This window comes from Carcharhinus amblyrhynchos, chromosome 13 (assembly GCF_965287045.1).
Source record: "Carcharhinus amblyrhynchos chromosome 13, sCarAmb.v2.hapA, whole genome shotgun sequence".
NCBI lineage: Eukaryota > Metazoa > Chordata > Chondrichthyes > Carcharhiniformes > Carcharhinidae > Carcharhinus > Carcharhinus amblyrhynchos.
This window is the reverse complement of record NC_137336.1, coordinates 8767826-8839914: the sequence shown is the minus strand read 5'-3', so window position 1 is coordinate 8839914 and position 72089 is coordinate 8767826.

The following is a 72089-nucleotide window of genomic DNA, read 5'->3' as shown; positions in this document are numbered from 1 at the left end:
CAACCCCTCCTCCCCCCCACCCCTTCCCCACCCCCATAACTCTGTTCCTCTCTCTCCACAGATGCTGCTAAGTTCTGCTGGGCATTTCCAGCATTTTCCATTTTTATAACCTTTTTACAGTAACGAGGTGGGACGTGACAGAGGTTGTTGATTAGATGGCCTTGACCACGTGCCGCAGTGGTTAGCACTACTGCCTCACAGCGCCAGGGACCCGGGTGCGACTCCCAACTTGGGGTCACTGTCTGTGTGGAGTTTGCGCATTCCCCCCGTGTCTGCGCGGGTTTCCTCCAGGTGCTCTGGTTTCACCCCACAGTCCAAAGATGTACAACATCAAAGATTAGGTGGATTGGCCGTGTTAAATTGCCCATCAGTGTCAGGGGGAACGAGCTAGGGCAAATGCATGGGGTTACGGGGATAGGGCCTGGGTGGGATTGTGGTCGGTGCAGACTCGATGGGCCGAATGGCCTCATTCTGCACTGTAGGGATTCTGTAACTATCTGTTTGCTGAATCTTTGCAATGCAGTATTTCACCCTGGCATGTACAGGAGAGATTAAACCGAGGGGGAGGGGGATTCTGAGCTGAGTGACAAAATGTTTGGCCCAAACTCAAAAATTGGAGTGTATCACCACACTGACAGAATTTTCCATTGTCCAGATGATGACTTGGCAACTCTGATGTGTAAAAACACATGGCCAACTCACATTGAAACTTCAAGATGCAAGTGGTGAGGTTCCAGGTCATAGCAGTCTCACAGGGGGCTGGAAGATCTTTGTGTTAGGTGTTGGTGGAGATGTTCCTTGTGTATTTATTTGATGAATTCAGCATGCTAAAGCGCAGCTGCAGCCTCTGTAGTGTTCCTGGTATAAGCACAGATGTCTGGCTGAAGGATTGTACGTCTTCTACTTACGCGCCAGTCATAACTTTGAACTGGATTAAAAGCTTGGCTATATCACTTTGATGTTGCACGAGGTGGCTGGTTTTATAGATTTTACATTGCAAGAGATGGAATGCAAAGAGGGCTGGAACTTTACCCGCCCTCGCCCCGGGCTGGAAGTTTGTCTTCGGGCTTCCACACTTTCACCACTCTTCCGGAACATCCACACCGCTCAATGCATCAATTACAGATAAGGCGGCACAGCAGCACAGTGGTTAGCACTGCTGCCTCACAGTGCCAGGGACCCAGGTTCGAATCTGGCCTTGGGTCACTGTCTGTGTGAAGTTTGCATGTTCTCCCGGTGTCTGCGTGGGATTCCTCCGGGTGCTCCGGTTTCCTCCCACAGTCCAAAAGACGTGCTGGTTAGGTGGATTGGCCATGCTAAATTGGCCCTTAGTGTCCCAAGATGTGTCAGTTAGGTGAATTGGCCATGCTAAATTGACCCTTAATGTCCCAAGATGTGTAGGTTAGATGGATTGGCCATGCTAAATTGCCCATTAGTGTCCCAAAATGTGTAGATTCGGTGGATTGGTCATGCTAAATTGCCCATTAGTGTCCCAAGATGTGTAGATTAGGTGGATTGGTCATGCTAAATTGCCCCTTAATGTCCCAAGATGTGTAGGTTAGATGGATTGGCCATGCTAAATTGCCCTTAGTGTCCCAAGATGTGTAGATTAGGTGGATTGGCCACGCTAAATTGCCCCTTAATGTCCCTATGATCGTGTCCCTAATTTGCCCCTCAGAGGTGTGGATTAGGTGGATTAGCCGTGGTAGGTGTGCGGGGTTACGGAGAAAGGGTCGGCAGGGGCGGGCCTGGGTACAGAACTCTATCGGAGAGTTGGTGCAGACTCGATGGCCTCCTTCTGCAATGTGGGGATTCTATGAAATGCGATTAGAAAATAAACATTTACAGTGAAGAGAGATTGACACCAACACACTTGGCCAAGCCACACTCGATTGTTCTTGCCAGTCACTCATTCAGTCCCTGCAGAGCTGAAGGTAACATATCGTTCCTCTGTACACGGGCCTGTCTGAAATGACTGAGCGAGTGTTCGTTTTCCGGATGCTGAATTGGCAAAGAGTGTTCTGTCACCAACAGAGAAATTGCTCTCTGGGTTTACAGGCAAGGAGCAATGCAGCCCAGGAACAGGCCCTTCAGCCCAACAAGCCATGAGGACGTTGACAACAGAAATCAGAGACAGAATGATATCAAACTCAACTCATCAGCATAGACCAGTCTCATGGCTTTGAAATCAATTGCTCTCAAATCTGTTAAAACCATATGCTTTAAGCTTCAGCAACGATGATAATTTGATTTTTCAGTTCACAGATTCATAGAATTCATTGAATTATGGGTGGGAGGCTGGATTTGTGTGATGGATTGGGCTACATTCACGACCCTTTGTAGTTTCTTGTGATCTTGGGCAGAGCAGGAGCCGTACCAAGCTGTGACACGTCTGGAAAGAATGATTTCTATGGTGCATCTGTGAAAGTTGGTGAGAGTCGGGGCTGGCATGCCAAATTTTGAGAAAGTAGAGGCATTGGTGGGCTTTCTTAACTGTAGCATCGGCATGGACAGGCCTGGACAGGATGTTGGTGGTCTGGACACCTCCAAATTTGAAGCTCTATCCAGAATGGACACAATTCATTATGGCATTAACTGGCATCACACCCGTGCCATCTTAAACATGCACTCCCTCCACCACCAGCACAAGTGGCAGCAGCGTGTATCATCCAATATTTGCAAGGGGTGCAGATGCATGGGAGCACCAACACTTGCAAGCTCCCCTCCAAGCCCCAAACCATCCTGACTTGGAAGTATATCACCGTTCCTTCACCATCGCTGGATCAAAATCCTGGAACTCCCTCTCTAACAGCACTATGGATGACCAGAGAACTTTCTGAGTAACTTCATTGCAACGTTAATGTGAGCCTACTAATAAATAAACGTTAAATTTTAACACATGGACTGCAGTAGTTCAAGAAGGCAGCTCACCGCCACCTTCTCCAGGGGCAATTAGGGATGGGCAATGACCGCTGGTCTAACCAGTGAAGACGGCACCGTGTGCAGGAAGTTCTGGAAGGTGTGCTTGGCACAGTTTCACCGTGTGGTGTTCACACCAAATGTTCCATTGCACTGACAAAAGCCCAAAACCTGCCCAGCTTCCCATGATCACAATGAGCAGAAAAGTACACATTCATGTTATTAAAATGCGCCGCCCTAATCCTTCTGCCTTTGCACTTATTTGGTGGTGGCATGCAAGTCGACCTTGGGGGATCTTACCCAGACATGAGCTCACATGCCTGAAGATGTGTACCTGACGGCAAACAATAGTGTGAGAACCCAGCCAGAAAACACAGTTCAGATTAAAGAAACAGAAATGTCTCAAGCGTTCCAGACATCGGTGAACTTGGCAGAACAATCACGCACAGTTTCTTTCTTTAGCCCTTCCACATGATAGGCTGAAGCATTCAAAACCTTTTTAGGGAGTGTGCAGACTGATTGACTCATTCTGCTCTGAGAACAATTGACTCCTATCCCTGAACTTGGGATTTTTTTCCAATTCTCAGACAGATTCTCAGATTGATGTTCTCACAGTTGTTGTTGGACAATGCATTCCTCTGTGATATCGTTGCTGCTTCTGACGGGACAAGATGTTTCCCAGCGCTGTCACACCTGGATTGGGAAGGAAAACTTGTGGGCCTGGGATTGAGCTCGACGGGGGAGTAATCCGCAACCAATTTGTGGGAAATTCTCAGTGATGGTGATCAATGGAAGCTACCATCTGGTTCACTAATGTCCTTCAGGGAAGGAAATCTGCCGTCCTTACCTGGTCTGGCCCACCTCCCTCTCAAAGGTGGCTGCTGCTTCATGCCAGGTGCGGTTCCAGCATTGGCCGCTGTTCCTGGGGGCCTTTCTGTCCTCCAATTGAACAGTCCCTCTTAGGAGGGGGGACATCCCCACTTAAAGGGCTGAAATCTCTGAAGGCAGCTCATTGGCTTCCCGATTCACCAATTCCCACTTAGAATCACACATTCCTTACAGTGCAGAAGGAGGCCATTCAGGCCATCGAGTCTGCACCAACCACAATCCCACCCAGGCCCTATCCCTATAACCCCACACATTTATCCTGCTAATCCCCCTAACCTACGTATCCCAGAACACTAAGGGGCAAATGAGCATGGTCAATCAATCTAACCCGCACATCTTTGGACTGTGGGAGGGAACCGGAGCACCCAGAGGGAACCCACGCAGACATGGGGAGAACATACAGTCTCCACACAGACAGTGACCCAAGCTGGGAATCGAACCCAGGTCCCTGGCGCTGTGAGGCAGCAGTGCTAACCACTGTGCCACCGTGCCACTACAGAATTGTATTGTATTGGCCAAGGTGGGATAGGTCCAAGTTCCCAGGTCATCATCGGGGTCACCGCAACAGAATTCACTCCACTGAGAGAGAGAGAGAGAGAGGGAGAATGTGTGTGTGTGTGTGTGTGTCTGTGTGTGTGTGTGTGTGTGTGTGTGTGTGTGAGAGAGAGAGAATGTTAACTCTCCCTGGGCCCTGAGAGGGAGGTCAGGGCAAGTGGGAACACAGCAGGAGGCCCATTTGGGAAACTCCTCACTCACCTCCTCGCCTACAAACCTGCCAGTGGCGGAACATAACACTCAGAGCCCAGCTTTGAAGGAAGCAGCCCAGAGTGGGAGGCAGCTCGGGTGACCAGGCAACAAGTGGCACATTTTTATTCACCATTAGCCTCCGGTCAAACAGGCCTCCAAACTTTACCCCAATGTGGATTGGCTCACCTCTCTCACCCTGGGACTGTCCCTCCACCCCCGCCAAGTAATCGAGCTGGCCAACAAACCAGAGGCTGACATTTCAGGGCCATTGCACATGTCACTGGATTCAGCCTCCCCAGGTGGGAATGGGTCCCACCGCCCCGAAACCTAATGATATTCTCACTGGTGGCCTCTGCATTGCACAGAATGTGGCAGATTCTAGTCTGAACTCCCACTGAAAAAAAAAACAGCGTGAATTACTCCCGTTTTCCCTCAAATCTGAAACTTTGAATTTTTTTGGGGGAGAATCGCCCCCGTTGTACTTAAGTGGAAGAGATTGTGAGTGCGTGTCTGTGAGAGAGAGAGATCGCATGCTACTGGGAGAGTTTTGTGACTGTGTGTGTGTGAGAGACAGAGAGAGAGAAAGAGACAGGGAAGTTGCATGAAAGTGGGAGAGATTGAGTGTGTGCGAGTGTGTGAGAGAAAAATAGGAGAGATTTTGAGTGTGTGTGCGAGAGGAGAGATTACATGTAAATAGAGAGATTGTGAGTGTGTGTGCCAATGAGCTTAGAACTTCGAAAGCTTAGAAACCCTACAGTGTAGAATCGAGTGTACACCGACCACAACCCCACCCAGGCCCTACCCCCATATCCCTACGCATTTACCCGCTAATCCCTCGAACCTACACATCTCAGCACACTAAGGGACAATTTTAGCATGGCCAATCAACCTAACCTGCACATCTTTGAGGGAGAGAGATTGTTTGTAAGTGGAAGAGAGTGAGTGTGTGTGAGAGTTTATTTATTAGTGTCACAAGTAAGGCTTACATTAACACTGCAATGAAACTACTGTGAAATTCCCCTTGTCGCCTGTTCAGGTCAGTGCACCTAACCCGCAAATCTTTCAGAATGTGGAGGGAAATCCATGCGGACATGGGGAGAAAGTGCATCCTTCACACAGACAGTGACCCAAGTCAGGGATTGAACCTGGGTCCTTGGCGCTGTGAGGCAGCAGTGCTAACCACTGTGCCACCCAAAGAGAGATTACATGTAAATGGGAGAGATTGCGAGTGTGTGAGAGAGAGAGAGAGATTGTATGTAAGTGGGAGAGAAAGTGGGAGAGGTTGTGTGTGTGTGTGAGAGAGACAGAGATTGTATGTAAATGGGAGAGATAGTTTGTGTGTGAGAGAGAGATCATATGTGCTTGGGAGAGATTGAGTGTGTGTGTGAGAGAGAGAGTAGGAGAGATTGTGTGTATGTGAGAGAGTGGGAGAGATTGTGTGTGAGAGAGAGATTGTATGTGAGTGGGAGAGATTGTATGTGAGTGGGAGAGATTGAGTGTGTGTGTTCACGTACAAATTCATGGATTGAGTGTTGGAAAGGGAAAATTGGCCTGACATAAATCACGACATATCAGCCCAACTCTGTCGGACACACGGTTCATTAGGTCATTCCAAAAAATAATAGTTACGTGGAGAGTTGGCAGTTTGTGGAGAAGTTAAAACAATTGACACTTTATAGTTCATACTGCTACCTTGTCTTCCAGGGTGTTATTTATTTACAGTGCTACTGCCGAAATGAGAAAATAATTAATTCCATACGTTCGTTCTTTCAAAGCAACGATAGTGATTTTGGAAGCAATTGGCAGCGAAAGGTTAGTGGAGACCTGCACGCAGGCACTGGCTGTTTATTTTTGCTGTGGGCTGTAAGACTGCAGTCTGCAGCACATAATCACTTCCATTGAGAGTCCAAGCTACGCAAATGACCTTCCAGATTCCTTCACCCAACCAGCTATCAGTCCAGTTTCTTTTTTACGAGCTGTCCAGGGGTTTTAAACCTACTCTTCCCTTGCCAAGCGAGCTCCAGTGTCTAGTTGTTCATGGCTGTGGAAATGTTTTTATTTGAAGGAATGTGGTTTTGAGTGGACAGGAGTTTTTGCCTGCTCCTCATTATCGCCACCTCCAACACACAGACACAGAGAAACAGGCAATCTTGTGTAAACCTGGCCATGCTGAGTTAACCACTTACAGGAGCTGCCCCTCTCTCTTCCCTTTGCTTTTGTCTAACATACAATGTTTAGCTTTCTGAATGGCATGGTGGCACTGCAGGTAGCACTGCAGTCTCACAGCACCAAGGACCTCCGTTTGATTCCTGGCTCGGGTGACTGCATGTTCTCCTCGTGTCTGCATGGTTTTCCTCCCACAGTTCAAAAGATGTGCGTGTTAGTGTGCATTGGCAGTGCTGAATTCTCCCTCAGTGTACCCAAACAGGTACCGGAGTGTGGCGACTAGGGGATTTTCACAGTGACTTCATTGCAGTGTTAATGTAAACCTGCTTGTGACACTAATAGATAAAAACAAAACTTAATTGCCCTTGAGAAGGTGGGGGTGAGCTGACTCCTTGAATCGCTGCAGTCCATGTGTTGTCGGTACACCCATAGTGCTGTTAGGGAGGGACTTCCAGGATTTTGACCCAGCGACAGTGAAGGAGTGGCGATATATTTCCAAGTCAGGATGGTTTGGGCTGAGAGGGGAACTTGCAAGTTGTAGTGATCTCATGCGTCTGCATCCCTTGCAAGTTGTAGATGCTACACGCTGCTGCCACTGTGTGCTGGTGGTGGAGGGAGTGCATGTTCAAGATGGCGGATGGAGTACCAATTAATATCATGTTTGAATGGTGTCGAGTTTCTTGAGTGTCTTTGAAGGTGCACTCATCCAGACAAGTGGAGAGTATTCCATCACACTCCCGACTTGTGTCTTGTAAATGGTGGACATGCTTAGGGGAGTCAGTATGTCAGTTAATCACCACAGAATTCTCAACTTTTGATTTGCATTTGTAGCTGAATGACTGTTTCGGTTAAGTTTTAGGCTGTTGGTACAGGCTCGATGGGCTGAATGGCCTCCATCTGCACTATAGGGGTTTTTGATTCTATGATTTCTCCCCTCCCTATCGAGTCCCCTGCGTCTCGATGAGGGGAGTGCCTCAGCACCTTGCCTTCCTGTTCTTCTCAAGGTCAATTAGACAGTAAATGGTGGCCTAGCCAGTGGCTCCTTCATCCTGTTCGAGAATCAATTAAAAAAACTCAGTGGTCACTCTTTATGTGGGAGTCAGACAGTGAAGCAGAAGAATTGGCCTGTTCAAGGAAACTTTGCAGGGGCCACGCCGGCATAGTGGTTAAGCCACTGGGCTAGTAATCCAGGCTAACGCTTGTGGGACCTGGGTTCAAATCCCACCATGGCAGATGGCGAAATTTAAATTCAATTAGTAAAATCTGGAATTGAAAGTTGGTTTCAGTAATGGTGACCATGAAACTATCATCAAATGTTGTAAAAATCCGTCGGGTTCGCCTTAAGAACTAATAAAGAGAAACAAAGCCATAGAAGGAGCCAATGGCCTCACAATCCACTCAGTTGTACCAACCCATGGCAATGTTCTGGATGTATCTGCAGTCATCATCCTGACTTGGAAATATATTGACATTCCTTCACTGTTGCTGAGTCAAAATCCTAGAACTCCCTCCCTAACAGCGCAGTGGGTGTACCTACATCATATGGACTTGCAGCCATTCAAGATGGCAGCTCACCACCGCAGTCACAAGGGCAATGAAACATAGGCAGTAAATGCTGACCTAGCCAGCAATGCCCGCATTCCACCAAACAATTGAAAAAAAATTGCATCCCACTGACCCCAGTTGAATCTTAAAATGGAGCCTTTACTGGATATAAACATCACCTTCAGGGCAGAAGAAAAGAACGTTTACCTTCATTTGTCTCATCTGCTTGTATTTCAGCTTGGTATAACGCCTGCTCTGCCCAACACTGCTGGAAACTACAAAGGAGCATGCACGAAGCCCAGTCCATCATGCAAACCAGCCTCCCATCCATTGACTCTGTCTACACTTCCCACTGCCTCAGAAAAGCAACCAGCATAATTAAGGACCTCACGTATCCCGGACATTCTCTCTTCCACCTTCTTTCATCGGGAAAAAGATACAAAAGTCTGAGGTCACGTACCAACTAACTCAGGAACAGCTTCTCCCCTGCTGCCATCAGGCTTTTGAATGGACCTACCTCACGTAAAGTTGATCTTTCTCTACACCCTAGCTATGACGGTAACACTACATTCTGCGCTCACTCCTTTCCTTCTACATAAATTGTGTGCTTTGTCTGCGCAGCACACAAGAAACAATACTTTTCATTGTATACTAATACATGTGACAATAATAAATCAAATCGGATCAAATCAGAAATCTGTTTACAATTCCTTTTACAATTGGAATACACAAGAAGGCCGGTGAAGATATCTATAACTCTGTGTATAACTCTTGTTGCTGGACAGCAGAAAGAATATTATTCCACTATTTAACATTTGAACCTGAATAATATGTTTGCGATTGTCCCCAAATCCTCGGCTAAGTAATGTGGGCTCACGCTGCGTAGGCTGGATTCAGCCAGCTCAGATTAACGATGATCAACATGTGACGTGGATTCAGAAACAGAAAATGCTGGAAAATCTCAGCAGGTCTGACAACATCTGTGGAGAGAGAATCGAGTCAGGATGATGCTTTGTCAGAGCCCAGTGAAAACAGATTGACCAGGGAGACAGAGAGGGGCTAAACTCTACAGGAGATCTGAATATTTTGAGGGCCAGTCATTTTGGAGACAGGTGGTGCTTTCCATCCTGCACTTTGAGATGTTCCTCAGGGAACTCTTCCTTCAGAACTTCCAGATATACAGTCGAAAGACAACTTATTAACCCCCCTCCCCAAATGTGCTGCCCCCGCCACCCCCTTCCTAGCCCAGCTGCTGAGTGGAAGCAGCAGCAGTGACAAGGAGGCACCATCAACAACCCATCAACCTTCCCATCGAATTATCCATCGGGTGGCGAGTGGGGTGGGGTGGGAGTAAGGGAGGGCTGGAGAGGCATTAGTATCACAAGCTCTGACTGAATTTCCCCACTTTGACCCTGGACGCTGAGGACAATTGCAGCAAGCCAGGTATATGCACATTGGAGGAAAATCGACTAGTTAGTGACAGGCTCCATGGGTTTGTACCAACTTGATTGAGTTTTTCGAAGTAGTGACAAAGAAGCTTGATGAGAGAAAGGCTGTAGATGTGGTTTACATGGACTTTAGTAAGGTGTTTGACAAGGTTCTACATGGTAGACAGGTACAAAACTAAAATCAGGGGGTTCGGGGTGGGCTGGCTAGATGGAAAAAGAACTGGCTTGGTTATAGAAGACAGAAAGTAGCAGTGGGAGGGTGTTTTTCAGAATGGAGACCTGTAGCTAGTGGTGTTCCGCAGGGATCAGTGCTGGGGCCTCCGTTGTTTGTAGTATATTGTTATGGTTCAGGTTAGAAACTCTGTTTATGAACCCAGCCTGAATCATAGATTTTGCATTTTGAATTTGGCTAGGATAAGAATGATATTTTCCACTTCAGGTATGATTCAAAAGACCCACTAGGGAGCATTTCTCAAACAAAGTTTATTTAAGAGTATAGTTAACATGTATAGTAATAAAATTAGGAAGAATTTTTATCAATTACACACAAGAAGCAAAACAACCGCTGTAACATAGAACCATTAACAAAGATATCTAATGTGTTCTGATCAAACCAAAACTCTTACCATAGACAAAACCTTTTAAACAGTTTCAATACTGCAAAGTCTATTACTCACATGATACTGGAAATCAAGTCCTTTGGTTGAAGTCTTCAGTTCTTTGGGTTCATTCCCAACAGTTTGAAGAGAAAACAGCTTCCCAAAACACCAGAGAGACTCTGGTCCAGCCCCCAACAATAGCAGATTTTCACCCATCAGGAAAAACATCTTGTCCTCAGCTAACCAACAGAATTTTCAAAACAACAGGGGGAGAGGGAAACACTTCTTTTTAGCTTGCTGTCCCTTCTAAAACTGAAACTGAGAAACAAACATCTGTCCCCTGACCTGCCCCAGTTGTTTCCTCCTCCCAGCAATAACATCACCTATGGCTGTGAGTATGACTTTTGAAAAAAACTCTTACAGATGCACTAACATCACAATATATAAATGAGCTGGAGGAAAAAGTGGGTGGTCTCATCAGTAAATTTGCAGATGACATGAAGTTTGGAGGAGTTGCTGACAGTGCCGAGGATTGTCAAAGGATACAACAGGACATCGATAGATTGGACACATCATCGCAAAAAATGGAGATGGAGTTTAATCTGGACAAATGCAAAGTGATGCATTTTGGAGGATCAAATTTAGGTGTGAATTATACTGTAAATGGCAGAACCCTTAGAAACATTAACATATAGAGGGACCTGGGCACGTAGGTCCGCAGTTACTTAAAAGTGGCAACTCAGGTGGCTAAGGTGATTAAGAAGGCATATGACCTGTGTGTCTTCATCAGCAGGGGCACGGAGTACAAGAGTTGGGAAATCATGTTGCAGCGGTATGAAACCTTGGTTAGGCTGCATTTGGAGCATTGCGTGCAGTTCTGGTCACCACACTACCAGAAGGATGTGGAAGCTTTGGAGAGAGTGCAAAGAAGGTTCACCACGATGTTGGCTGCAAATTTACTGATGAGAAAGTCATACTCACAGCCTTAGGTGATGTTATTCTCGAGAGTGTTGGCTATGAGGAGAGATTGAATAAACTAGGATTGTTTTCACTGAAAAGATGGAGGCTGAGGGGAGACCTGATAGAGGTCTACAAAATGATGAGAGACGTAGACAGGGTGGATAGTCAAAGGCTTTTTCCCAGGTTGGAAGTGTCAATTACAAAGGGGGGCGCAGGTCCAAGGTGAGAGGGTGGAAGTTTAAGGGAGATGTGCTGGGGAAGTTTTTTGCACAGAGAGTGGTGTGCTGCCAGGGGAGGTGATGGAAGCGGGCACATTTGCAATGTTTAAGAGCCATCTGGTTGGGCACATGAATAGGGGGGGAAGTAGAGGGATACGGACTGAATAAGGGCAGGAAGTTCTTTTTAGTTATGCATCATGATCAGTACAGGCTTGGAGGGCCGAAGGGCCTGTCCCTGTGCTGTACTTCCCTTCGTTCTTTGTTTAGTCAAATGTAGGTCAGAGGCAACATTCTGGCTTTGGAAACTGTGGGTTCAAGAATGACAACATTGAGAATATCACTCTGGGATGGCAGTCCGGAGCGTTGTGAGGCGTCAAACTGTGGGGTCAGTTGGGTATAATGGATGGTCTGTAGTGGTTAGCAATGCGAACATTTCATTTGGATGCCTTAACTTGACTCAACATCGACTGGGTACAAAATCTGACCCAAAACCTGTCACTCTTCCAGTGCAAAGAGTTACCATGACCAAATGTTGCAAATTAGAATATTCTGGAGTCCAGGATTGCACACTAAGGCTTGAGGCGGTTGCTGCAAAGGCCCAACGACAAACGGCCACTGTCTATGGCCCTTTAGCCATTGTAGAGCAAGGGACTGGAGACAGTGGAAAAAAAACCTGTCGCAATCTGGTTAACATGTAACGATGATGTGGCGTTGGACTGGGGTAAGCACGGTTACTGTGCTAACATGTAATGAACATTCTGACTTGGAAGTCTTGTTGTGCAGTGGGTTAATGTCTTTGCATCTCAGCCAGAAGTGCCAGGTTCAAGTCTCACTCCAGGACCTGATGTTCAAGGAAGTTGCGGTGAAAAAGGTTGAGTGTCAACATGCAAATTCTTCCAAACACACCAGTGGCTGACTATAAGATCAGGAGAGACCCTGGGACAGCCCCACTGGATGTGTAACGGTGTCCCTCAAGCTATCCTTTTTTTTATTCATTCGTGGGACCGGGGCATCGCTGGCTGGTCAGCATTTATGGCCCATCCCTAGTTGCCTTTGGAGGGCAGTTGAGAGTCAACCACTTTGCTGTGGCTCTGGAGTCACATGTAGGCCAGACCAGGTAAGGATTTCCTTCCCTAATGGACATTAGTGAACCTGATGGGTTTTTCCGACAAGCGACAATGGTCATCATTAGACTTTTAAATTCCAGATATTTTTTATTGAATTCAAATTCCATCACGGGATTCGAACCCGGGTCCCCAGAACATTAGCCGAGTCTCTGGATTAATAATCTAGCGATAATATCACCAGGCCATCACCTCCCCAGGTTAGTGAACTGTTCTGGGAATTACTAGCTATGGAAAACAGGCAAAAGTCTATTTTCCATAGCTGGTAGGAACAGGAAGAGAGTTGGAACATTGCAAATATTGTAAATGTTATAAATGACATGCGGTGTTAAAAAAACCTGAGTTGTTTTGCATTTTAAGTCATGTCAATGCTGAACGGTCACTCAATGTTTTTATAAATTTTATGAATGAAGTATATTTCTGGGAAAAGGTACTTTGTTTATCAGGCAGACAGCGCAGCACACTGATTCCACCAGCCTAGTTCCCAGTGAAACACAGCTCACCAGAGCGTCACAGTGGCTTTCCGATAACACTGTGCCTTTGTTAACCTCAGCTCTAATCTACTGGGAACCAACACCTCGTGACACATGGCAAAACAGATGTTCACTTCTCCGCGTGTTAACCTCCCAGCCTCTAATCTGCGACGCATCATGAAACACGACAACGAAACAATCAGTGGGAGAATGGAGAGAGGTATTACAAACTGTAAAGGCTGTGCCGCATTCTCAAAGCAAGACGGCTCCCGTTCGGTATGTTTGATCAGATCTCCAGCCGCATTCCTGGGAGCTGTTATCTGGAAAAAGATGGCTTATCAGGGTCAGCGCTTTCAGCGTTGCTGGACATTTAAAAAAAAACAAATAAACCGCAGCGTTTAGACACAACATTATGATTGTTCTGAATTAGACCGCAAATATGCCATTAGGAGCGACCGAAAGAGCTGTGATGTTGCCTTTGTTCAGAGATAACACCTTGGCCTCTGAGGTGCGAGGTTTTGGGTCCAAGAACAACAATGCAACAGTAAGCACGCAATTCAGGGCCGTTAGCACCGTGTTGAGTGAGTGCTAAAAGCGGCCTCTGAAAGTGGATACAAAGCTGAGGTGCAAATTCAAAAAATGTTTGCCAAAAAAAACAGAGAACACCGGAAAAACTCAGCAGGTCTGGCAGCATCAAAATTTATTTATTATTGTCACAAGTAGGCTTACATTAACACTGCAATGAAGTTACTGTGAAATTCTCCAAGCCGCCACACTCTGATGCCTGTTCTGGTATAGCCTCCTACCCATTGACTCTGTCTACAGAAAAGCAGCCAGCATAATTAAGGACCCCCACCCACCGCACCCTGGACATTTTCTCTTCCACCCTCTTCCATCGGAAAAAAGATACAAAGGTCTGAGGTCACGTACCAACCGACTCAAGAACAGCTTCTTCCTTGCTGCCATCAGACTTTTGAATGGACCTACCTCACATTAAGTTGATCTTTCTCTATAACCTAGCTATGACTGTAACACTGCATTCTGCACTCTTTTGTTTCTTTCTCCATGAACAGTATGCCTTGTCTGTATAGCACACGAGAAACAATACTTTTCACTGTATACCAATACATGTAACAATAATAAATCAAACCAAATTAAATCAAATTGAGGGCAGCACGGTGGCACAGTGTTTAACACTGCTTCCTCACAACGCCAGGGGCCTGGGTTCGATTCCCGACTTGGGTCACTGTCTGTATGGAGTTTGCACATTCTCCCTGTGTCTGCGTGGGTTTCCTCCGGTGCTCCGGTTTCCTCTGCGCTGGTTAGATGCATTGACCCGAACAGTCGCCAGAGTGTGGTGACCGGAGGAATTTCACAGTAACTTTATTGCAGTGTTAATGTAAGCCTATTTGTGACGAATAAATAAACTCTACTGTCTAAGTCTATTTGAGAATTTAGCATGACCAATGCAAGGCTGAGCTATACCACCTGTTCGCACCGTGCCAGATCCAGCTTTATGCGTGCAAACCTAAGAGTGTTTGCAGTCAGGTAAAAAATATTTAGAACATAAATAAAAGGAGAAAGGTCACAATGTAAAGTTCTTCCTTGTTTCTGACCTACTGAGCTTTTCCGGAATTTTCCCGTTCGGATTTCAGATCTCCAGAGCCTGCAGTATTTCACTTTTCTTGTAATAATTTGACCATTTCACCTCCAGCAAGCTCGGACTCAAAACAACCCCAGAAACTGCAAAGGGGTGAGATTGGTCAGTCATGAGGGTGTGATATAAAATGCTCCACTGATCTGCAATCAGAACATTAAAAAGCTTCCACATCCTTCTGTCGCCAAGCTACCAGAAGGATGTGGAGCCTTTGGAGAGGATACAGGAAAGATTTACCAGGGTGTTGCCTGGTATGGAGGGCATTAGCTATGAGGAGAGGTTGGAGAAACTTGGTTTGTTCTCACTGGAACAACAGAGGTTGCAGGGCCACCTGATAGAAGTCTATAAGATTATGAGGGACATGGGCAGAGTGGATAGTCAGAAGCTTGTTCCCAGGGTAGAAGAGTCAATTACTCAGGGGAATAGGTTCAAGGTGCGAGGGGTAAGGTTTAAAGGAGATACACGAGGCAAGTTTTTTGCTCAATAGAGTGGTGGGTGCCTGGACCTTGCTGCCGGGGAGGTAATGGAAGCTGATATGACAGTGAGTTTTAAGGGGTGTCTGGACAAATACATGAATAGGATGGGAATAGACGGATATCGTCCCTGGAAGAGAAGGGAGCTTTAGTTTGGATGGGCAACATGTTTGGCGAAGGCTTGGAGGGCAGAAGGGCCTGTTCCTGTGCTGTAATTCTCTTTGTTCTTTGTAAATAGGAGCAGGAGTAGGCTATTTAGCACCTTGAGATTACCCCACCCGGACAATGTTTGGATTGATGTGATCTTAGCTCCACTTACCTGTCTGCCGCTCCCCATTGCCCTTAACTCACTTGTCAATCAGAATTCTGTCCAACTCACCCTTGAATATATTCAATGACCCAGCCTCCATTTCTCCTTGGAGGAGAGAATTCCACTGACTAACCACCTTCTGAGAGAAGAAATTCCTCCTCATGTGCATCCTAAATGCCTCCAGGTTCTAGATTCTCCCGCAAGGGAAATCTAGGGCCCCTTGAGATGCTGCATTCATTCAAATGCTGCCTTTCTCCTTTTTTTTAATATCCTAAATATTTTTTATCTGAATGCAAACACTCTTAGGTTTGCACGCATAAAGCTGGATCTGGCACGGTGTGAACAGGTGGTATAGCTCAGCTTTGCATTGGTCGTGCTAAATTCTCAAGTAGAGTTAGACAGTAGAGTTTATTTATTAGTCACAAGTAGGCTTACATTAACATTGAAATCAAGGGCAGTCACTCTCGAATGGCCTCTTGAGTTCTGCGCTTTTGTCCATGTTTGTAATACAGCTACAATGGGGTCTGGAGCTGAGTGACCCTGGTGGAACCCAAACTGAGCAGCAATGAGCTGGGAGTTGCTGTGTGAATGCCGTTTGATAGCCCAGTTGGTGACATTCTCCCTCACTGTGCTGACAGTCAGGAGTAGACTGATGGGGCGGTAATTGACCAGGTCGAATTTGTCCTGCAATTTCTCCACAGGACATTCCTGGGCAATTTTCCTTATTTTGCCGGGTAGATGCCAGTGTTGTAACTGTACAGGAACAGCTTGGCTAGGGTCCAAATTCTGGAGCACAAGTCTTCAGTATAGATTACAGAATGTGTTTGAGTACAATTCAGCTGCTGTTCTCTTTAACTCTGACTCGAGATGTTAACTCTGTTTCTCACTCCACAGGTGTTACCAGGCTGGCTGAGTATCTCCAGCACTTCCAGTTTTATTTCAGGCTTCCAGTGTCCGTGGTGTTTTGCTTGTATTTGTGTGATGGACGGAATGTGGACGCCTCTACTACCTCTTTCATAGCTGGAGACTAAAGATGAGAGAACTTTATTCCCGTTTCAATAGTTCAGATCTATCAAATATAGGATTTCAGTTATACCTTTATTTATCACAAATAGGCTTACATTAACATTGCAATGAAGTTACTGTGAAATCTCCTAGTCGCCACACTCTGGTGCCTGTTTGGGTACACTGAGGGAGAATTTAGCATGGCCAATCAACCTAACCAGCACGTCCTTCAGACTGTGGGAGGAAACCAGAGCACCCAGAGGAAACCCACGCAGACACGAGGAGAACGTGCAAATGCCACACTGACAGTGACCCAAGCTGGGAATCGAACCTGAGCCCCTGGCGCTGAGAGGCAGCAGTGCTAACCACTGTGCCACCATCAGAGCGAGGAATGCCCGATCATCAGGAGCAACGTGCGGAAGGGTTGGGAGAGACACAGGCAATTCCTCCCTCATCCAATATCAGTAAGCGTCACGGGAGAGTGATCAGGAGTGAGGGCAGATGCAAGCCTGCCAAATAGCTGGCCTCAGATAACTAAGAACCCAGCTGCCTTACCCCTATATACTACAGCAGATGGTAATGCTGTACTGAAGCTAAAATGTAAATGGGCACGGCAGAAGTTGGAGGAAAATTTGGAAGCTTTGCCAGGTCCTCTGTGTTCCAGTTACTCTTCAGAAAGTAACAGAGACGTGAGTGTGCGGGTCCGACCTCTCCTACCTGTTCACACCGTGCCAGATCAAGCTTTATGCGTGCAGACCCGAGAGTATTTGCAATGCATTCCTGCTAAAGTTAGAAAAGAACTGGCAGGAGCGAGTTGTTTATCGTTTTCATGCTCGCGTGGTGGATCACTGAAGTCCTTTTAAACTCAAGTTGGTTTTGGCACTGACTTCTGTAAGGTGGCCAGTGAAGCATAATGCCAGTTTGCGTTGGTAGCAACCTTCGTAAGACCCAGCAGATGTTAAACTCTCTGATCTGGAACTACGTGAGCTGCAGTTACAGCTTAACCACAGCCAGGGTGCAGTCTTGATATGACATGGTAAAGGCAAAGCTTAACCTATTACCTGCCTCACAGGAATCTCCGAATACACTGCCCACTCTCGCCACGGAAAATGCGTCAACGACTGGATTGAACAACTCTAGAAACCGGATGAACATCAATACCTTGGGTTTTGGAAATGCCTCATGGTAAATCAACTCTCAACTTGGGCCAGATGCTGTTCTATCCGACAGTGCGAAGTGCTTCCTCTCCAAACCGAATGGGCAGAAAGTGCCGGTCGACGGGATCCACTGGGAGTTCCAGTGTTTTTCGTGTGTCGGTGTGAACTTGATGGGCTGCAGAACCTCTTCTGCGCTGTGTGGTTCTCTGATGTTAAAGATAAAGTAAGAAAAGGAAGGAGGCTGAGGGGAGACCTGGTAGAGGTCTACAATGTTATGAGCAGCGCGGACAGGGTGGATAGTCAGAGGCTTTTTCCCAGGGTGGGAAGGGTCAATTAAAAGGGGGCGCAGGTTCAAGGTGAGAGGGTGAAAGTTTACGGGAGATGTGCGGGGGAAGTTTTTCATGCAGTGGATGGTGGGTGCCTGGAATGCGCTGCCAGAGGAGGTGGTGGAAGCTGGCACATTAGCAACATTTAAGAGGCATCTGGATGGGTACATGAATAAGGAGGGAATAGGGGGACACGGACCGAATTAAGGGCAGAAGATTTTTTTTTAGTTTAGTTCGGGCATTATAATCGGGACAGGCTTGGCGGGCTGAAGGGCCTGTTGTTGTGTTGTACTTTTCTTTGTTCTTTGTTCTTTGTTTTCATTCATATAGCACCCTTCACAAACCTCAGAATATTTCGACATTGATTTTTAGCCAGTGAAGTGTTTACGAAGGCCAGTCACTGCTTTAATGTCGGAAAGGCAAAAGCCAATTTGTACACAGCAAGCGCCGATGTGATAATAGTTAGATAAGCTGTGTTACACAGACCCACAGCAATGTGGTTGATTCTCAAATGTCTTTTGAAATGGAGGGCAGTTAGTGACGAGCTGGTCCATCCAGCGACACCCACATCAGGGTTCTGTTCCCTTTATATGCGGTGCAGGGGTTGGGGGAGTGCCTGATACTTTGGGGAGAGAAGGCTTACCCCGATATTTGAGTGGTGGTGGGTAGGGTCTTCACCTCGATGCTTGTGGGTGGGCTCCCTGTTTCTATTGCGGAGGTGGGGAAGGGGTTCATTTTATCACAGAATGGGAAGCCCTTTAAATAGGGCACCCCGATGTGGTGGAGGGGGGTGAGTGGGGTTTGGGGTGGTGGGGACGGGGATATATTGCTGGGATAGCCCAATGATGACATGTTAGATGTATTAAAAATGATTGAAATGAGGTTCCCGTTCAGAGTTACGTCGTGGGTGAGGAGGTGAGGAAAATTGGGAGATGAGAGCTCGCTGGCAAGAATCTTGTTTATGACTCTTGTGAGACTTTGTTGCTGTTTACTCTTGTAGCAGGGGTACAGAAACCCTTCCCTTGAGACTATTAAAACAAAGTACATTAGTTTAAAATAGGGACCACAGTGTGCCTTATATATATATCAAACGTATCACAATGTGTCTCACTTACATACTATACAAAGATATTGTCTGTATAATCACATATATAATCATTTATGAAGAAGTGTTATAGATTTAAACTGTATTTTTGTATTTTCTTGTAAGCTTTGGCCAACAAGCAATTTACTTCTAGACATAATGGGAAAAAGGCTTAATTAGGCAGACCACATTCTTTTGGAACAATGAAGCATAGAGTGTATACCCTATTATCAGGGGCAGACCAGGTAGATATAGGCAACTAAGCTTATTAAAATGAATAGAAAGATTCAGCTTCTAGCTGTGATGAATGGGCAGATTCAGCCTCCGCTGATAAAGGGACAGAAACAGACCAGAGAAGGTGACTCCCATCCCATTCCCAGGGCTGAAGGTGTTAGGGGTGACTCTCCAGCCTACTGGATTTGTGTAGGTGAGGTTACTAGGCAACAGGGGGAAGAACCGGTGGGTTCAGTTGACCAATGAGTTCCTAATTCTGCTGGAGGGTAGAACGCTATTGGCCAAAGTGAATAAAGTGTATTAATGTAATTGGACCGTCCAGTTTGGATGACAGGTGGGCGGGAGAATCGAATCTTCAGAAATGTTGTCTCATGTGATGTAACATCAGAGAGAAAGTTGGAATCCTCTGACTATCTCTCTCTCCAAATACATGTTAGTCAAATAAAGAACACCTTTAACTGCATACTGTCTTTCATAAGTCTTTGTGTTGGCTGAGATCAGCTGAGTACAAGAGCCCCTCCTCCCCTTGCCCCGAGGGAGAAAATCCCCTCGCAATACTGATGGCTAATGTGGGCTCAACATTGCCTCCTGGTGAGTTTGAGGTACAACTTCCAGGAGGGAGGGCACAGGTTCAAATTGACAAACATTGACATCTGATGTTACAAATATGTATGGGACAGACTTGTAGGGAAAGGCATCGGGGTAAAAGCTATAGAGTTATTGTACAGGCTATTTACAGCATTGCAGGTGGCCTGAAGCCCAGGAATGTCCAGATCACCAACAATCTGTCCCGGTCTCCCCATGCCAATAGTATAGTTAAGAAAGCCCACCAATGCCTCTACTTTCTCAGAAGACTAAGGAAGTTTGGCATGTTGGCTACGACTCTCACCAACTTTTACAAATGCACCATAGAAAGCATTTTTTCTGGTTGTATCACAGCTTGGTACGGCTCCTGCTCTGCCCAAGGCTGCAAGAAACTACAAAGGGTTGCGAATGATGCCCAGTCCATCACACAAACCAGCCTCCCATCCACTGACTCTGTCTACACTTCCTTCTGCCTCGGCAAAACAGCCAGCATAGCTAAGAACCCCACGCACCCAGGACATTCTCTCTTCCACCTTCTTCCGTTGGAAAAAAGATACAAAAGTCTGAGGTCACGTACCAACCGACTCAAGAACAGCTTCTTCCCTGCTGCCGTCAGACTTTTGAATGGACCTACCTCGCACTAAGTTGACCTTTCTCTACACCCTTGCTATGGCTGTAACACTACATTCTGCACTCTCTCCTTTCCTTCTCTATGAACGGTATGCTTTATCTGTATAGCACGCAAGAAACAATACTTTTCACTGTATACTAATTCATGTGACAACAATAAATCAAATCAGATCAAATCTCCCTTGCGGTGGGTGGTGCGTGGGGTGGGGTGGGGGGGGGGGGGGGGGTTGGTGAAGGAGGAGGGGTGGGTGCGGGGGTGTTGTGGGTCAACCGTTGGTGCATGTCAACCGTTGGTGGCCGGTTTGGGGCTGAAGTTGCTCCCTGGTGGGCCTGCCTGCTTTAGATAGAGTGAGAGGGTAACAAAGGCACATTTACCAATCTTCCAGCTGATCCAGGGCAATCGAGTGTCGTTCTACCCCACTCCTGACTGGCAGAGCAACGCCAGGGGCCAAAAGCAGGAGAGCTCCCTGGCATCCAGCTTGGCTAAGGTGACCAAGGCAGGAAAGAAGTCGCATGACGTGTGCCCATTCGTAGCAGGTCCTTCCAAAGGTGTTCGTCTCGACATGTCGCAATGTGCTGGGAACAAACAGGCCAGGCATGAAGAAGAGTTAGAGGATATGTTGTTGGGAGCCTCAATAGTGGCAGGCGATTTTTTGGGTGCACGGGGAAGGCAGGCATTTGCACCTGTTTGCCCCTCTCACACAAGCTCTGGCGCAGCCTCAGTGAGAGAGGGATCTATGGGCCTTGAACCATGGGAGCTCTGCTCGCCTCTGGTAGACAAAAGTCACAGGTAGAAGAAGGACTGGAATGGGGCACTCACCGAGTGTTAAAATGGGCGGCGCGGGCTTGTAGGGCCGAAGGGCCTGTTTCCTGTGCTGGGTTGTTCTTTATTCTTTGGTGTGAGCCTCTGTGTATTTTACCACCTCCAATAAACCTCGGTTTAAAATAACATCGTGTCAACACCCTCCAATGAGTGAAATCTTCATCCACAATTAAAAGTTTTCCAGAGCCGTGGGCAGGATTTGACGGCCTCGCTCGGCGTGAGATTTCCATTGTTGGACCTCACCCAGACCGATCCCACGGTGGGCATGGTGGTGGCATCCCAGCCTGTGATTCCCACTGGCAACCCACTCTGCATTCTTCATACTGCAAAACACTAATTAGTAGCAGCCATTGGCTTTAGTCCTCACTCTGTTGGGCTGTTGTTAAGATAATCACCATGTGTAAATTTAGCTGATTCCAACCAGGCCTGAGAATCTTCACAACTAACATATTGAAGTAGCAAGTTCCCTCCCTTGCGTGAATGTTTGTTGCTAGAGGAGTGAATTGTGAAAGCAGACCAGACCACGGCTTAACGCACATCCGAGAGAAAGAACCTCTGACAGTCCGGCACCCCCACAACTGCACAAGTTTTAGGGCTAGGCTTTGAACCAATGACCTTACAATTCAGAGGCAATCTTCTCCTTAGAGAGAAGGTTAAGAGGTGACTTAATAGAGGCACGCAAGATGATCAGAGGAATAGATAGGGTGGACAGTGAAAGCATTTTTCCTCGGATGGAGATGGCTAGCAAGAGGGGACATAGCTTTAAATCGAGGGGTGATAGATATAGGACAGATGTCAGAGGTAGGTTCTTTACTCAGAAAGCGTGGAATGCCCTGCCTACAACAGTACTGGACTCGCCAACATTAAGGGCATTTAAATGGTCATTAGATAAACATAAGGACGATATTGGAATAGTGTAGGTTAGATGGGCTTTAGATTGGTTTCACAGGCTGGCACAACATCGAGGGCCGAGGGGCCTGTACTCCGCTGTAATGTTCTATGTTCTAATTCATCCAGGAACTCAGCTAATGTTCGCGGACCTGGGTTCGAATCCCACCACAACATGTGGTGGAATTTGAATTCAGTAAAACATTTCTGTAATCAAGAATTTACTGATGACCATGATACCAGTGTCTAAAAAACCCATCTGGTTCACTAATATCCTTGAGGGAAGGAAATCTGCTGTTCTTACCCAGTCTGGCCTACATGTGACTCCAGAGCCACAGCAATGTGGTTGACTTTCAAATCCCTTCCAAGGGCAACTAAGGATGGACAATAAATGTTGACCCAGCCAGCGACACCCATGTCCCACAAACAAACAAAAAAAGAAGTAATATATCAAAAACGCAGCACTTCAATCTTATCTCCACGGCCTGACTGATCGTGATTGATTCATGGGTATGAATTCCATGTAACGCCATGGATTTTATGGTCCCTTCCTCTGGTGGCATCTTCTGTTCCTGCTGAGGTCATTGGGGTTTTGGACTGATTGCCACATTTTACGGCCCCACCCCCACTATGACAAGGTGGTAGAGCTTGTCGTATGACGAACAGTTGAGGACTCTGGGTCTGTATTTGTTGGAGTTTAGAAGGATGAGGGGGGGGATCTTATTGAAACTTACAGGATACCCTGAGGCCTGAATAGAGTGGACGTGGAGAGGATGTTTCCACTCACAGAAAAAAAACTAGAACCGGAGAGCACAACCTCAGGCTAAAGAGACAATCCTTTAAAACAGAGATGAGGAGGAATTTCTTCAGCCAGAGAGAGGTGGAACTCTTTATCGCAAAAGCTGTGGAGGCCAGGTCATTGAGTGTCTTTAAGACAGAGATAGATAGGTTCTTGATTAATAAGGGGATCAGGGGTTATGGGGAAAAGGCAGGAGAATGGGGATGAGAATCATGTCAGCCATGATTGAATGGCAGAGCAGGCACGATGGGCCGAGTGGCCTAATTCTGCTTCTATGTCTTATGTCCTTCTAACCTTGAACTATTGGGCTTGCTGCAGTCGAATGCTCTGCTATCAATGATGGCAGACTGCAGGAAGCCCTCCAGCCCTCATGATGGCAGTGTTATTCAGATGGAGGGGTGGAAGATATATGGTTAAAAGAGAATAAAATTGGCAAGGTTTTAGTGGGACTAATTGGATAGCTTTTTAAGAGAGCTAGCATTGATACGATAGGCTGAATGGCCTCCAATGATTGCTGGGGCCCGTGGGACTGACTCCGGAAACCAGTAGTAATAAGCAAAAGAAAATTAAATTTGGAAAAACAAGTTGGGCAGTCAGACAATAATGAAAGCATTATGAGTGCAGACAAATCCTTTTTAATACAAGTTAGATCCAGGTGTGCACTGCCATCCTAGATTTCTGCACAAACTTTTCTGACTGGATCTTAACTTTAAGTTAGGTTTATTTATTAGTGTCACAAGTAGGCTTACATTAACACTGCAATCAAGTTACTGTGAAAACCCCTTAGTCGCCACACTCCGGTGCCTGTTCGGGTACACTGAGGAAGAATTTAGCTTGGCCAATGCACCTAACCAGCTCATCTTTCGTGAGAGGAATCATAGTGCAGAAGGAGGCCAATCGGCCCACCAAGTCTGCACCGATGACAATCCCACCCTGTCCCCGTAACCCCTGCATTTATCCAAGCTAGCACTTCTGACACTAAGGGAGCAATTTAGCATGGCCAATCCACCTAACCCATACATCTTTGGACTGTGGGAGGAAACCGGAGCACCCGGAGGAAACCCATGCAGACACGGAGAGAACATGCAAACTCTGCACTGACAGTGACCCAAACCAGGAATTGAACCCAGGTCCCTGGCGCCGTGAGGCAGCAGCGTTAACCATTGTACCAGGGTGCTGCCCTGAGTCACTTGGGATGTTATCTTGTGTGTGAACATGCACACCATGGTCACACTGCCCACTCGGCTGGGATTGAGGAAGTGGGTGAAGCAGGAACGTCAGTGTGTTGCAGCTTGAATAACCAGGGAGATGGTCCATGGGTACATCAGAGCGAGCAGTGTGAAAGAATGCAGAGACTGTTGTGAGTCGGAGTGTTTGCTGTCCTGAACTGAGGAGAAACAGTTAGAGATTCCTGGCCAGCTTTCAGTCCTGTGTGAGCAGACAAGTCTGAAAAGGTCGTTGGCAAGAGCTCGACTCCTCCGGAATGCTCTGGCAGGGGATAGGATGACTTGCTGCGGGTTTTGATGTCTCTCATCTCTTTATTCCCATCCCCTTCAGGCCTAACTCCACAGGGGAGTGTTGTCAGGCCACATTACAGCTGAGAATGTGCAGCATTTGACATCATTTAACCCTTTCCACGCTGCAGGAAGGAACTTGTGTTTCTCTAGTGCTTATTGGGATGTTCCACTTCACAGCTAATGAAGGGAGTGGAGTCATTCTTTATTCTTTTTAACTCTGGACTTTCTGCCCTGTAGGTGTGCTTTAATGCTCAATTTCCTCTCCCCTCCACTCCCCTCACTTTTTGGAAAATTTTGGCCCTCACTGAGGTATGTGGGAGCTCTTATGGCGCAGTGAGTTAGCATCCCTGCCTCTGAGCCAGAAGCTCTGAGTTCAAGTCCCACCTTAAGATTTAATGTCCAAGGAAAGTGGGTTCATAATGCAGCCAAACAAGTCAAGTATCAACCTGTAAAATCCTTCCAAACACACCAATGACTGGCGGTAAGATCAGGGGAGACTCCTGGTCAGCCGCACTTGATGTGGAGTGGCCCCCTCTCAAGCTGGAAGCCCCTAGTAACAGACTAGTGACCTGTCCTGGGAATTACTAGCTATGGAAGCAGATGGAAATCTGCCTTAATGTGCCAGTGGGTGTGGGACGAGAATTGGACCTGAGATATGGATCTGTATTGTGAAACTGTTCACCGTCATCTTACCAAAATGCTGCATCTGGACAGACTGTTGAATCATCACAGTCTCTACAATGCCTTCGTCTGTACTGTAGGATTCTATGATTCTATTCGTTCACGCCCATTCCCAATCCCAGACTCTGCTTACTACACAATTTAGAAATACAAAATATTCACAACACTTCAAATGAGGCCATTCAGCCCATCACATTTGTGACACTGAAGATGCATAATTCAGGCTAATTCACTTTCCAGTGCTTGGTTCATTGCCCTAAAGGCTACAATACTTCAAGTGAAATCCCAAGTGTCTATTAAATGTAATGATTATTTCTTACCCTCCTACCATTTCAGGCAGAGAGACCTAGACCTCACCAACCTCAACCACCTTTTATTCCTCAAATGAATCACTTTAAATCTGTTGGTTAATAACCTCCCTGCTAATGGGGATCGCTCCATCCCATCTCAGAGCCACACAATCTTTTCAGCTCAATTAAACGTTGCCACAATTCTATTCTAAATAAAATGCACCAAAGCTCTTTCGACAGCAACTTTCAAACTCATGACTCTCCCACCTTAAATAACAAGGGCAGCAGATACATGGGAACATCACCTCCTGGGGACACCACTACCTGGAGGTTCCCCTCCAAGTCACTCACCATCCTGACTTGGAAATATATCACCGTTCCTTCACTGTCGCTGGGTCAAAATCCTGGAACTCTCTCCCTAACAGCACTGCAGGTGTACCTACACCACATGGGCTGCAACAGTTCAAGGCGGCGTCTCAGCGCCACCTTCTCGAGGGGCAATTAGGTGTGGGCAATGAATGCTGGCCTTATTAGCAACTCCCACATCCGAATGAACAAACATAAAAATTAAACAACCCCAACCCTAGCCACGGATAAAAGCAGATTACTGCGGATGCTGGAAACTGAAACCAAAAGAGAAAATGCTGGAAAATCTCAGCAGGTCTGGCAGCATCTGTGAGGAGAGACAAGAGCTGATGTTTCGAATCCAGATGATCCTTTGACAAAGGGTCATTTGGACTCGCAACACCAATTTTTTTTTTCTCCAGCCGAGCCATGCTTTCGTTATTCTTCCAATTCTGGGAACGCTGTGTGTATCCTCCTGGTATGATCACATCCTTCCTGTAGTGTGGTGGCCAGGGCTGTACACAATGTTCTCACTGGAGTCCACCTGGTGTTTTTTACAGTTCCAACGTAACCTCCATGATCTTATAAGCCTCGCGGTGAATAAAGGAAAGAATCCTGTAAGCTGCTTAACCGCATTATTGAGCTGTCCTGTTACCTTCAGGGATCTGTAAACATTGGAACCCAGGGTTCCCAGAGTTCCTTTCTTCCCCTTCACTTTTCACTATCCTACCCAATACATTCTCTCCCCTTGTGCATTACCTCACACTATTCTGGATCCATTTCTCTGACCAACCCATTGATGTCTTCCTGCAGTCCGCAGCTTTCTTCCTCATTGTCAACCACCGCCCATCTTTTACCTCATTTATAAACTTCTCAACCATGGCCCATCCATTTAAGTCTAAACTGTATCGCAAAGAGCAAGGCACCCAACCTGAACCCCACTGCAAACGGCTTCTCTTTGGTTGTATGGTTAGAGTCTAGACAGGGAATTTGGTCATCCAAAGTATGTTGCAAGTATCTCAAATGTGTTACTCCTTATTTCCGCACCTATACCTCCACACGAGGTTAGATCCTTACAAATCTGGCTTATTCCTCAGTCAATCAGTGATCTGGCATCAGCACCATCTGATGGTAGCCCTTTACTCAACACCTTCCCATCACAGGATCATCCGTCAACTATTATTAGGCCCAATTTGACACTTCCCCTTCAGGCTTTACTTTTCTGAGCCACCTTGTCATAAGACTTGCTTTAATCTACGTAAGTCCATCCAGGAAAACACGGTGGCACAGTGTTTAGCCCTGCTGCCTCACAGCGCCAGGGACCTGGGTTCAATTCTGGCCTCGGGTGATTGTCGGTGTGGACTTCCCGCATTCTCCCTGAGAAAGTAGAATATAAATAAAGGGTTAACTCAGAAAATATGGTTTAGCATGACTTAACAGGGGTTGGAGAGGATAGCATAACTTGAATGAAATGAGGGCATACAAAGAATGGAATGCTCTGAGTAAAAAAAAACTACAACCACATAAGCAATTTAATTATGGGTGTATTTGCATTCTGATAAAGACCTATTGGGTTAAACAGGGGAATTTCACAGTAACTTCATTGCAGTGTTAATGTATGCCTTACTTGTGACTAATAAGTAAATAAAAAACAAAGCAGGAAATCCATTGTATTGAGGAATGCGATCAGATTTGTACAGAATTGAATATCCGCATCTGACTAGATCTGTATAAAAGACAGCTGATGTGATTAGATCTGTACAGACTTGAATATACTCAACGATCTGTATAAAAGATGGCTCTAACAGGACAACTTTGAGCAGATCCTCCTGATCACTCCCAATGGCCATTGTTAGCGCAAAATAAAGTAATATTGTGTGAATTTGCCACCATATATGTTGTTCTTTAAACATTTTTTTTAACAACCCTGTGTCTGCGTGGGTTTCCTCTGGATGCTCCGGTTTCCTCCCACAGTCCAAAGATGTGTGGGTCAGGTGGATTGGCCATGCTAAATTGTCCCTTAATGTCCCAAGGTGTAGGATAGATGGAATAGCCAAGATAAATGTGCGGAGTTACGGGAATTGGGCAGGGGAGAGGGCCTGGAGCAGACAGGCCATTCAGTCCATCGAGCGTGCGCCAACAAAAATCCTACCCAAGCCCTATCCCCATATCATATGTATTTCCCCTGTTAACCCCCTTGACATTAAGGGTCAATTTTGCACGGCCAATCAACCTAACCTGCACATCTTTGGAGTGTGGGAGGAAACCGGAGCACCCGGAGGAAACCCAAGCAGACATGGGGAGAATGCGCAGACTCCACACAGATAGTGACCCAAGCCAGGAATTAGACCCAGGTCTCTGGCTCTGAGAACAGCAGTGCTAACCACTGTGCCACCGCGCCACACCGCTCCAATAGTGTCTAAAATTAACCATTTCCATTCTTCTTTGCATCTCAGCTGCCTCCAGAAAGCCACTGGCGTAGTCCCCTCTCCCCCACCACCTCCCCCTGAAAGCTTCAACATTTTGAGCTCTTGGCTGCAGTAACTGAAACCAAAAAGACCTGAGGTGATACTGTCGATGACTCAATGCTAAGAAATATGTTGTGGTTTAAGCACCTGCGGGTGATAGGGTGACATCGCTCATTAAGCATTTCTTCATCCCTGCTGGTATTGATAAAATCTGACATGTGGGATTAGAACAAGAACCGTTCAATAATTACAGTTACCAGGAATTGAGCAGATTGTTTACATGGGCACACAGACTGAGGATGTGCCTGGACTCCCTTACGCTGTTTAAACTGCAGAAAAGAAATGTGATTTTAAAAGCCTATCTCTTCTCCTCCCCTGTGTTTGTTTATTCTTTTGTGGGATGTGGGTGCCGCTGGCTGGGCCTGTATTTATTACCCATCCCTAATTACCCTTGGACTGAGTGTCTCACATGGCCATTTTGGAAGGTGGTTAAGGGACAGCCACATTGCTGTGGGTATGGAGTCACATGTAGGCCAGACCAGGTAAGACTTCCTTCCCTAAAGGACATTAGTGAACCAGACGGATTTTCATAACAATGATTTCATGATCATCATTTGACTTCTACTGAATTCAAATTTCACCATCTGCTGTGGTAAGATTGGAACCCAAGTCCCCAGAACGTCACCCTGGATCTCTGGCTTTCTGGCTGAGTAGCAATTCCACTATGCTATCACCTCCCCAGATTCCTTATTGTTACTGAGGCACCGATGAACCATAAAGGGGTCTTTCTCAGGTTGGAGAGCAGTAACCAGTGGAGTGTCACCGGGATCAGAGCTGGGACCACAGCTCATCACAATATATATTCATAATTTGGAGGAAGGGACAGAGTGTACTGTGGCCAAATTTGTGGATGATAGAAAGGTGGGTGGAAAGATGGGCTGTACGAGTCAAGAACAGCTTCTTCCCTACTGCTATCAGACTTTTGAGTGGCCCTACCTTGCATTAAGTTGATCTTTCTCTACACCCTAATGATGATTGTAGCACTACATTCTGGACTCTCTCATTTCCTTCTCTATGAACTGTACCACGTGCAAGAAACAATGCTTTTCACTGTATGCTAATACACGTGACAATAATAAATCAAATTAAATCAAAGAAGCAGGATAGCAAACGCTTACAAAAAGATATTGACTGGTTAAGTGAGTGGGAAGGAAATTGGTAAATTGAATTCTAACATGGGAAAATGTGAGATTGTTCATTTTGGAAGAAAGAATGAGAAGTCGGATTATTATCTAAATGGAGAGAGACTACAGAAAGCTGTAGCACGGAGGGACTTGGGGATCTTTGCTCATGAAACACAGAAAGCCAACATACAGGTAGAGAAGGAAATTAGGAAGGCAAATGGAATGCAGGCTTTTGTTTCGAGGGGTCTGGAGTATAAAAGTAAGGAGGTTTTGCTGCAACTTATCAAGGTACTAGTGAGACCACACGCTGTGCACAGTTTTGGTCCCCTTGTTGAAGGAAAGATGTATTATCACTGGAGGCAACACAGCAGAGGTTTAATATGGTGATCTCGGGTATGGAGGGACTGTCATAAAGATTAAACAGGCTGGGTCTGTACTCCTTGCAGTTCAGAAGAGTGAGAGGTGTTATGATTGTAACACAGAAGATTCTTTGTAGGCTAGACAGGAGGATGCTTCCATTCAGGGGAGAGTGTGGGACCAGAGGGTGTAGTCATAGAATAAGGGGGTGCACATTTAAAACAGACTTAAGGAAGAGTTTCCTCTCTCAGAGAGTGGTGAATTTTTGGAAATCTTTACACCAGGAAGCCTGTGAAGACCACGTCTTGAACATTGAGGCCATTGGATGATGATTTGAATAGAAATAATGTTCCAGGGGTATGGGGGAAAGGCAGGGGAATGGCACTAATTCATGATGCTCCTTTGGAGAGCTGATACAGATATAGGGGCTGTGGTCAATCATCTCAGTTCTAGGACATCGCTGCAGAAGTTCCTCAGGTTAGTGCCCCAGATTATGAGAGGAAAGGCCTGCTCCTGCTCCAGGGGAGATGGGGGTCATAGTGATGATGTCACTGGACTAGTAATCCAGAGGCCTAGGCTAACTCTATGGGGGCATGGGTTCAAATCCCTCCCCGGCAGCTGGTGGAATTTAAATTCAAAGAATAAAATTTGGAATTGAAAGCTGGTCTGAAAATTGGTGACCATAAAACTATCATTAATTGTTGCAAAAACCCATCTGGTTCACTAATGTCCTTTGGGGAAGGAAATCTGCCGTCTTTACCTGGTCTGGCCTACATATGAGTCCAGACCCACAGCCAATGTGATCAATTATTAATTGCCACTCTGCAATGGCCTAGCAAGCCACTCAGTTCAAGAGCAATTGGGCAACAAATGCTGGCCTTGCCAATGATGCCCACATTCCATCAAAGAATAAAACATTTCTTATGGCCTTGTGTTCTTGGGTGAAGTGAATAACAGATACCTCTTGTGGCCACGCAATTATTGTGTGAGGTGCGTAACACATCGGTTGCCACTTGAGTAGTTCCTCAGCAAAGCCAAAAACATCCCCATGGGATTGGACTCTGTCACAGGAGTCTGTGTTATACATAATAGAGATCACACACTTGTGGTAGTGTTGCACAGCTAACGCCCTTTTATAGAATCTTCTGACCAAATGCGTGCCAACACAGAGCAGGCAAATATGTGTGGGACGCGTCTCAAACAGCAAAAGAATTTTCAGCTGGCTGCAAGTGTGCAACTGCTAACAGTTTTCTGCAATAGCCATTGAGAGACCTCGCACAGACATCAGTAAGATCTCACCACACTAACATTCATGCATGCTGTTAATAGAACAGACATTAGTTATCTCAATAATATTCACACAGGATATGGGTGAGTGGGAAGCTGCGATGCTATTGGTGTGCACCAGCATGACATTCCTTATTTCAGTCTGGATAAAAACTATATTTAACGATATCCTCAACAGAGTTCATTCAGATGGGAGCTGCTACAACACCAATCATGCTTAATGTCACCCAGTACAAAGGAGCCTTAATTGGCTTCCCATCCACCATATTACGTACCATATCACACATTTGATTTGATTTATTATTGTCACATGTATTAGTATACAGCAAAAAGTATTGTTTCTTGCGCGCTATACAGACAAAGCATGCCATTCATAGAGAAGGAAAGAAGAGAATGCAGAATATAGTGTTATAATTATAAGTAGAGAAAGATCAACTCACTGCGAGGTAGGTCCATTTCAAAAGCCTGACAGCAGCAGGGAAGAAGCTGTTCTTTGAGTCGATTGGTACATGACCTCAGACTTTTGTATCTTTTTCCCGAAGGAAGAAGGTGGAAGAGACAATGTCCGGGGCGCGTGGGGTCCTTAATTATGCTGGCTGCTTTGCTGAGGCAGTAGGAAGTGTAGACAGAGTCTATACAGATGGGAGGCTGGTTTGCATGATGGACTGGGCTACATTGACAACATTTTGTAGTTCCCTGTGGTCTTGGGCAGAGCAGGAGCCATACCAAGCCGTGATACAACCAGAAAGAATGTTTCCAACGGTGCATCTATAAAGTTTGGTGAGAGTCGTAGCTGACATGCCAAATTTCCTTACCAACCGACTCAAGAACAGCTTCTTCCCTGCTGCCGTCAGCCTTTTGAATGGACCTACCTCGCATTAAGTTGATCTTTCTCCACACCCTGGCTATGACTGTAACACTACATTCTGCATCCTCCTCTTTCCTTCTCTATGAACAGTATGCTTTGTCTGTATCGCACACAGGAAACAATACTTTCACTGTTTGCTAATACATGTGACAATAATAAATCAAATCAAGTATTGCACACCTACAACATCAAGCAGTGACAATCAGTATGCACCATCTAGAAGAGGGGAAGCGACGGCCACGTGGTATTATCGCTAAATATTTAATCCAGAAACTCGGCTAATGTTCTGGGGACCCGGGTTCGAATCCCACCACGGCAAATGTTGTAATTTGAATTCAATAAAAAAATCTGGAATTAAGAACCTACTGATGACCATGAAACCATTGTCAATTGCCGGAAAAACCCACCTGGTTCACTAATGTCCTTCAGGGAAGGAAATCTGCTGTCCTTACTTGGTCTGGCCTACATGTGATTCCAGAGCCATAACAATGTGATTCACTCTCAGCTGCCTCTGTACAAGCTCAACTAGGGATGGACAATAAATGCTGGCCAGCCAACAGCGCCCATGTCCCATGAATAAATTTAAAAATAGCACTGCGGCAATTCATCAAGACTCCTTAGGCAGCACTTTCCAAACCCACAGCCATTCCCATCCAGAAGGGCAAGGGTAACATTCACATGTGAACCTCACCAATTGCAAGTTCCTCTCTGAGCCACACACCATCCTTATTTGAAAATATATTGCCATTCCTTCACTGTGCTATGATTCCAGTTGATAGTAACACTGCACAGGAGGATCCCAGAATGGAAATGGCTCAAAAGACCGTAACTTTTACTTTTTTCAAAAAATGGGGATGAACAGAGTGGCCGGGCTGCCAGTCAGCTTTTAACATACAACATGAATTTTTGACTATAATACAATATAATATAATTTCACTCTCATATACCTTCACAAATATTCACAGATGTTAAGGATCATACAGGTTATAAAAGATATCTTATGCTATAACGTTCTCAGTAAACTTACAGTTCCTGTAACTGAACAGGTTAACTGCGGTCAGACATGCCCAAGTGGTAAATGTCACCTATTTGATCTTCTGTGGATTTATCTTCCAATTCCCCCCAGGTGATTATCATTCTGTGAGCTAATTGATTCACTGTATTCCGGTTTCCACTCAAGTGTTTCCAAACTCCACTCTCGAAAGACACGCCTTAAAATCATCTTACAAAAATTGCTTTCCCGCAACTGTTTTAAGCAAGGATCCACCTCCAGGATTTCCAACTCTCCTTTCAGCATTCCTTTGTCTTGAATAGGTGGCACTGTGGCACAGTGAATAGCGTTGCTGTCTCCCAGCAAAAGGAACCTGGGTTTGATTCCCAGCTTGGGTCATTGCCTGTGTGGAGTTTGCACGCTCTCTCTGTGTCTGCGTGGTTTTCCTCTGGGTGCTCCAGTTTCATCTCATGGTACAAGGATGTGATCAGGTGGATTGACCATGGTAAATTGCCCCTTCATATACAAAGATGTGTACAAAGATATGGAGGTTAGGTGGATTAGTGGGGTAAATGTGTGGGGTCACAGAGATAGGGTGAGCCTGGGTGAGATGCTCTTTCGGACAATCAGTGCAGGCTTGATGGGCTAAATGGCTTCCCCCTGCACAGACGGGATTCTATGGTTGGGATCCCCTTTGTATTCTAGCCTTTGAGATACACAGGCTGACATTTCGATGTAGTATCTTCCATTATTATGATGAACACAAACTATGAGGTCTAATTATTATTTGGGCATCAACATTCCTGGGTGCTCAGCCTCTGCAAAAAGACGGGGAATGATTCACTGAGATTCCACAGTCCAGAACACAGGTCAGACTCAATGAGATAAGCACTGACCCACTGAATCGTACAGTCATGGGCCAGTGTATCGGAGCTGAATTGGCAAATCTAAAATTACAACATTGGGACAAGGAAATGGTCCATCGAGAACACCAGGAAAACCAACTCTTCCCAGCTCTTTCCCAGTGAACATAACCAATGAGAAAAATTGTTTCAGATTCATACAATTCTGAAAATTCCATCTCCAATGCGATTTGCAAAAATAACTAGTTAACTAATTAATTAAGACAACACCATTGTCTGCCTGCCGGGCTCTGGCGTAGAACACAGGAAACTACAGCGAGGGTTAATTATTGCTTTTGATCTTGGTCAATCTCCATTCAAACAAGATATCTGGATTGGGCCTGTATGTGATGTCCAAATCAGTCAACTTGCCTTCCAACACTTACTGTTGATGCTGTTACGTGACAAATGGATCCTCGCTGGAGTAATTGCCAGTACTAACGGGCCTGTCCCAACATGATTCAGCACCTTCACTGCAGGAATCAGAAAGTCAAAGAGATCTGCCTCTCAATGCATGCAACGTAATAGTTTCCCAAGTTCCTTCACACTTCAGGAGCCAAACAGCTTCTCCAGGCTCTCCACCTAACTGAAGTCCCCCATTGTCAGTACTATTCTACTCAATTCCTTCGGCTGCCTTCTCCGAGCCTTGACGTCCCTCCCAAAGTGTAATGTCTGGAACTAGAGGGGCAACCTTCCAGTCAAAAAGCTCTGAGGCGTTTTTGTATGGCTCCTGCAAGAAACTATAAAGGGTCGTGAATGAAGCCCAATCCATCACGCAAACCAGCCTCCCATCCATTGACTCTGTCTACACTTCCTGCTGCCTCGGTAAAACAGCCAGCATAATTAAGGACCCCATGCACCCCAGACATTCTCTCTTCCACCTTCTTCTGTTGGGGAAAAGATACAAAAGTCTGAGGTCACGTACCAACTGACTTGAGAACAGCTTCTTCCCTGCTGCCATCAGACTTTTGAATGGACCTACCGTGTATTGAGTTGATCTTTCTCTGCAGCCTAGCTATGACTGTAACACTACATTCTGCACTCTCTCATTTCCCTCTCTATGAATGGCATGCTTTTTCTGTGTAGCACGCAAAAAACAATACTTTTCACTGTATACCAATATGTTACAATAATAAATTAAATCAAATAAAATCAAAATTCAATTTTGTCTCTATTTGTGTTGAAATCCACCAGGTGGATATTCCACCTCAGGTGGAATCATTCACATCTGACCATTGGACAGTATCAGTAGATCCCTTTTTTTACCATTGTGGATGTCCAATTCCTCTTACATGTCCATTCCTCCCCCAGGTCAGCCTGAGGGACCTCCCTTCTTCTCTAAGCAGAGGCCTTCGCAGTGTCTACCTGGCTAATTTCATTCTCAAAACTGAACAACTTCCCCTTTGACTCTAGATCGATAGAATCCCTATAGTGCAGAAGGAGGCCATTCGGCCCATCGAGTCTGCACTGGCCCTCTGTACAGCATCTTACCAGGCCTCTCCCTGCCTCCTTATCACCTTAACCCATGTTTCAGACATTCAGCAACTTGAAACATTACTTTGTTTTTGTATCAATGGCAGCAGATCATGAGATTACATCCTGACCAATTCCCCATCCAATCCTCACCCACCTCCCAAACTGTCAAGTAGGCAGTGCCGGTAGTGGGCATCGAATCCATTTACTTCCAGGGCGGCACAGTGGCACCATGGTTAGCACTGCTGCCCCACAGTGCCAGGGACCCGGGTTCAATTCCCGGTTTGGGTCACGGTCTGCGTGGAGTTTGCACATTCTCCCTGTGTCTGCGTGGGTTTCCCCCGGATGCTCTGGTTTCCCCCCGCAGTCCAAAGATGTGCGGGTTCGGTTGATTGGCCGTGCTAAATTGCCCCTTAGTGTCAGGGGGATTAGCAGGGTAAATGTGTGGGGTTATGGGAATAGGGCCTGGGTTGGACTGTGGTCAGTACAGACTCAATGGGCTGAATGGGCTCCTTCTGCACAGAAGGGATTCTGTGATTCCCCTCTCCAGCTCACTGTGTTCAGACAGAGAGAGGATTGGCAATTTCTTCAGTGCTTTACAACCAATTAAATATTGGAGGAAGCTCAGGGGAGGTTTACGAGATTGACACCGGGTCGGATGAAGATCGATTGGACAGGCTGGACTTGTTTCCACTGGAGTTTGGAAGAGTGAGTGGAAGACTTAATTAAGTCTGAAAGATCCTGTACGATCTCGGCAAGGTTAGAGTTTAGAAGAATGAGGGGAGATCTCATTGAGACGTATAAGATGATGAATGGGATGGATAGGATAGAGGTGGAGAGACTCTTCCCGCTCAAAAAAGACAGTAGGACTAGGGGGCACAGCCTCAAGATAAAGGGGAGGCAGTTTAGAACGGAGTTGAGGAGGAACTTCTTCACTCAAAGGGTGGTGAATCTCTGGAATTCTCTGCCCGTTGAAGTGGTGGAGGCTGCCTCGCTAAATATTTTTAAGAAGCGGGTTGATGGGTTCTTGATAAGAGAGGGGATTAAGGGTTATGGGGAGAGGGCGGGAAAGTGGAACTGAGCCACAACAGATCAGCCATGATCTTATTGAATGGCGGGGCAGGCTCGAAGGGCTAGATGGCCTACTCCTGCTCCTATTTCTTATGTTCTTATGTTCTTAAGGTGGACGTGGAAAGGATGTTTCCTCTTGTGGTTGGATCCGGAACGAAGGGACCTTGTCTTAAAATGAAGGGTCACCCTGTGGGGTCAGAGATGAGGAGGCTTATTCCCTCTCAAAGGGTTTATGAGACTTTGGAACTCTCTCTTTGCAGAGTTTCTCTGTTCCCACCCACCATGGGAATCAGAGACCGCGGGACACTGCCCCTGCAAATGTCCATTAACCTTGGGCGGGATTCTCTGGCTTTGTGGTGAGCTTGGCTGGAAAATCCCACCCTCTGCCTCAGGCGGGGTCTAGGATATTTTTAAATCAGGTTTAGGTAGACTCTTGTCAGCCAAGGGAATCAAAGATCATCGAGGTTGATGGAGATGTGGAATTCAAAACACAAAGAGATCAGACAGGATCTTATTGGATGGCTGAGCAGTCCCAAGGGGCTGAATGGCCTAACGTTGCTCCTATTTCGTGTGTTCATGAACATTTTTGAAGTGTGATCAGTGCTGTAGCGTAAGGAACGCAGCAGCCAATTTCTGCACAGAAAGCTCCCACAGGCAGCGATGTGTTAAAGTTTATTTATTAGTCGCAAGTAAGGCTTACACTAACACTGTAATGAAGTTACTGCGAAATTCCCCTAGTCGCCATACTGCAGCCCCTGTTCGAGTAGACTGAGGAAGAATTTGCCATGGCGTCTAACCAGCACATCTTTCAGACTGGAGCACCCGGGAGGGGGGAAACCCACGCAGACACGGGGAGAATGTGCAAACTCCACACAGACAGTGACCCAAGCCAGGAATCAAACCCAGGTCCCTGGCGCCGTGTAGCAGTCGGACTAACCTGTGTGCCACTGTGCCGCCCTCAGTGGTCAGTGATAAAATCATTTGTTTCTGCTGTTGGTTGGGGAATAGACACTGCCCAGGACATGAAGGGGAATCGCATTTGCTTTCCGTCAAATAATAGCCGTGGGATATTTTGCACCAAGGCCAGTCCCAGCAGATACCAACTCACTTAGATTCGAACAGTGATTGGTCATAAAGGCTTATTGTAGTCACATTACAAATGTTGCTATCTCCCCATCGATAATCGCAGTACAAATGTTGTTTGCTTTAAGAAAAACAGGATATAGCATTTTGTATATTACTCATTGAGTTTATTTGGCAAGCAGCTTTGGTTGCTGCGTTCAAACACTTTAATCTATAATTTATTTTTCCTGACAAATAGCAGCTTTACTGTACTGGCACATGACACACTGTTCTGTTTGTCCTGCTTAATCCTTATCTTATTTTATGAATTGCTTCATCACGTCAGCACGCAGCTTTCTCTCTCCGAGATTAAGCCCCTCTCTCTGAAAGCACTAAGCTGTTGCTCATTCAGCAGATCCGAGCACAGACAGATAAAGGGAGAGTTTGGGAAGCTGGTGACAGAGAAACAACACCTTGCACTTTGGCATTGCTGAAACTCTCAGACAACGCCCTGCGTGAGCTGCTTCAGAGTGGAGGCGAAAACCGAGCGACGTGCGGAATATCCCCAGTAGAATTTTCTCCGCTGTGTCCGTCAGGGTCAGTCAGTGGAGGGACAGCCCAATGTTCCCGGTGGTGGGGGAGTCCAGAGCTAAGGGTCAGAGTTTGAAGATAAGATCCTTTCAGAACTGAGGTGAGGAGAAACATCTGCACCCAGAGAATCATAGGATCCCTACAGTGCAAAAGGAGGCCATTCAGCCCATCGAGTCTGTACCGAACACAATCCCACCCAGCCCCTATTCCTGCAGCCACACATATTTACCCTGCTAGTCTCCGTGACACTAAGGGGCAATTTGGCATGGCCAATCAACCTAACCCACACATCTTTGGACTATGGGAGGAAACCAGAGCACACAGAGGAAACCCACGTAGACACGGGGAGAACGTGCAAACTCCACACACGGACAGTGACCAAAGCCAGGATTTGAACCCAGGTCTCAGGCACTGTGAGGCAGCAGTGCTAACCGCTGTGCCACTGTACCACCTCTAAGAAAGTGGTGAATATGTGGAATTCGCTACCACCAAAAGTAGTTGATGCCAAAACATTGTGAGATTTCAATAAGAAATTAGATATAACTCTTAGGCCTAAAGGGATCAAGGGGTATGGGGGGGGGGGAGGGTGGAGGGATCGCGATATTGAATTTGATGATTAGCCATGCTCATAATGAATGGGGGAACAGGCTCAGAGGGCCGAATGGCCTACTCCTGCTTCTAGTTTCTGGGCGGGATTTTTTGGCCACACTCGCCCCAAGACCGAAAATGTTACAGGGTTTCCCTTCACTGGATTGTGTCAAGGATTGCATAGTAAAATAGCAGGTCGCGCAAACCGCTCAGTCTCTACCTGATTCCAAACTACAGTGCCCCTTACTGGGAGAACACCACTGTGATTCCTGACATTTTTGCCCCAGTTCACACTGTGAAGTAAAAGGGAGGAACCGATACAGACATATCGCACTAGAGGGGGTGCAGAGGAGATACACCAGGGTGCTGCCTGGGCTGGAGTGCTACAGCGATGAAGAGAGGCTGGTTAGGCTGGGGTAGCTTTCCTTGCAGCAGAGAAGGCTGAGGGGGCACCCGATTGAGCTGTGCAAAATTATGAGGGGTACAGATAGGGTTGAGAGAAAGAAACATTTCTTCTCAGTCGAGGGGTCATTAACCAGAGACATTGATTTAACATGAGGGCTGGGGGTTTCAGGTAAACTCTTTTCACCCAGAAGATGGTGGGAATTTGGAACTCACTGCCTGAAAGGGTGGCAGAGGCAGGAACCCTCAGAACATTGACAAAGCATTTAGGCGAACACTTGAAATGCCATGGCATGCAAGGCCAAGGGCTGGAAAATGGGATTAGACTAGATAGAAGCTTGATGTCCGCCTCAGACACGATGGGCCAAAGGGCTTCTTTCTGTTCTGTAAAACTTTATGGTTGGGATTTTCCAGCCACGCTCATTCCCAAGGCCAGAATTTCCCTCTGGAGATCCACAGAGTTCTGCATGGTCTGCCCCCACCCGCTACGATTCCCGTGGTGGACGGGATGGGAGAATTCTGCCAGGAGGAGGCCACCTGATCCCTCGAGCCTGCTCCGCCATTCAATAAGATCATGGCTGACCTTTTTTTCTGGACTCCACTTACCCACCCACTCACCATAGCAGGTAATTAAGAAGGCAAATGGTATCGTACTCTGTGACTCTATGGCAGTGGGCTGAAGGGTCACTTTCTATGCTGTAACAATTCTATGATTCTATGACAAGACACCCAGTGTCTCCATGCTTGGAGAAGGAAAAGGAACCAAGTTTTTCCCACTCAGGGTTGTCCGGTGTCCGGGAATAGGCTGGCAATCAGACTGGGAGATGGAGACAACTTCCCGTCTCCAAATCATGCCCACGGGCCCTCCGCTATCCACCTGGAAAAGTAGCTTGAACTGCGTGGTTACGCACCATCTGAAAGATGGAACTTCTGACAGTGCGGCTGGCAATCCCTCAACACCTCGCTGGAATGTGGTAGCCTGGATGGTGTAGTCAGACCCACTGCAGAGATTGAGCTCCATAATCTAAGCCCACAGTTCTGGGGCTGGTAGTGCAGCACTGCTGGAGTTATCGTCTCCCCTGAAACCGAGACTCCACATACCCTGGGAGATGGACGTAAAAGATCCCATGACACTATTTAAGAGAGGCAAGCACTGATTAGGGACAGCCAGCATGGCTTTGTGAGTGGAAAATCATGTCTCACAAATCTGATTGAGTTTTTTAAAGGGGTAACCAAGAAGGCCAATGGGGGAAGTGCAGTTGATGTTGTCTACATGGACTTTAGCAAGATCTTTGCCAAGGTGCTGCATGGTAGGTTGTTGCATAAGTTTAAACCTCATGGAATCCAGGGTGAGGTAGCCAAATGGATACAAAATTGGCTGGATGACAGAAGACAGAGGGTGGTTGTAGAGAGTTGTTTTTCAAACTGTAGGCCTGTGACCAGTGGTGAGACTCAGGAATCGGTGGTGGGCCCACTGCTATTTGTATTTATAGTAATGATTTGGATGAGAATTTCAGAGGCATAAGAACATAATAAGAACATAAGAAATAGGAGCAGGAGTAGGCCATCTAGCCCTTCGAGCCTGCCCCGCCATTCAATAAGATCATGGCTGATCTGTTGTGGCTCAGTTCCACTTTCCCGCCCTCTCTCCATAACCCTTAATCCCCTCTCTTATCAAGAACCCATCAACCCGCTTCTTAAAAATATTTAGCGAGGCAGCCTCCACCACTTCAACGGGCAGAGAATTCCAGATATTCACCACCCTTTGAGTGAAGAAGTTCCTCCTCAACTCCGTTCTAAACTGCCTCCCCTTTATCTTGAGGCTGTGCCCCCTCGTCCTACTGTCTTTTTTGAGCGGGAAGAGTCTCTCCACCTCTATCCTATCCATCCCATTCATCATCTTATACGTCTCAATGAGATCTCCCCTCATTCTTCTAAACTCTAACGAGTACAAGCCTAGTTTATTCAGCCTCCCCTCATAGCTCAATCCCCTCAACTCCGGTATCAGCCTAGTAAACCTCCTCTGCACTCCCTCCAGGGCCAAAATATCCTTGCGCAGGTGCGGCGCCCAAAACTGCACACAGTACTCCAGCTGCAGCCTCACCAATGCCCTATACAGCTGCAGCAAGACCTCCCTACTTTTATATTCAATCCCCCTCGCTATGAAGGCCAGCATCCCATTCGCCTTCCTGACCACCTGCTGCACCTGCAAGCTGGGTTTTTGCGACTCATGCACAAGGACCCCAAGGTGAGTAAGTTTGCAGATGACACCAAGATTGGAGCCACAGTTGTACAAGGCATTGGTAAGGAGTTCTGGTCATCCTTTTGTCGAAAGGATATTACTAAACTAGAAAGAGTGCAGAAAAGATTTACTAGGATGCTACCAGCACTTGAAGGTTTGAGTTATAAAGAGAGGCTGGATAGACTGGGACTTTTACCTCTGGAGCATAGGAGGCTGAGGGGTGATCTTATAGAAGTCTATAAAATAATGAGGGGTACAGATCAGCTAGATAATCAATAGCTTTTTCCCAAAGGTAGAGGAGTCTAAAACTAGGGGGCATAAGTTTAAGGTGAGAGGGGAAAGATACAAAAGAGTCCACAAGGGCAACTTTTTCACACAGAGGGCGGTGAATGTATGGAACAAGCTGCCAGAGGTAGTAGTAGAGGCAGGTACAATTTTATCTTTTATAAAGTGTTTAGACAATTACATGGTTAAGGTGGGTATAGAGGGATATGGGCCAAATGTGGGCAATTGGGATTAGCTTAGTGGTTATAAACAAAGGGGCAACATGGAAAAGTTGGGCTGAAGGGCCTGTTTCCATGCTGTATATCTCTATGACTCTATGACTATTCTGCAAATCAGAAGGCTTGTCCTCCCCTTTGTTCTGTGGCCAATATTTATCCCTCAATCAGTCAAGAAACAGGTTATCTGCTCATTATCCCCACTGCAGTTTGTGGAAGCTTTCTGTGCACAAATTGGTTACCACATTTCCACATGACAATAGTAACTACTTTAAGAATAAGTCATTGTCTTGGAAGAAACACCCAGTGATGATGAAACATCGAAACACGTGTCATTCTCTCAGAGTGCTGGAGTGAGGTTTGAACCTTCTATCTGAAGGGTAAACATATCTTTCAACCGATCCACAGATGACTCATTACCTCGACAGACTTTGCACATAAGTGTATAAGTGAGAGTATAGCTTAACTGTTAATTTCACAGGTATTCGTTTATTTTGTTTATTGGTGTCACAAGTAGGCTTAAATTAACATTGAAATTGAGTCACTGTGAAAATCCCACACTCTGGCGCCTGTTCGGGTACACTGAGGGAGAATTTAGCACGGCCAATGCGCCTAACCAGCACGTCTTTCAGAGGAAACCGGGCCACTCGGCGGAAATCCATGCAGACAGGGGGGAACGTGCAGACTCCAGACAGACAGCGACCCAAGCCGGGAATCGAACCTGGGTCCCTGGCCATGTGAGGCAGCAGTGCTAAGCACTGTGCATTAGATGGGTTTAGGTAGCATGAATGCGGCTTTATTCAATGTTTGAACAAATAATGGGAGTTTTGCTGATTGGGAGTTTTGTTCTTTAACTGCCTGGGCTAAGTGAGTGAGATTAGCCAGCAGAGGCAGTGAGGAGCCGCGATTGTAAGACAGAACGAGGCAGTTCCTCTGAGTGATGGACACAGTAATGGGGATTTGGGGAGGGAGGAATGTTTACAACTCAGACTCAGATTGCTCTGCACAGCGATTCTGAGGCTTTCACTGCCAGATCCCTCCATCTTTGCCCATGGGGAATGTCAACACCAGCCAGAAGGACCCTCCCTAGTAAATGGGAGCAGTTTGACCTGTTATTAAAGGCAGGATTCCCAATCAGCTATTTCCTGCTGCATGAACTTTTCTGCAGTTCCCAGAGGCAGATGCTAGAGAAAAAGTAAAAAAAGGGTGTAAGGGAGTCAGAAACAAAAAAAAATCCTCCTTGTGGTGCACGCTGCAATTCCAGCTTCATCCTTGTCAGTGGGAGTGCACCCCCGGAGAGATCTGTGACTGGGTGCTGGCAGTGATACAGGGAGTTATTGGCAGCAACATGGCTCAGTCGATAAGGAGTGGCGGCGAGGCATGAGGCAAACGTACTTGATACTTGGCAATGGTGAGTTCCTGCCTGACTTCATTCTGCATCCTGGGCAAAGGAAAGAAGATAGGTTGTTTGTTTTTGAAAAAAAATAATATTGGAAAAGGGAAAAGTTTGAAAATCAGACAAAAAGAAAATTACAGCACTGGCCCTCCAGGCCATCCAAACACGCACCGATCATGCTGTCCGTCTGAACAATAACCCCCTGCCCTTCCAGGGGGGCCATATCCCTCTATTCCCATCCTATTCATGTATTTGTCAAGACGCCCCTTAAAAGTCACTAAAGTATCTGCTTCCACCATCTCTCCCGGCAGTGAGTTCCAGGCACCCACCACCCTCTGTGTAAAAAAAGCTTGCCTCATATATCTCCTTTAAACCTTAACCTTCACATCTTAAACCCCTGCCCCCTACTAATTGACTCTTCCGCCCTGAGAAAAAGCCCCTGACTATCCACTCTGTCCATTTCCCTCATCATCCAGTAGACTTCTATCAAGTCGCCCCTCAACCTCCGTTGTTCCAGTGAGATCAAGTCAAGTTTCTCCAACCTCTCCTCATAACCGGTGCCCTCCATACCAGGCAACACCCTGGTAAATCTTTTCTGTACCCTCTCCAAAGCCTCCACATCCGTCTGGTAGCGTGGCGATCAAAATTGAACACTATATTCCAAGTGCGGCCTAACTAAGGTTCTGTAAAGCTGCAACGCGACTTGCCAATTATTAAACTCAATGCCCCAGCCGATGAAGGCAAGCATGCCATATTCCTTCTTGACTATCTTCTCCACCTGCATAATCATTTGCAATGAGTTGTGTAGCTGACGTTTTACAGGGAAATTAGGTTGGCAAGAACAGATTGTGAAACAATAAAGTTGCGGCGGAAAGTGGTCAGGCGGCAGAGAGTTGACAATGAGATATAATATGCCCGCTGCTAATTGACTCTCACCAACTTATACAGATGCACCACAGAAAGCATCCTTTCTGGTTGTCACACAGCTTGGTATGGGCTCCTGCTCTGCCCAAGACCGCAAGAAACTACACAAGGTTGTGAACGTAGCCCAATCCGTCACGCAAACCAGCCTCCCATCCATTGACTCTGTCTACACTTCCTGCTGCCTTGGCAAAGCAGCCAGCATAATTAAGGATCCCACACATCCTGAAAATTCTCTCTTCCACCTTCTTCTGTTGGGAAAAAGATACAAAAGTCTGAGGTCACATACCAACCGACTCAAAAGCAGCTTCTTCCCTGTTGCTGACAGACTTTTGAGTGGACTTACCTTTCATTAAGTTGATCTTTCTCTACACCCTAGCTATGACTGTAACACTACATTCTGCACTCTCTCATTTCCTTCTCTATGAACAGTGTGCTTTGTCTGTGTAGCGCGCAAGAAACTGTATGTTAATACAAATACTGTATGTCAAATCAAATCGAATAATATATAGAATCAAAGAATCCTTACAGAGCAGAAGAAGGCCATTCGGCCCATCGAGACATCTCCGACTCTCTGACAGAGCATGCTATCCCAGCCTCATTCCCATAAACCCAAGCATTTACCCTGCTAACCTTCCCAACCTACATATCGTTAAACACTAAGGTGGAGGGCAAGGCCAATCCACCTAACCCCCATATCTTTGGACTGCGGGAAGAAACCGGGGAACCCGGAGGAAACTCACGCAAACACAGAGAGAACTTGCAAGCTCCACGCAGACAGTGACCCAAGCCGAGAATTGAACCCGGGTCCCTGGCACTGTGAGGCAGCAGTGCTAACCACTGTACCACCGTGATTGGAAAAAAACAGCACACCCAACAAAACAGATCCGGGAATGAAAGCATGGAGTAATGTTGGCTGAATGGGACCGTAAGTGGACTTGTGCTTGAGGGACAAGGGTTTAAATCCCACTACAGGAACTGGTGGAAATTGAGTTCGATTAATACATCGAGAATTAAAAGCTGCTCTTAACAATGGTAACCACAACTATCATTGATTGTTTCTTAATGAAAATCCATCTGGTTCATTTTAGGGAAGGAAATCTGTCGTCCTTACCCAATCTGGCCATTAAATAAAGTAAAAGTTTATTTATTAGTGTCACCAGTAAGTCTTACATTAACACTGCAATGAAGTTACAGTGAAATTCCCCTCGTCGCCATACTTTGGTGCCTGTTCACGTCTTTCAGACTGTGGGTGGAAACCAGAGCACCGGGAGGAAACCCATGCAGACACGGGGAGAACGTGCAGACTCCGCACAGGCAATGACCTAAGCCGGGAGTCGAACCCGGGTCCCTGGTACTGTGAGGCAGCAGTGCTCACCACTGTGCCCCATACATGTGAATCCAGAGCAATTGACTGGGTCCTGAAATGGCCGAGCAAGTCTCTCAGTTGTAACAAACTTCTCCAGAAGGCTGAAGGCACAGCAACCACCTTCTCCAGAGCAGAAATTGTTGGCCTCACCACGGGCACTCACATCCCATGAGTGAAAAATGAAACAGTTGCTTGCGTCAAAACTTTTTTGGTCTTCAGTTGAAACTTTCCATCCATATGGGCTGTGCCTTCAACTGTCCGGGCCTCAAACTCTGGACACCCTCCTTAAACCTCACCACCTCCCTGTCTCTCTCTTCTCCTTAAGGACATTGACTAAGCTTTTGATCGCCTGCCCTACTATCTTGTTAAAAAACAAAGCAGAAGCAATTAAGAATTCTCTCTCTCTCTTCTCCAACAGATTATAATAGTAAGCCCAAGGAACTCACACAAATGGCATGAGTACAGGGTAAAGAATAACAAGGAGGCTTGACTCCAGTTTATTTAGTAGGCTTGCATTAACACTGCAATGAAGTTACTGTGATAATCCCCAAGTTACCACACTCCAGCGCCTGTTCAGGTACACTGAGGGACAATTCAGCCTGGCCAATGCACCTAACCAGCATCTCTTTCGGACTGTGGGAGGAAACTGGAGTATCCAGAGGAAACCCAAGCAGACACAGGGAGAACGTGCAAAGTCCACACAGACAGTGTCCCAAGCCGGGAATTGAACCCAGGTCCCTGGTGCTATGAGGCAGCAGCGCTGATCACTGTGCCACCCAGCAAATCATGCTTTGTGTGTACTGCCTGAAAGGTAGACCCTGACACACAGTCTGCTGATTCTTCATCCTGAACTTCTTGGCAGTCCTTGGTCAGCGGTGGTTGGCCTGTTGCCTTTCACTCCCGGGGGGGGCAGGACGCGGAGGCAGGTCCCATGTCTACCTCAGCCGGAATGGGGAATTGAAACAACGCTGTTGGTGTTATGCTCAACCACATTCTGAACCATCCAAGTGAACTGGCCACTCCCCATCGAACCACCGTTTACAAATCAACCCCAACCCCTAATCACAACATCAAACTACACCTGCTTCACAAAGGCCCGCAGGATCTTTTGTGTGAGCTTGGTAGGCAAGCTGAGCCTTGTTTTTACTTGTTCCTGCTGTGGGTCTGTCAGCTTCACAGAGCAACACCCACAATCCACCAACATTTCATTTCGTGAATGTGTTTAACAATAAGACAGTAGCCTGTTTTTTTGTTAATGCAAAGCTAGATGCTGGCCAGGACGTGGGGGATAACTCCCTGAAGCTGCTTCAGGTGGTGCCACGGAAGCTTTTACATCCAGCTGGGTCCTTCTTTTCAGATCTCAGGCGAAGAACCAGTATCTCCAACGGTGCAGCTCTCCCTCGGTACTGCGCTAGAGTTTTAGTTTTGCCTGTTCATGCTCCATCCAGCAATGAATAAAGAACAGTACAGCACAGGAACAGACCCTTCGGCCCTCTAAGCTTGCGCCAATCATGTTGCCTGCCTAAACTAAAACCGTATGCACTTACGGAGTTCATATCCTTCCATTCTCATCTGTTCATGTATTCGTCTAGTTGCCCCTTAGATGTTACTATCATGCCTGTTCCCACCACCTCCCTAGGCAAAGCGTTCCAGATATTCATAGAATCCAAGAATCTTAGAATCCTACAGTGCAGAAGGAGGCCATTCGGCCCAGTGATTCTGCACTGACCACAATCCCACCCAGGCCCTATCGTCATAAACCCCATGCATTTACCCTAGCTAGCCCCCCCTGACACTAAGGGGCAATTTAGCACGGCCAATGCACCTAACCCGTACATCTTTGGACTGTGGGAGGAAATCGGAGAACCCGGAGAAAACCCATGCAGACACATCGAGAATGTGCAGACTCAGCACAGACAGTGAGCCAAGCCAGAATTCGAATCAAGGACCTTGGCTCTGTGAGACAGCAGTGCTTAACCACTGTGCTACTGTGCTGCCAAGTCACCACCCTCTGTGTAAAAAACTTGCCTCGCACATCTCCACTAAACTTCTCCCCACACACCTTAAACCTATGTCCCCTAGTATTTGACTTTTCTACCCTGGGAAAGAATATCTGACTATCCACTCTGTCCATGCCACTCAGAATCTTGTAAACCTCAATCAGATCACCCCTCAACCTCTGTCGTTCCAGTGAGAACAAACCAAGTTTCTCCAATCTCTCCTCATTGCTAATGCCCTCTATACTAGGCAGCATCCTGGTAAATCCAGACTCATGAACCCAGCCACAAAAGTGAGATTTGTTGCATGTCATATTATAGAATTTATCTCATCTAACATTTTCCAACTCATAATTCAGAACCTATTTCTAATTATCACTGAGCATATTTTAGTTGGATGTTTACTTGCATGAATTTTACATCCCCCCCCACCCACCCCCAAAGGGGTTCAGAGGGTTGGGGGGGAGTTGGTGGCGGGGTTGAGTGTGAAATTGCATGGAGGGGATTCCCTCTGGGATCCCCCCCACTAGAACACAATTAAAGGTCAGGACAGGCACAACCTCAAATGGGAGGCCCACCCGTTCCCCAGATTAGGGGTGATTCAAAGGTCTTTCCCCACCTAGACTCAATTCTTAGGCTGGGGGATTTCAGGAAAGCTCCGGGGTGTGATACAAAAACGTTTTCAATCCTGGATCTGGGGCAGGAAGGTTTGGGGAGGAGGGGAGAGGGGGCCTGGTCAATCCCCTGATAATCCTAATGCACCCCCTCCCTAAACACCATCCAGGACAAAGCAGCCCTATCATCTTAAACAATCACTGAGTTACCCATCGACACACAGTGGCAGCCATGCATACCATCTACAAGATACACTGCAGCAACTCACTGAGGTTCCTTAGGCAGCACCTTCCATCTAGAAGGACAAGGGCAGCAGATACATGGGAACATCACCACCTGTAAGTTCCCCTCCAAGTCACTAAAGTTTATTTACTATTCACACTTAGGCTTACATTAACACTGCAATGAAGTTACTTTGAAAATTCCCCAGTCGCTACACAATGGTGCCTGCTCGGTTACACTCAGTGTTTAGCACAGCCAATGCACTGAACCTGCACATCTTTGCACTGGGGGAGAAAACTGGAGCACCCAAAGAATGTACAAACTCTGCACAGATAGTGACCCAAACCAGGAATCAAACCCGGGTTCTTGTTGTTGTAAGGCAGCAGTGCTAACCATTGTGCCACCGTGCCACCCCATCCTGGCATGGAAATATATCACTTTTCCTTCACTGTTGCTGGGTCAAAGTGCTGGAACTCCCTCCCTAACAGCACTGTGGATGGAACTACACCACATGGACTGCAGCGTTTCAAGAAGGCGGCTCACCACCACTTTCTCAAGGGGCAATTAAGGATTGGCAATAAATGTTTGCCCTGCCAGCAATGGTTACATTCATGAATGAATAAATAAAAGATAGCTGATTCCTCATCTCATGTCACCATGGTTAGCTATGCTCCAACCACTGGAAACAATTCCACTTTATTCACTATCAAAACGCTTCGTAATTTGGTTAATTTTTCTCTGGCCTATCCTGTGCTACTCAAAGCCAGGATTCTCCAGCCTTCGTACCGTGAGTTGCTCATTGATCTCCCATTGATGCTAACCCAACCTGCCCGGAAACACACGGCAGGGGTATGCCCTCAGCGGCGGGGCCAGAAGATCTAGAACATTCCGTCCAGCATCTTTCTCATGAAGACATGAAAGAAAGTTGAGGAAAAGAATCTCCTGAGGACTGCAGCCTCTATGTTGTAAAACAAGTCCCAAGACCCAGTGCTCCCACTGTAGCCTTGTGGAGGGGATCTGGCCCACTCTGCTCATCAACACTAGGTTCTGCTGAAGCAACGTACTTCATCTTGGCAAAGCACAAAACCTGACTTCATATCGAACTTTGTTCACTTACTGGGGTTTCTCCATTTCTTAATGTTATTTGCCCATTTTTTCTCATTAGACCTAATGAAGTTCCAACCTAGGGAAGATTTCACATTTCAAGGAGGTGCATACCCAATTTCTGGGTAATTTGTGCAATTTGCAGAGGGATCAATTGTGTAGTGTTGTTAAGTTGAGTTTGTAAGGGTATGAAAGAATTTTAAAAACTGCTAGAGGAAAAAACAGTGTGTGGTCCCTTTAAAAGCTGATTTTAGGTTCAATACTGGAATGCTTAAAATGCAGGTTTGCAGTGTACACAGATTGCAACATTTGTAACCAGGACCAAGTATCAGGCTTGCCTTGGTAACAGGCTTTGCTGGTTTTAGCATTCTGACAGCCTATCAGTTTAAAGAGGAGATGCAACTATCAGGAACCTATCCAAATTGAATTTGCTGTTGTTGTCAGCATTAAACCAACCCTGATGTAGAAAATTGATAGGCTACCTAAGCTATAAAAAGAGGAACTTAACTGCTTGCCAGCAGGGGTCCTTGTGCATGAGTCACAAAAACCCAGCCTGCAGGTGCAGCAGGTGGTCAGGAAGGCTAATGGGATGCTGGCCTTCATAGCGAGGGGGATTGAATATAAAAGTAGGGAGGTCTTGCTGCAGCTGTATAGGGCATTGGTGAGGCCGCAGCTGGAGTACTGTGTGCAGTTTTGGTCGCCGCACTTACGCAAGGATATTTTGGCCTTGGAGGGAGTGCAGAGGAGGTTTACTAGGCTGATACTGGAGTTGAGGGGGTTGAGCTATGAGGAGAGGCTGAATAAACTAGGCTTGTACTCGTTAGAGTTTAGAAGAATGAGGGGAGATCTCATTGCGACATATAAGATGATGAATGGGATGGATAGGATAGAGGTGGAGAGACTCTTCCTGCTCAGAAAGGACAGTTGGACTAGAGGGCACAGCCTCAAGATAAAGGGGGGGTGGTTCAGAACGGAGTTGAGGAGGAACTTCTTCACTCAAAGGGTGGTGAATCTCTAGAATTCTCTGCCCGTTGAAGTGGTGGAGGCTGCCTCACTAAATATTTTTAAGACACGGGTTGATGGGTTTTTGATAAACGATGGGATTAAGGGTTATGGGGAGAGGGCGGGAATGTGGAACTGAGCCACGACAGATCAGCCATGATCTCATTGAATGGCGGGGCAGGCTCGAAGGGCTAGATGGCCTACTCCTGCTCCTATTTGTTATGTTCTTATGTTCTTATTTCAACTGAGAGCCAGCCAGAACAGAAGGACATCTTCAGAGCGGCTCTCTACTCTGCCAGCGAAAGAACTATCTCTGAAGAGAATTCTCCATCTATCTTACAAAAGGGTATCAAATCAGAAAGATCTTACAAAGAAATCAACAGGAAAACTGCAAAAGCTTCCGAAAGCCATCAGACCTGATCGCATATTTTCTTTGAGAGTGACTAAAATTCTACTGTTACTGTTTTGGTAATGAATGGTCCTTGTATTTATTTGAACAGCATTACAATCAAACCTTACTTTAACTAATATGTTACTTGTTTGGTTAAAGTTTCAACTGATCGAATAAAATAACTTGTAACATCAGGCCGATGTAAATAAATCTCTAACCGTTAAGGTAGAACAGTTAATATCTTCCCAAATACTTTTACCAGATTACAAAGTGAGGTAAAGAGGATTAACCTCTGCATCGTAACAGTAGGGTACAGGTATCCGTGACGTATGCAAATGGAGGATATTAGTTGGCTTAGGGGTATTAGCAGTTTCCTTGGTCCGGATGTGAAAACACAAAAGATTTGCATTTTTTAGGAGGTTTCTTCAGAGCATCACAAAACTCATAATAACCCATCAAGATCCTTGCTGAGTCATCACAGTTACAATGTGGGAAATGCAGCATCCAAATCACACAGAGCAAGATCCCACAAATAACAATGTGGTTATGGCCTGATAATGTTTATTTAGCAATGTAGGATGAAGGATAAATGTTGGCCAGCTCACTTGGCATAGCTGTCCTTCTCCTCTTTATATAGTGCTCATGGGATCTTTTCTATCTGAGGATAAAGTGGGAGGAGGCAGTTTCAGTTTAGCATTTGATCTGGAAGGCGGCATCTAAAACACTGCTGCACTCCCTCAGTCCAACATTAGAGTATCAGCCTAGATTTCCATCCTCTCGTGACTGGAGTGGGACTTGAACCTGGAACGTAGAGCCTTCTCTGATACCCCAGGTTGACCAGTCTGTTGGGGACCAGATGCAACAATGACAATGCTCTCCTACGGGCAAGGTGATGGTTCAAAAGTGGGATGTTTGGAGTAACATGGAAGGGCAATAGTTGGTGGAAAATGTTATCATGGAAAATCATATAGGATATAGATAGATTGGGCACAGAAATGGCAGATGGAGCTTAATCCAGACCAATGTAAGGTGATACATTTTGGAGGATCAATTTTAGGTGTAATTATATTGCGAATGGTAGAATCCTTGGGAAAATAACACACTGAGGGATCTGGGCCTTTAGGTTCACAGTTCTCTAAAAGTGGCAACACAGGTGGCCAAGATGATTAAGAAGGCATATGGCATCCTTACCTTCATTGGCGGGGCATTGGGTACAAGAGTTGGAAAATTATGTTGCAGCTACATAAAACTTCGATTAGGCCACATTTGGAATACTGCGTGCAGTTCTGGTCACCACACTACCTGAAAGATGTGGAAGCTTTGGAGAGGGTGCAAAGAAGGTTCACCAGGATGTTGCCTGGCTTCGAGGACGTTGACTATGAGGAGAGATTGGACAAACTAGGGTTGTTTTCATTGGAAAGATGGAGGCTGAGAGGAGACCTGATAGAGGTCTACAAAATTATGAGAGACATAGAAAGGGTGGATAGTCAGAGTCTTTTTCCAACGGTGGAAGTGTTAATTACAAGGGGGCGCAGGCTCAAGGTGAGAAGGAGAAAGTTTCAGGGAGATGCGCAGGAGAAGTTATTCCGGCCGAGAGTGGTGGGTGCCTGGAACCCTCTGCATTCAGGAAGTGGTGGAAGCAGGCACATTAGCAACATTTAAGAGGCATCAGAATGGGTACATGAATAGGGAAGAAATAGAAGGATATGGATTGAGTAAGGGCAAAAAGTGTTATTTCTAATTTACAAAGAACAGCACAGCACGGGAAACAGGCCCTTCGGCCCAACGAGCCCGTGCCGCCATTTTAACATTGTGAGTCCCCTCTTCCACCCATGACTCTTGTCTATGCTTATGGCACTCCACATTGGAAACCCAATTGAGGGTTAGCGCTTCATGATCAGTGCAGGCTTAGAGGGACAAAGGGCCTGTTCCTGTACTGTATTGTTCTTTGTTCTTTTTGTTCTTTGTCATTGAAATGGGCAGTTTATCCCAGAGACAAGCGTGGGACCAGGCCCATGAATTGAAGGAGGTTCCTTTAGTCCATTCCACCTCTTCCCTCCAGTATACTCACTGCAGCCTTTAATGGGAGCGAGTGCGGAACTCAGTGTGACATCTAATCCAAAGAATTCTGGCTCCAGCATTCCAGGACTCCCACCGTCTGGCTTCGGGGATTGACCTCCACAAGCTTCCAACGCAGAAACAGAGATGTTGCCAACTAAAGCAAACTGAACTGGGCCAGCTGATCGAAGATTGGGTTGGTCACTACAAAGCAGGCAGGATTGTTGAGTCTAGTGTCATGTGTTCCTGTTCCTAACAAACACAGGTTTGTGTCTCTCGGCCTGTTGTAACAAGCTCGCCCAACCTGCATGACATTAACTCTCGTGATTCAGCAGCTTGGAAAGATATCATTCCCTCATGCCCAAGCGCTTTGATTGATCTGAAGCCTGAACCTCCAGAGGGTTAACAGGGGAGCAGCCGCAATTACAAACGCGAGGCTTTCCATTTAAAGCCAATGGTTTGCTTAGCAATTTTGCGATCCCCGAGGAATAAATGACAAATGGGACAAGGTGATTGAATCACTCCTGCATTCGGCAGTCATTTCAGAGCAAGACGCAGCAAGCTGCTGATGTCATCTGTGTTCCAGACAGTTTAGCATGTGTTGTTTAGCTTGGCTGCAGCAATACAACGATGAATAATCCACTGCAGCTGTGGAATAGGTTCACCTATCGCCAAAGCTCATTGCCAAAACAATGGAACTCGCAACTTGTATTTTTAGATAAACCTAGCAAGTAAGAAGAATATTTATCGTCCGAACGCTAGCTTCCTAAACGAAAGCCCATTTGAGAATGTTTCCTATTAATAGGTTCTGTCTGCACAGAACAGAATTTCCAGACTTCTCTTCAGCACTGCTCTCCCCGGGGATGGCTTCGAACATTTGATCCAAACATCAGAGCAGTTTTCATTTCTTAACATCTCTTGTTCTGCAAAGGCGCACATTCTCTTCGCTTCCTCTCTCTCTATCCAACTTTGTCATCCTTTTTTCCATATCTGCTGACTGGTGTGCACTTTCACACTGGTTGATGCGCAGGTATCTCATCCAAATTATTGTTCTTCGTTATCGCCTCGGACCCTGTCTTTTGTCAGACTATTTGCACAGAGATGGAGTGCGATCAAGCCAGAACTAATCATCCCTGAGCCACCTTACAGAGTCAGATTCATATAGAACAGAACAGAACAGGCCCTTCAGCCCATTGAGTCAGCACTGACAATATTGTTATGGCTCAGGTTAGAAACTCCAAAGTGTTTTATAAAGCCCGCCTAGATCATAAGTTTTGCCTCTTGAATTTGGCTCGGATAAGCACAATATGTTTCACTTCAGGTATGGTTCAAATGACCCACTAGGGAGCTTTTATTAAATGAAGTTTATTTAACATGTACAGTAAGGAAATTGGCAAGAACGTTTATCAATTGCAAACAAAAAACAGAACACCACTATAATGTGTAACCCTTAACAAATATATCTAATGTGTTCCAATCAAAACCAAAGCCTTCCACAGATAAAACCCTTTAAACAAGTTCAACACAGCATAAACTAATGCTCACGTGATACTGGAAATTGAGTCCTTTGGTTGAAGTCTCCAGTGCTCTGGATTCACCCAGAACAAGTTGAAGTCAAAACAGTTTCTCAGAAGCCCAGGGAGAGGTTCTCTTTTCAAGCTGCCAGCTGCAGAATCTTTACTGCAGGAAAGTAAAACATTTCTTTCGGATAACCAGCAGAATGTCCAAAACAACAGGAAGAGAGGGAAAACACTTCTTTTTAGCTTGCTGTCCCTTCTGAAACCCCACTCTTCCTGCAGCCAAACGGAAAATGAAACCTCATCGAAAGAACTGTCCAAAAACATATGACGTCTGAACAATGAAGGATCATAAAACTAATCCCAGAGTAAACACAAAAAACCCCATTTGAACCATTAAAATGGCAATAAAAGGACATTTCCAGTCCAGCTGGCAACAATGACATCGCTGAAGCTGTATGCTGCAGAAATTGTGATTTAAAGAAAACCTTTCTTAAAAGTACACTAACGTCACAATATCTACCGCTAAAATCACTCAAATCCTATTTTCCTGCACTTGTCCCATATCCTTGAATGTTATATTTCAAGTGCTCATTCAAATATTTTTTAAAGGTTGTAAGTTTTCTGGCCTTCACAATCTTCCCAGGCAGTGCCTTCCAAATTGGCGCCATCCTTTGAGTATAAAAGTTTTTTCTTAAATCCTCTCTGAATCTCCTGCTCCTCACACTCTGCCCCCTCATAATTGACCCCTCAACTGAGGGGAACAGCTGCTGCCTACTCACCCTGTCCATATCCCTTATAATCTGATACACCTCAATCATGTCCCCCCTCAACCTTCGCTGTTCTAAAGAAAACAATCCAAGCCTATCTGGTCTCTCTTTATAGGACGGAATCCTTGCTAATTTGCCTCTTCCCTACCTTGGGGGATTGGAAATGCAATTTTTTGTGATGAGTTGAATCCGCTAACCCTGGACACATCACCACATTTTAAAGGGAGTAGATTATACAAGGAGGGAGATCTTAATAACAAAGGACAAAGAGAAAATAAAGAAAATTACAGCTCAGAAACAGGTCATTCAGCCCATCAAGCCTGCACCGACCATGCTGCCCGACTGAACTAAAACACCCTATCTTTCCAGGAACCATGTCCCTCTATTCCCATCCTATTCATGTATTGGTCAACATGTCCCTTAAAGGTCACTATTGTACCTGTTTCCACTACCTGCCCCAGCAGCAAGTTCCAGGCATCCATCACCCTCTGTGTAAAAACATGCCTCGTACGCCTCCTTCAAACCTTACCCCTCACACCTTAAACCCGTGGCCCCTCGTAATTGACTCTTCCACCCTGGGGAAAAGCTTTTGAGTATCCACTCTGTCCATGCCCCTCATAATCCTGCAGACTGCAGGTCACCTTTCAACCTCCATCACTGCAGTGAGAACAAACCAAGTTTTTCCAACTTCTCCTCATAGCTAATGCCCTCCATACCAGGCAACATCCTGGTAAATCTTTTCTGTACCCTCTCCGAAGCCTTTTGGTAGTGTGGCGATCAGAATCGAATACTCTATTCCAAGTGCGCCTAACTAAGGTGCTATAAAGCTGCAACATGATTTGCCAATTTTTAAACTCAGCGCCCCAGCTGATGAAGGTAAACACACCGTATGCCTTGTTGACTGCCTTCTCCGCCTGCATTGTCTTTTTCAGTGACCTGCTGCAACTGTACAAGGTGTTGGTTAGGCTGTAACTAAGTTATTTTATACAGTTTTAGCTTCCTTTTTTAGGGAGGGACGTGCTCGCATTGGAAGTAGTCCAGAGAAGTTTCACCAGACTGATTCCTGGGGTGAAGGGTCTTGCCTTATGAAGAAAGGTTGAGTAGGTTGGGCCTATACTCATTGGAGTTTAGAGGTGATCTTATTGAATCATTTAATATTCTGAGAGGGTTTTGACAGAATGGATACTCAGAGGAAATTTCCCCTCACGGAAGAATCTAGAACTGGGGGAACAAACAGTTCTTGAAGAGGAATGAGGAGGAAATTCTTCCCCCAGAGGGTCATTGCTGATTGGAACTCTTCAGAAAAACAATTTCCTCTGAGGTGCCGCCACAGCAACTTGGACTCCCAGAGTGAACCATAACACATCACCACCACTATTACAATAAGAGAGGACTGACACACAGAAATCTCCCACAAATAATGGTAAGATAAAGGCCAGATAATCTGCCAATTTAATGACGTTGGTCGAGGAAGCCTCCTTCTTCAAAAGGGTGGGTTATACGCACCTGAGAGGGAGGAGAGGCCCTAGCTTCACATCTTACTCAAAAGATGATGCAGCAATTCCACAATGCACTGAATATACCACCCTTCTATTCGAGCTCAAGTCTCTGGGGTGAGACGTGAAGCCACAATCAAGGGGACTGCCCATTCTCTTGCAAGACAGAGTGGTGGAAAATGTTGACTCTCTACCCAAAAGGGCTGTAGTGTCTGGGGAACAACTCAAATTATTCAGAGGTTTTCATCGGATAAAGGTTCATGCTTTCCCGCCTTTCGTTATTATTTCCATTTTTCCACTTCTCCAATCTCACTCTCCATCTTGTCTCCAAACCCAACCTCCTCCCACCCACAACCCCTCCAGCACAACCGCTACACTCCTCTGGTAGTCCTTAACAATCTGTACTTCTATTCTGTCACTCACACATTTCAATCACTTAATCATAGATTCAAAGAATCCCCAAGATGCAGAAGGAGGCCATTTGGTCCATCAAGCTGCACCAACAACAATCCCACCCAGGCCCCCATCTCCGTAGCCCCACATATCTACCCTGCTAGTCCCCAGACACTAAGGGGACAAATTATCATGGCCAATCAACCTAACCTGTACATCTTTGGACAGTGGGAGGAAACTGGAGCACCTGGTTTCTGTGGGGAGAACGTACAGACTCCACACAGACAGTGATCCAAGGCTGGGAATCGAACCTGGTCCCCTGGTGCTGTGAGGCAGCAGTGCTAACCACTGTGCCACCATGCCATCCAATGGACAATTTTAGCAACTTCCTCAGCCCCCATCATCACCATTTACATTTCCTTTGTCCAATTACAGCTCCCCATTCCCCTCAACCTCATAGTGTAAATCTTGTCTGATTTTCTTTGCTGCCTCAAAATATTGGCTCCATTCTCTCTCCACAGATGCTGTCAGACCTGCTGAGATTTTCCAGTGTTTTTCTGTTTTTGGCTCATGCTTTGTCACTAAGCTGTGTGGGTTCACAGCCACCGAACAATCCAGAAGGCACTGTGCCATTCATAATCAAACCTTAAAGGGACTGAACAGGATACAAGTTTAGTTTATTTTATTATTGTCACAAGTAGGCTTGCATTCACACTGCAATGAAGTGACTTGAAAATCCCTTAGTCTCCACACTCTGGAGCCTGTTCAGGTACCCAGGGGGAGAATTTAGCACGGCCAATGCGCCTAACCAGCACACCTTTCAGACTATGGGAGGAAACCGGAGGAAACCCACGTAGACATGAGGAGAATGTGCAAACTCCACATAGACAGTGACCCAAGCTGGGAATTGAACCCAGGTCCCTGGCGCTGTGAGGCAGCAGTGCTAACCACTGTGATAAGGAAATGTCAAAGGAAGAATTCAGAGTATTGAGAGGATACTGAGGCAAGTCTCTTGCGGAAACCACAGCTCCGTAAATATTTGCAATCCACTCATCGCATTAATATTTCTCCCTTTTAGACTTTCCCTTTCTCCCTCTCTCACCCCCTTCCCTCATCCACTGGAGACGATGACCCCTTTCTTTTGGTTGATTTAGTGCTTCTGGGTTCCTCGGTCGCCAAACCATTAATCAATCCCAAACTTTTGGCAGTCGACGCCTGTGGAGAATTCCAGAGTGGTCCAGCTGATCCAATTGGCGCCCCGTAACCTCCGTCACCAGGAACCGCAATCAGCACTGGGACCTCCGAGTCAATGAACCCAAGCTGGAGGTGGCCCCAACATTCCCGTCACCCCTCTAACAGGAAGAAAAGCACGGAATGTCAACGCCAGGAGGAGATGACAGTGCGGAAGGCTCAAGATTTATGTTCTTTGTGGAGCAGGGGACATTTCTCCTGAAAGCCTTGATTTTTGACATATTATTCAGAGGATTGTTCCAGTTTTTGGATTCCACCAATGAACATTTAATTGACGTTCCCTTGGGTTAATGTTTCTGAAATCTCCTTGCTCCCTTTAGTATTTGGAAATTAAATGATTTTCTTCCGTATTTCTGCCCATCCAATGACAGCTGGTGATTTTTTACAGCAAAAACAGATTTATGTTTGTTGTTGAAATGTTGCCTAATTGTACTTGGAAATTGCAAACAGAACTCAAAGCAGAAAGTCTACAATTCTCATCCCGCCTCCCTTTCTCACAGTTCATTCGCACACCCCTTCCCTCTCTCTGTTCATTCACGCACTCTTTCACTCTCTCCGTTCATGCCCACATTCTTTCTTTCACTCTCTCCACGCATTCCCACACTCATTGGTGAAGTAGAGCTCATATAAGCTGCCAGAGGAGATTAAATCCTCCCAATCTCAAGGGTTTAAAATGGGGGTAGATGAGTAGAAGCCCGTGTAAAGGACCGGGGTGTGAGGGTAGGCCCAAAGCCACACCATACATCTCTTCAGGATGTCCCAAAGTGCTTGGCAACCAATGAAGTTCATCATCAAACCACCTTAAAGGGACTGCACAGTACACAGTGAAGAAAATGAGCAAAGGTCAGAGGAAGAATTAACAGTATTCAGAAGATATAAAATAGTGTGGCCACTGTTGTAGAATCATACAGTGCAGAAGAGGCCCTTCTGCCCATTGAGTCTGCACTGACACACAAACACCTGAACTCCCACCTAATTCCATCTACCAGCACTTGGCCCATAACCTTGAATGTTCTGATGGTGCCAAGTGCCCATCCAGGTACTTTTTAAAGGATGTGAGGCATCCCGCCTCCACCACCCTCCCAGGCAGCGCATTCCAGACCCTCATCATCCTTTGGGTAAAAAGTTTTTCCTCACATCCCCCTTAAGCTTCCTACCCACACTTTGAACCACTGTCCCCTCGTGACCGACCCTTCAACTAAGGGGAACAGCTGCTCCTTATCCACTCTGTCCATGTCTCTCATATTCTTGCACCCCTTGATTCAGGTCACCCTTCAGTCTTCTCCACTCCAGAGAAAACATCTGAAGTCTATCCAACCTCTCTTCATGACTTAAATGTTCTATCCCAGGCAGCGTCCCGGTGAACCTCTCTGCACCCCCTCCACTTTCAGAGATCTGTACACAAACATGCCAAGGTCCCTTTGTTCCACAGAACTTCCTAGTGTCATCCATTATAATTTTAAACTCACAATAGCCAATAAATACACAGGAAGATCCCATAAATAACAACAATAGCGTAACCAGATCTTAGTGATGTTGATCAGGGGATAAATACTGAACTATCATAACAACACATACATATATTTATATATAATAGTTTATTCATTTCTGTGGGACATGGGCATCACTGGCTGGCCAGAATTTGTTGTCCATCCCTAGTTGCCCTTGATGTCCTGTTGAGAGTCAACCACATTGCTGTGGCTCTGGAGTCACATGTAGGCCAGACCGGGTAAGGATGGCAGATTTCCTTCCCTACCAGGTTGGTTTTTCCAATAATCGACAATAGTTTCATGAACCCAAAAGAAAAAGTGCTGGGAAACCTCAGCAGGGTTGCTATGAGAGTTCAAATACATGAATAGGATGGGACTGGAAGGATATGTAGGGCAGCATGGCCGGTGCAAGCGTGGAGGGCCAAAGGGCCAGTTTCTGTGCTGTAATTTTCTTCATTCTTTGTTCTTTGTCTGGCAGCATCTGTAAGGAGAGAAAAAAGTTAACCTTTCGAGTCCAGATGACGCTCTGTCAAAGCTGACACTGATTTCATGGTGATCAGTGGACTCTTAATTCTAGATAATTTGTTTACTGACTTCAAATTCTAGCATGGTGGGATTCGAACCTGGGCCCCCAGAACATTAGCTGAGTTTCTGGGTTAATACCTAGTGATAATACCACTAAGCTCCGCTCCTGAACGATCTGACTGACCATGCGGAACACGGGAGATATACTTGAGACGTGTCTTTGCCATTTGGTACATTTGACCTCCCTGAATCCATCCACAGATTGGATTTCATTTGAATAAAATTCTTTCTGCCTTTTAATTTCAGAATCACAAACTCTGTATAGTTTCTGAAGACAGCTTCAATGTGACCTTGGTGGTTCTTTGCTAGAGTGTTTACCACAACACCCTTCAGGATAATAGGCAGGAATGTGGTTTGGTCTCCACATGTCAATTTTGGAAACCATTCTTTTGCAAGCTTCAAGCTTTCCCTTGTTAGAATGAAGCCAATCATTTATTTTCCTTGAGGTAAAAGGATGTGGGTTTGATAATTGCTAATCATTTGACTTAATAGCGCATCAATTTGCACTTTAACCAATGGTTAGGTCTGAAGAAATCTGCGCCCTGGACTGTCCAACTTCCACACTCTAATTGCTCATTTGGTCACTGCTTCTAACTTTCCTTTCACTGGAACATCAGAACAGCAGTAGGCCATTCAGCCTCTCAGGTCTGTTCTGCCATTGAATGGGCTCGTGGCTGATCCATGGCCTCACTCCATCTGTGTCCTTTAGTCCATATCCTTTGCTTAACTAAAATTTATCTGTCTCAGGTTTAAAATTAGCAACTGATCTGTCATCAACTGCCCTTTATGGACGAGAGTTCCAAACCTTTACCAGTTTTTCTGTGTAGAAATGCTTCCTAACATCTCTCCTCAATGGTCTGGTTATAGAATTATGTCCCCTAGATCCAGAATCATCAACCAGTGGGAATAGCTCAACTTTGTCTACCCTGTATCAAGTGCTCTATTGTGCACAACCTTCTTGGGCCGCACAGTGGCAAAGTGGTTAGCACGGCTGCCTCACAGCACCAAGGACACGGGTTCAATTCCCAGCTTGGGTGAGCGTCTGTGTGGAATTTGCATGTTTTCCCCATGTCTGCATGGGTTTCCTATGGATGCTCCAGTTTTATCCCACAATCCAAAGATGTGTGGGTTAGGTGGATTGGCCGTGCTAAACTGCCCCTTAATGTCAGGGGGATTAGCAGAGTAAATACGTGGGGTTAGGACGGGCAGGGGGGGATTGTTGTCAGTGCAGGCTCAATGGGCCGAATGGTCTCCTTCTATACTGTAGGGATTCTATGATTCTCACTGTGAGGAAATCAAGACTTACTCTCACCATTGGCGCAGATCAGGACTATGATGGAATACGCTCCACTTGTCTGGATGAGTACAGCTCCAACAACACTCAAGAAGCTCAACACCATCCAGGTCAAAGTAGCCCCACTAGATTGGACCCATCCACAACTTTAAACATTCACTCTCTCCACCAACAATGCACAGTGGCTGCAGTGTATAACATCTACAAGATGCAACTTACCCACACCTTCTTTGACAACACCCGAACTTCTATCATCTAGAAGGACAAAAGCAGCAGACACATTGGAAACATCACAACCTGGAGGTTTGTCTCATCACTCACCATCCTGATTTGGAAATATATCACTGTCCCTTCACCGTCACTGAGTCACAATCCCGGAACTTCCTCCCCAACTGCACTGTGGGTGTACCTACCATAAGGACTACAGCAGTTCAAGCAAAACAGCTCACCACCTTCGTCGCAAGTTTAATTAGAGATGGGCAATAATTGAGCTCACTACGAGATGCTGTAATGTCATGTAGATATGTTTTTTGATCCCCTGAACGATCATAGGCCTCTGTCATGAAAAGATAAGTTGATGTTACATTGTCTGGTATCACGTAAGTGTTGACATGCATAATAGAACTTTCTCCAATGTAGAAAATGCTTTCTCCAATGTAGAAAGTGCTATAATACATTCAAAGCTGTAGAAAAATGTGCTACCAAACTCTCCTGTCATGTTTTGGACTGAAATTTAAATGATCTTCTAAAGTAAAAAACAATTGTCATGTTGCTGATTGTTGAAATAAAATCTAACAACCTGCCCTGGTCCATTGATTGACAGACACTCTGCTTTGAAATGAAAAAGACACCATCTGTTGTTTCAGTTTCAGGGGATTGTGGAGCTGAAAGCTCAATTTTTGATAGCTGAGGCCATCATGAATGCTTGGCTGAGCTCCAAAAGCTAATGGAGGACTCAGCTTTATTGACATGGCTGCTCCGGGGGGTGATTGACAGCTTTAACTGGTTGTAATGACATAATCTGTTTTTGATGTGGTTCCAAAATACAAACTTGTCTGTTTACATAACTTAATTAGCAATCGAGGGATTCTATTTTTACAATGGGACCACAGTTTGCTTTTGCGGTATCAATCACAGGTTTGAAGGACAGTTTTATTAGATTATTACAAGTTCTTTTTTATTTACATGAACCCAATGCTTGTCTCCTGGGTATACTAAATAATGGATACTCAGTAGGTGGTTCTGGAAAACACATGGGGAGGTAAAGAAGGAATATGAAGATAGTTTAAGGTGTATGAGGGGCATGCTGTGGATGCTCAGTCATTCGAGACAGAGATCATTTTGTGCATTAAGTGAGTAAAAGGATATAAGGAAAGTAAAGGCAATGAGTAAGTTCAACCCTCACCTTATTGAAGGCTCAATGTGCTGTAGTGCCTACTCCTGCTGTTATTTCTTAGATTGTTACATTATGATAGCAACCAGAAGCAGAACACCTGCGCTGATTTCCCAGGGCCTAACCCAGAAACCCCAAAACCGTAACGTAATGCCCCGACCTCGGTTTTGTCTAAGAGTAAATGTCACCTTAAAGCCTGCGCTGAATGAAACATTGTACTCGCAAATAAAAACCAATGGATGGAGTAAGAATCCTTAATAAGATATAAAACAATAAGATATAGGAGCAGAATTAGGCTATTTGGCCCATCGAACCTGCTCCGCCATTTAATCATGGCTGATAAGTTTCTCAGCCCCATTCTCCCACCTTTTCTCTGTAACCTTTGACCCCCCCCTTACCAATCAAGAACCAATTGATCTCTGTGTTAAATACACTCAACGACCTGGCCTCCACAGCCTTCTATGGCAATGAATTCCACAAATTCGCCACCCTCTACTGAAGAAATTCCTCCGCATCTTGGTTCCAAAGGGTCATCCCTTTATTTTGAGGCTGTGCCCTCAGATCCTAGTCTCTCCTACAAATGGAAACATCTTTCCCTCATCCACTCTATCCTGGCCTTTCAGCATTCTGTAAGTGTTAATGAGATCCACTCCATCCTTCTAAACTCCATCGAGTATAGACCCAGAGTTCTCAATGCTCCTCATACGTCAAGCTTTTCATTCTTGAGATCATTCTTGTGAACCTCTTCTGGACCCTCTCCAAGGCCAGCCCATCCTTCCTTAGACAGGGGGCCAAAAATTGCTCTCAATATTCCAAATGTGGTCTGACCAGAGCCTTATACAGCCTCAGCAGTACATCCCTGCTTTTGTATTCTAGCCCTCTCAAAAGAATGCAAACATTGCATTTTCTTTCCTAACTGCCAACTCAACCCGCAAGCCAACCTTAAAAGAATCCTGAATTAGGATTCCCCAACCCCTTATGCTTCTGATTTCTGAATTCTCTCCCCATTTAGAAAACAGTGTACACCTATTCTTCCTACCAAAGTGCATAACCTCACCCTTTCCCACATTATATTTCATCTGCCACTTCTTTGCCCACTCTCCTAATCTGCCTAAGTCCTTCTGCAGCCTTAGAGTTCCTGGGATAGGCTCCAGGAAATCAGTTCTACTCCTGGTTGTTATCATAACATCTTAGGAAGGCTTACTGGTGGTAGAGGGGCAATCAAAAGCTTGAGGTACCCAACGGAACCTGCCCAGGGGTCTCTGTTGGCTGTAGGAGTGGGAACATTGGCTGAACTAACATCCTGACCAAAGAACCATGTGTGAGCCGATAGGGGATTAAGGGAAAAGAACAACGTTAGAAAGGGGGAAGTAATAAAGACAAGATATCTGGCCTCCTATTGTTATAAGGTTTCCCAATCACTGGAGCACATGTGCCATATGTAACAGGGACTTACCAGAACCTGCTGGTTGTAATATGATTATATAGCATTATGCAATACCCCTGGGTTTTCTCAAACATGCCGGCTGATCTCCAGAAACTATTTATTACTCAGCTACACATGAAAAGACTGCAGCAATAAATGTCCCTTTGCAATTGAATCTTGATAAATGCGAAATAGTTTTCAGTGGGTTTTGTTCTCAGGTCACGATTGGCTATAAATTGTTGGTAAAAATAGTAAGTTGACCAACTTTTATTGCAGTGACTGTTTGAAGGGTCGTTAATCACATAAACAAGGACAACTTGGATTTATGCGGTGCCGTTAATGTGGTCCATGACTCAGGGCCCTTCACAGAGGAGCAGCAGATGTAGGAGTGGGATCGGGAGAGGCAACTGAAGGTTAGGCTGAAAGGCTGGATTCGGGAAAAGTTTATATCAAAGGAGAGAGATGCTGAGTGTTTAAAAGAGAGAGTTCCCAAGAATGGGGCAAAGGTGACTGTTGGCTCTCTACTGGGTCAAGGGCAAAGAGAGATGCACAGCAATCCAGATCTGGATTGCTGAAGTGCCAGGGAGGTCGTGAACGTAGCCCAATCCATCAGGCAAACCAGCCTCCCATCCATTGACTCTGTCTACACTTCCAGCTGCCTTGGAAAAGCAGCCAGCATAATTAAGGACCCCACAAACTCTGGACATTCTCTTTTCCACATTCTTCAGTCGGGATAAAGCCACAAAAGTCTGGGATCACATACCAAACGACTCAAGAACAGATTCTTCTCTGCTGCTGTCAGACTTTTAAATGGATCTGTCTCACACTAAGTTGGTCTTTCTCCACACCCTAGCTATGACTATGACACTACTTTCTGCACTCTCTCCTTTCCTTCTCTATGAACAGTATGCTTTGTCTATATAGCACCCAAGAAATAACACTTTTCACTGTATGTTAATACATGTGATACTAATAAATCAAATCAAATCAAGTTAAAATATGTCTGGAAAAGGTTGCAGAGGTAAGGGAGGTGGGGCAGGAGGGGGCGTGGGAGAGGGGCAGCATGGATTTGAAGGTGAGATCAGGGGTTTAAAATGGGGGTGTTGAGGACAGAGTGCCAATGGGTGAGTGAAGACCAAGTGGCGAGTGGGGGTGCCAGGCAAGATGTGGACAGTTCTAGGTTGGCCACACTGGAGCTGATGGAGAGTGGGTGCTGGAGGGTCAGCAAGGAGACTATTGTGGGAACCGAGGTAGGAAATGCACAATTTAGAAAGATAGAAACATGGAAGATAGGAGGAGGCCATTTGGCCCTTTGAGCCTGCTCTGCCGTTCATTGCGATTATGGCTGATCATTCAACTAATCCTGCTTTTTCCCCATAACCTTTGATCCGATTCACCCCAAGTGCGATATCTAGCTGCCTCTTGAATCTATTTAATATGAATGGAGATAGGTTTGAATGGTGGAAGGTCTGTATTCGGAGAGGCCAGAGGCAATATTACACAGTTGGAAATGAGCAGATGTGATGGTGGAGAGTGTAAAGGACCAATACGGAGCTGAACACACTGCTGAGGCTGTGATTGGCTGAGTTCAACCTGAATGGAGGACCAATGAGGAGGATGGCACCAAAGGGGAGGGACAAGAATTTATAGGGGGCGCCAAAACTCAATGGCTTTGGTCTTCCTGGTATTCCGGGGGAGATGGTGACCTAGTGGTAATGTCACTGGATTAGTAATCCAGAGGTCCAGGTTGTTGCTCTGGGGGGCGTAGGTTCAAATCCCACTACAGCAGCTGACAGAGTTTGAATTCAATCAATAGATCCAGAATTGAAAGCTAGCCCCAGTAATGGTGGCCATGACATCGATTGTTGTAGAAATCCATCTGGTTCACTAATGTCCTTCTAGGAAAGGAAATCTGGTCTGGTTAACAGTGGTTGACTCTTAACTGGTCTCTGAAATGGTCAAGGGGCAATTAGGAATGGGCAACAAATGCTGGCCTAGCCAGGAACACCCACATCCCTTGAATGAATTTTTAAAATACCCAGAACAGTCTTCAAAAGGCTTTCATTATCTGAAGGGAAATGATCTGCTTGGCTCTTTTTTATTTGTGGGACATGGGTGTTGCTGACTGGCCAGTATTTATTGCCCATCCCTAGTTGCCCTTGTTCAGAGGGCAGGTGAGATTCAATCACATTGCTGTGGCTCTGGAATCACATGTAGGCCAGACCCAGGTAAAGACGGTGGATTTCCTTCTCTAAAGGACATTAGTGAACCAGATGGGTTTTTCCGACAATTGACAATGGTTTCATGGCCAACAATAGAATTTTAATTCCAAATATTTTTTATTGAATTCAAATTCCACCAGGTGCCGTGAGTGGGATTCGAACATGGGTCCCCAGAGCATTAATCAAGTTTCTGGATTAATAGTCTAGTGATAATACCACTGGGCCATCGCCTCCCCAAAGGGGAATGGCGAGGATGCGGAGGTGTTCTAGCAGATAGAGTCACTAACACAACTGGGTAAATGGCCTCCTTTTGTTTTTTTAACTATTCTAGTCGATAAAAGCTCCAGCGTTTCAAGAAATAATTGAAATGAAAATGTGAGGACGCAGACTGAAGACAATCAGAAAAATTACAAAGGAGAGAGATTGGGCAGAACGGAGTGAAGCTCCCAGCTGTGGGATCGGAGGTGGGAAGAGCGCAGTTCTGTGGGAGGAAAAGTGTCAACTTACCACCAGCAGGATGAGAGTTGGGACGCAGACAGAAGATGGATCATCGCTCCTGGTGGCAGGAACTTATTTCTAATGCATTAGCACATCATACATAGTCATTAAAACACATGGTTGCCAGATTAAATCGTAACTTTGTGATTAAGCCGGAAGGCAAATGAGAAACATGTGCTTTCAGTTTCACAGCTGACTAAAGGTGGCATGTACAGAGTGAGCAAGTTTTTCTGGGATAGTTGGAGATAAGAATGTAACATTATTACTTAAGAATGTAATGGAGCAGCACAGTGGCTAGCACTGCTGCTTCACAGCTCCAGGGACCTGGGTTCGATTCCCAGCTTGGGTCCTTGTCTGTGTGGAGTTTGCACATTCTTCCCATATCTGCGTGGGTTTCCACCGGGTGCTCCGGTTTCCTCCCATAGTCCAAAGATGTGCGGGTTAGGTTGATTGGCCATGCTAAAAATTGCCCCTCGGTGTCCTGAGGTGCGTAGGTTAGAGGGATAATGGGCAAAAATGTGGGGACATGGGAGTAGGGCCTGGGTGGGATTGTGGTCGGTGCAGACTCGATGGGCCAAATGGCCTCTTTCTGCATTGTAGGGTTTCTATGACTCTTTCTATGAACTTTAATCAGGTAATTGAGGTGGTCCTGTTAGAGTATGAATTCCATGATTAAGGGCTAAATTGATGGGCCAATCTGGGAGCCTCTTTCTTTGTATTTAACCAGGCGTGTCAGTTCCTCTGGGACTCCAAGTGTAGACTGCAAACTGAAATCACTCTGTGTGCTGTTGTTAGACTTGTAAATAAAGGGATTTTGGTGAAGGGACTTCTGCCCCTAATGACCTGTTACAAGGAGGAGCTGCCTTTCTTGTATGGAGAGCAGTGTTGGACTGGGGAGAGGAAGCCAACCTGTTGCATTGAGCTTGGGTGGCACCTGTTCAGGTGGCAGAATGAGAAGGGTCATGGGGTGCAGAGGGAGGGAGGAGGACGACAGAGGGAAGGCCAATCTCTGCCAAAGGCAGCTCAAGACTGATGAAGGGGAGGTCAAGAGTGGTTGAGGGCAGGCCAATATGAGGTTTGGAGGGTCACAGGGCCAAGGTGACGGAGGCAGGCTGGGCCATCACCTCGGGCAGCTTGAGGTAATGGGGGTCAGGACTGGGGTGATGGGGGCAGAACCAGGGGCGATGCTGCCAGGGGGCAGCTCTAGATTGACAGACAGTTGACTAAGGGTGATGGTGAGCTGTTTGAGGGTCACAGAAGGACTGGGGAGAAACAGGGAGGGAGCATCTACGGTGATGGAGGGGAAGTCAAAGGTGACTCAGGGAGGGCAAAGGCTGATGGCGCGCAGATCCACAGCGTGGAAGGTGAGAGGGGATGTGTGGGAGCAGCTCAAAATCCGCCCCCCCCCCCCACACCCCACTCCCCGACAGGCAAAGCGATGCTGCTGTCTTGCGGGAAATGGAGGCCTTTTGGAGTTCTGTTCAGGTATGGCGCCTTGACCTTTGAGCACTGTGAGGTAATGGCAAATCATGGATCATAGAACTTCATCAATCTAACCAGATCATAGAATCCCTATAGTGCAGAAAGAGGCCATTCAGCCCATCGATCCTACACCAACCACAATCCCACCCAGGCCCCATCCCCATAACCCCATGCATTTACCCTAGCTAGTCCCCCTGACACTAAGGGGCAATTTTTATCATGGCCAATCCACCGAACACACACATCTTTGGAGTGTGGGAGGAAACTGGAGGATCTGGACGAAACCTATGCAGATATGGGGAGAACGTGCAGACTCCGCACAGACAGTGACAGGATCGCCAACTTTGTGCCTGTACCGTCAGCAATAATTAGCCGAGTGCTCAACTATACATTGCTAATTAGCCAGGCGCCTTGACTGTGCATCATTAATTAGCTGAATGCCTCGTTATGGGCTCCAGAAGCTCGGCCCACGTCCCATTCCGCCATCAGGACACTCGCGGCGGCAACGAGATTCCGACTGTGAGAAAAGCAATCCCTCGTACGGAGGAGGACATTTGCGACAGAGAACATCCCACCGATCAAGCAATGTCCAGAGTTTTATTTGAAAAAGGAGCTCGCTGGTCACCAGAGAGAGAGAACAGGGTTTCGGGGAAAGTGAGCAGGAAAACAGGAGCAGAGCTGTACGATATCTTTGCAGGCTCGGGATTCAAGCCAATTGTTGGCATTCACTTGCCATTAATATCCCAGTTGATGGATGTGATATAAATGAGGAATGTCACAGGCAGCTTTCCAGAGGTATGATCCACTCAGCTGGTCACATTCCCACCTGGAATGTTATGGGTTTAATTCCCATTCCAGGATTCAGCGCGTAATCTCTGTTCATACTTCAATCAGTCAAACAGCACAGAAGGAGGCCTGTCAGTCCCTCGTGACTGTGGCTGGTCTCTGAGCGAGCTACCCTGTTGGCCCTACCCTTTCCCCCATATCCCAGAAAATATTTCCTGTTCTTGGATATATCCAACACCCTGGCTGGGTCTCACTTTAAATCTGCTGCTACCATCCTATCAGGAAGTACGCTCCACAACACAACAACCTGGGTCAAAAATCTCCCCCTCTTCCTTTCATGGTTCTCTTCTCAGTTGTGGTCGTTCAGTAAAACAGAACTGAGCAAAACTGAGAAAAAGAGACGTGCAGTCAAATCTTTTCATCTTGCACTCATCAGGAAAGATTCACAAGAGCACCAAGTGTAAATAAAGCAACAGTTTATACTGCATGGGAAGAGAGTGCTGATTGGATCAATAGCTTTGTGGGATTTTCTGGCCACACGCGACCTAAGACCAGAAATTCCCACCCAAACTCAACTGACCTTTAAATGGTCTGCCAAATTTTGTCCCGCCTACTATGATTCCCATGACGGGTGCAAAGGACAATTCTGTCGCTATGGGCAGGATTTTACAGCCTCACTCATCCCGAAACCTTAAAATCCTGCCCAAGGTCAACTGACCTTCCCGTTGTCCAGCCCTCGCCCACTCTGATACCCGTGGTGAGCGGGACAGTAAAATTCCAGCCTATGACTCCTTTCTCAATTTCTCAAATCTGTGTTCTTGCGTTAAGAGCTCTCCTATCAGTGGAAAGTGTTTCTCGAAACTTTTCAGAATGTTAATCACCTCTATTGGATCTCACCTTAGCCTTTCCTGATCCAAGGAGAACAATGCCAGTTTCCCCAACTATCCACAGAGGGGAAGTCACACATTCCTCTAACCATTCGAGTAAATCTCTCCCACAACTCGTCCAAGGCCTTGACATCCTTCCTAATGTATGGACTCAATGCACTTGCTGAAGCTTGACTGGTGATTTATAAAGGTGTAGGGCTGAGGTTAGGTAATGTTGGTGTGCTGCATTGTTGGAGGTGCCGTTTTTGAATCAGATGTCCTAGGTACCTTTTCAAGTGGGGAGGAAGGATCCCATAACAACAGCCCAGACAACATTCCCACTCTCAGTCAAAATGGACAAGTCTCAGCGGAGACTGAATTCATACTGGAGAAACACAGGCAAACTGGTTCATTATGGGTTCTTACTGCTGTGTCTGCGTGCTTAACAACAAAGGCTACACTTCACAAGTACTTGTACTTGATGTGCCTCAGAAATAGCCTCAAGAGAGGGTGCTGCATTAAAGATAGCTGAAAGCTAGGTCACCTAATCTCAGGCGGTGATGGAGGATGCTGTCATTGGACTCAGGGCTCCTGTGGATGGAGGGAGGGAGGGAGGGAGGGAGAAGTGATGGAAGGAAGGAAAGATGGATTGAGGGATAGAGGGAGAAGAGAAGAGGGCAATGAGGAAAGGAGGGAGGGAAGGTGAGAGCAAGATGGGAGGGAAGGACATCATCCAATGAAATTGGTTGCAAAATGTAGCATGAAGTCAGGTTCAGCCATCCTTTCCTCAGTCTCCCGACTGTTTATCTGGCAGTAGAGATATTCCTGTTGCAAGCAATAAAAGAACTAACTTCACAAAGTAAATCAAAGAAAAATGTTTAATAAAGAAACTTTATTACTCCAACACTTGGGGCCACGCCCTGGGCCATACAAGCTTCCCACAATCCCCACCTACTTTCTATTTATACCGGGTCAGCTGGTCAGCTGACCCTAACACCATGTCACCATTGGTTACATTGTGAGGGATTCCAATTGGTTATAACACCGACTTGCGTATCAGCCCATTTCCCATCACCCTTACCCTCTTCCAAACCCCTGACCCTACTTCTCCACCCCCACCACTTCCTCCCAATTCTGTCGCCACCCCCCCCCCACTCCAATTCGACGCCTCTCCCTAACATCGCTCCCCCTCCCCTGCTCCGCTGATTCACAACCTCCCCCCGTGCCCTCACCCTCTCCTCACTTCAATCATTGTGCTGCCTAAACCTACACACATCGACTTGAACAAGGAAATGGGGACCTAATAAATTAGGGAAAGAAGGGAGGGGGTGGGGGTGATGTAATGACTTCAATCAGGCCACTGAGGTTGGCCTATTGGAATATGAACTCCCTGATTAAGGAGTCATTCAGGGAGTCTTTTCCTTGCATTTAACTGGGAGCGTCAGTTCCTCTGGCACTCCCAAAGATAGACTGCTGACTGCGAGCACCCGTGTTGTACTGTTGGAATTATAAATAAAGGGATTCAGGTGAAGGGACTTCTGCCTCAGGAGAATTATTACCGGAGGGGGAAGTAAGTTTGCTACCTTTTTTGCTGCTGTGTGCAGTGTGTGTGGTTTTGTTCCATTTTATTGTCTGAGGCAGTTATAATGATCGGTGCAGGATCAGTGC